Source organism: Oncorhynchus masou, chromosome 26, assembly GCF_036934945.1.
Source record: "Oncorhynchus masou masou isolate Uvic2021 chromosome 26, UVic_Omas_1.1, whole genome shotgun sequence".
NCBI lineage: Eukaryota > Metazoa > Chordata > Actinopteri > Salmoniformes > Salmonidae > Oncorhynchus > Oncorhynchus masou.
Window position 1 is genome coordinate 21,474,321 of NC_088237.1, and position 72,089 is coordinate 21,546,409.

At 43.7% G+C, this 72,089-nt stretch overlaps 1 protein-coding gene and 1 pseudogene across 1 annotated transcript; one reads left to right on the forward strand and one right to left on the reverse strand.

Annotated features, from left to right (window-relative positions):
• The first annotated feature begins 4,574 nt into the window (after positions 1-4,574).
• On the forward strand, positions 4,575-13,594 carry LOC135515017 (platelet glycoprotein 4-like; annotated as a pseudogene).
• Positions 13,595-14,256: 662 nt separating this feature from the next.
• LOC135515016 (semaphorin-3C-like) lies at positions 14,257-58,851 on the reverse strand. Its single transcript, XM_064938809.1, has 18 exons — positions 58,601-58,851; positions 53,876-54,048; positions 37,416-37,576; positions 34,875-34,937; positions 30,999-31,118; positions 29,792-29,882; positions 28,438-28,557; positions 28,066-28,208; positions 27,838-27,952; positions 27,238-27,307; positions 23,551-23,695; positions 23,016-23,238; positions 21,826-21,914; positions 21,137-21,178; positions 20,749-20,906; positions 19,031-19,098; positions 17,941-18,071; positions 14,257-16,787 (listed from the first exon to the last, which is right to left on the reverse strand). Exons 2-18 carry the CDS (start codon positions 54,009-54,011, stop codon positions 16,353-16,355), a joined length of 2,310 nt encoding a protein of 769 aa, XP_064794881.1. The 5' UTR covers positions 54,012-54,048; positions 58,601-58,851; the 3' UTR covers positions 14,257-16,352.
• Between the last annotated feature and the right edge of the window lie 13,238 nt (positions 58,852-72,089).

Genomic DNA, 72,089 nt, shown 5'->3' on the forward strand with positions numbered 1-72,089 from the left:
ATCACAGGAGACTGCTGAGGGGAGGATGACTCATAACAACGGCAGGAATGGAGTGAATGTAATACACGTTTGATACCATTCCATTTCTTTCCAGCCAGGCATGCTGGGAACATTTCCAGCATGCCTTTTACATAACATTTTACTTTCAAATGGGGATGTTTAGGAGGACATGCAAAATAATCGTTTCCTATAAACAGATTTCCCTTTGTGACCACAGATACAGGCCAGGTGCTGAGGAGAGTAGAAGAGGTAGATAGAGAATTGTAATGTGGTATGAGACAGCTCCAAACAGCATTACAGCTTGGCTAATGGAAAGCCACAGGACACATTTTTCAACTAATCTGTTCTGGGTGATACTTTCTTCGTTCTCGAATATCCATGCACAGTTAGAGGTGGTTCTCCACCTGTGGTCTGTCTGTCTGTCTTACAGAAAAGCTAGGAAGATGTGAAGGAGATGGTGAGCCTGGCCAGAGAGACCATCGAACAAGTGGCTGCTTTCAGGAAGGTGCTGATTGTCAGACGACTCCCCAAGACCAGCTCTGGGAAGATCCCCGTGCCAACCTGGTCAACGGGAAGCCATACTGTAACTCCCTTCACCAGCCATTCACCAAAACCACATGTAGGATGAATTCAACAAGCCCATTGAATCATATAAAAAAATGTGAGACATTCAGGCACACGTTGAGGGATGGTTGCATAGAAATTAATAATGGTTGTTTCAGGACAACAAAGGTGGAATTATTCAGTAAGATTCATGTACAGCTGCCAATTCAGTTTTCTGGTGAGCCAGTTGTTGGATAAATTGAATTCATACAAACAAATTGGATAAAAGTTTGAGGATCATATCAAATATAATTCAATTGAAACTGATTTAATATATAAAAAAAGGCTGCTGTGGAAGCCTCTGTCTCCACAGATCACTTCTACCATTGAGGACCCAGATGTGGGCATGGACATTGAGAGGATGGTGAAACAGGAGCTGTGACCTGCTGGACAGTGACTCTATAGGCTGCTCCTGTAACCTCTAACCTGGGCAACAGTCTATTTAGCTGTAGTGTCCTTCGCCTGAGTTGTGATGCTGTGAATGAACATTCTAACCTACTTCCTACAGTAGGAGGCCATCTTCACAAACCAACACTCGACCCCAAGCAGTAAGCTAACCAACAGAATATGCTTAAGTCCTCAGCAAGATCCAAAGTAAAAAATATTGTGATTGACATCATGTTACACAATACATTTATGTTTTGTTCGATAATGTGCATATTTATATCCAAAAATCTCAGTTTACATTTGCACGTTACGTGCAGTAATGTTTTGATTCCAAAACATCTGGTGATTTTTCTGAAATACTCATAATAAACATTGATAAAAGATACAAGTGTTATTTGCAGAATTAAAGATAGACTTCTCCTTAATGCAACCTCTGTGTCAGATTTTTTTAAACTACAGAAAAAGCATAATCTGAGATGGCGCACAGAGCCCAATCCAGCCAGAGAAATATCCGCCATTTTGGAGTCAACAGAAGTTAGAAATAACACTTTAAATATTCACTTACCTTTGATGATCTTCATCAAAAGGCACTCCCAGGAATCCCAGTTCGACAATAAATGACTGATTTGTTCCATTAAGTTCCATAAATTCCATAATTTATGTCCAAATAGCCACTTGTTGTTAGCGTGTTCAGCCCAGTAATCCATCTTCATGAGGCGCGAGCACTTCGTCCAGACAAAAACTTGAAAAGTTCTGTTACAGGTCGTAGAAACAAGTCAAAACGATGTATGGAATCAATCTTTAGGATGTTTCTAACATAAAACATCAATAATGTTCAAACCGGAGAATTCCTATGTCTGAAGAAAAGCACTGGAACGAGAGTTACCTCTGTCGGGAGCGCATGTCACAAGCCTGAGACAGTCTGCCAGACCACTACCTCAAACAGGTCTCATGAGCTCCTCCTTTATAGCAGAAGCCTGAAACAAGTTTCTAAAGACGGTTGACATCTAGTGGAAGCCGTAGGAGGTGCAACTTGACTCCATAGGCACTGTGTATTGCCTAAGCTTTGAAAAACTACAAACCTCAGATTTCCCACTTCCTGGTTGGATTCTTCTCAGGTTTTCGCCTGCCATATGAGTTCTGTTATACTCACAGACATCATTAAAACAGTTTTAGAAATGTCAGAGTGTTTTCTATCCAATAATAATATGCATATATTAGCATCTGGGACTGAGTAGTTTACTCAAGGCACGCTATTGATCCAAAAGTGAAAATGCTGCCCCCTATCCCAAAAAGGTTAAATATCACGGAGGAGCACTTGTCAGATTTCAAGAGTGGCTCATGAGGTGTATGCTGGGTTTTCCACACCCAGCACTTCAAGGTCACATTCCTTGCAATGTGCGTTTGAGCCCCACTCAGTCTGTCTCTCCATCAAGGTGAAGTGGGAGGAGGTTTTGCTGGATCCAGGATCTGGATAAGTGGGCTGGGGTTGCCCAGGATGGTGCACTGGTAGGGATACCCCATATGGGAGGGGTAGATGGGCGCACTGGCTCCTTCGGGGATAGTGGGGAGGAAAGGAGGGGCTATTAGCAAAGGTGAAGACAAACAGGGGTATTAGAGAAACAAAAAGAACAGGACAAGGGCTAACACAGGCATCTACTACATGTGAGGCATGGGTTCAAATCCTGCAATTATTATCTTCAATCCTCTGATAATTTGCATGGTTAGATATGATGTCATGTCTCAATGGGTTAATGCACACTCATTCAATTCCTAAACAATCAGCTCATTGACAGACACTATGCGCCACAGAGGTACAGCTCACAGCACATTTTTTATTAACCTTTGACAGCTCTTCCAACTTATGTGAAATGAAAAGCAAACGAGACTGATCTGAGAACCTTGCGCCTGTAAATAATCATGGTAGTAATGGTAACGTTAGTCATGACCCCAGTCTTGCAATGCCATTAAATATAACTATATTCACTAGATTTCTTCTAATGTAATTTCTAATATATTGTAACTATTCCAATAGGTTTCACATGAAGAGAGGCATGCTTATGTGCCTGTTTGCGAAGCAAGGACCAAACATTGAAATAGGTTAAGAACTTTTATTGTGGAAATGCAATAGAGAGAGGAGGAAGCCAAGCTCTGTAGATGAAGGATCCAACAGGTGGACTGTAGTGTAATAACACACAATTACACATGGCTGTGGTAGGCTGTTGTGGTGATGGTGTCATTCTGAAGTATCTTAATATGTGAAAGACATTCATTTCAAACAAAATTTTACTGATAGTAGTTTTGTTGTTGTTGACAATTTACATTTGCTTGACCAGCCTCTTTCAGATAGCAGTTTATTATGTAGAATGCACATGCTGCTTTGGTGTTTGAACAAGGAATCACACATACGCTTTATTTATGTTTGGCCCTGGTTTGTGCACCTGTTTTAGGGATTCTTCAGGTGGAGTTTTATGCCCCCCCCCCTGTGAATTAAATGCATTTAAATAAAAATCTACAATTTAGCAGACGCTCTTATACAGAGTGACTTACAGGAGCTTAGTGCCTTGCTCAAGGGTACATCAACAGATTTTGAATTTAGTCAGCTCAGGGATTCAAACCAGAAACCTTTTGGTTACTGGCCCAACTCACTTAACCACTAGGCTACCTGGTGCCCGTAAAGGGGAAGAGCAGGGTGTGGCAGGTCAGGAGGGCAGAGGAGGCTGGTGGGAGGCATCATAGGAGGATGGACTAATTGTAATGGAATATATGGAACAGTATCAAACATATGGAAACCACACTTTTGAATCCGTTCTATTAATTCCAATCCAGCCATTACAATGAGCCCATCCTCCTATATGTCCTCCCACCAGCCTCCTCTGGGTCAGGATGGTTAGTAAAGTAGAGATATGGATGTGGGACTGAGGGTCACCTGGAGGGAAGAGGAAGAACCTATTAACTCTAAGATAACAACACCTGAAAAATGCATAATAAATACACCTGTTCAACAAAAGTTGTAGGTCTGTATTTGTAACACCAGGGGGCGTATTTGTGACACAGAATCTCCCACATACTGAATGACCTGACATTTGACCAGAACCGAGGGAGAAGATAACTCCAATATCACTCAAATTTATGGCTGTCATAAACATGGTTTGCCGTAATCATATAATCAAGATTAAGCTTCTCCTTCTTCGTTATCAGCATGGGATTAATAAAGCTCTGCAAATTCCAATGAAAACATACAGTTGTGGATATATTCTCTCAAAAGTACCCAATTCATCTCCTCCGACCCACCTTTAACAGTGACCGACTCATCTCTTCTTCTAAGCAGGGGGAGACTATAAAGCAACCCACATCCCATCAGGAAATAACATTAGAATAGAATATCCAGTTAACATGATATACAGAGACCTGTCTGTATTTAAAGGTACAGAAATCACAGTTCTTCTCAGAGCATCTCCTTCCTTCTTGACTCCTCCTCAGTTAAGCAGAGCTCTAATCAGCTGTCATATAGCGTAGTGATATCTGTAGGTCAGGAGTCATCATCACCCAACCTTCAACCCCCAACATTATTATATAACTCTTATCAGTAGGTGGCCTGGTTTAGGACCAGCTACATCTGTCTGTACTTGTCCTTCAGTCTCAGTCTCTCGGTCTCTCCACTGGCACGGCTGCTGCTGGGACCTCCATACACCACAGACAGAAACACACACCACCATGGGTTGCTGGAACAAGCTGTGTGGGCTAAAGGCTGGAATTGGGGCTGGATTTGCGGTGGCCATATTAGGTATAATCCTTATCCCCGTGGGGAACAATATCATCCGTGAGACTGTTACAAAGGTGAGTGTCAGCTTGCTAGAGCTGTAACCATTGTGGATTTCTAAGAGGTCCATTTGGGAAAAAGTGGTTTGCTGCTAGCGAGAAAGGGACATGAGAGTAGATTCTAAACAGTAAGTGAAAGAAACATCTTCATTTGTTCAATCTCTTACATTGCTATGTCCCAGGTCATATTTTCCAAATGCATCTAAAATGTTGACAGCCACTTTGGTCATAACTTAAAGAAATGAGTGCTGCTTTACTTAAAACCAGGGCACTGTGTAGAAAGAGTTCATGTCTGTCTGGTGAATGCAGGAATCGGTCATCGAGCCTGGAACCACAGCCTGGGACAACTGGGTGTCTGCAGACGCACCTGTGTACAGACAGTTCTGGCTCTTTGACGTGCAGAACCCACAGGACGTGGTGGAGAATGGGTCAAAGCCCAAATTGGTGGAGAAAGGGCCCTACACATACAAGTAGGTCCATACTCACTCAGATGCCTCTAAAATATCAACAAAATGATGTATATAAGATGATAGGGGATTTCAATGCTGTATAGAGGGAAAAAACCTATGGTGTTCATCACTTTGTATTCTAAATAGAATTGGATGACTTTGAATGATAAATTGCTCTTTAATATCTACAATTAATATAGATGAAGAGAAAACACCTAAAGTTTAATAAATCTAATCTAGAATCCAATTTAATATGATATAATGTACGAGAGATTAAAAGTCACTGGGTGAGAAACCAGGAGACGAAAGGGTGGGTGACACTCTTTCGTGTGTCTCGCTCTAACCATCAGGACGCGGTACCTGCCCAAAGAGAACATCACAGCCAACCCAGAGGACTACACCATCTCCTTCCTGCTCCCTGCGGGGGCCATATTTGAGCCCTCCATGTCTGTGGGGTCTGAGGAGGACAGTGTCACCTCCCTCAACCTAGCTGTGGCTGTAAGTGGGTGACAGCTCATACCTTGTGATGGCTCTCTACCTGTCTGAGTGCATGTTGTGTATTCCACCTCTGTCAGAGGTTACTTTGTCTGGAGTAGAGAAAAAGGACAATAAGGAGAGCTGGGGTTGAAGGGAACCAGGTGTCTGGATTGTACGAGCACAACATAAGTTATGGGGCCCTAGCTTTCACTGTTTTTTACAAACCACAATTTATTTAGTTGTGAGTCTGGCTGTGGTGGTCTCACAACACTCCAGTGTTATTGTGAATGTTTGGTTTGAAGTGCACATGTACAGTGCCTTCGCAAATTATTCAGACCCCTTGACCTTTTCCACATTTTGTTACTTTTGTTACTTTACTTTGTTACATATTATTCTAATATGGATTCAATTGTTTTCCCCTCATCAATCTACACACAATACCCCATAATGACATAGCAAAAACAGGCTTTTAGAAATTGAAATATCACATTTACATGCACTACCGTTCAAAAGTTTGGGGTCACTTTGAAATGTCTTTGTTTTTGGAAGAAAAGCACTTTTTTTGTCCTTTAAAATAACATCAAATTGATCAGAAATTTGATGGTTAATGTTGCAAATGACTATTGTAGCTGGAAACAGCAGATTTTTTAAATGAAATTTCTACACAGGCGTACAGAGGCCCATTATCAGCAACCATCACTTCTGTTCCAATGGCACGTTGTGTTAGCTAATCCAAGTTTATAATTTTTTTAAACATGTTTTTACATTTTTTTCTCCCCAATTGGTAGTTACAGTCTTGTCTCATTGCTGCAACTCCCGTACGGACTCGGGTGAGGCGAAGGTCAAGAGCCATGCATCCTCCGAAACACAACCCAACCAAGCCGCACTGCTTCTTGACACAATGCACATCCAACCCGGAAGCCAGCCGCACCAATGTGTAGGAGGAAACACCTGGTCAGCATGCACTACGCCCGGCCCGCCACAGGAGTCGCTAGTGCGCGATGAGACAAGGATATCCCTGTCGGCTAAACCCTCCCTAACCCGGACGACGCTGGGCCAATTGTGTGCCGCCCCATGGGCCTCCCGGTCACGGCCGGCTGCTACAGAGCCTGGGCTCGAACCCAGAATCTCTGGTGGCACAGCTAGATCTCGTACAACGCTGTGTACTGCTCCCTTCACAGAACAGCGCAAACTGGCTCTAACCAGAATAGAAAGAGGAGTGGGTGGCCCCAGTGCACAACTGAGCAAGAGGGACAAGTACATCAGAGTGTCTAGTTTGAGGAACAGATGCCTCACAAGTCCTCAACTGGCAGCTTATTTAAATAGTACCCACAAAACACCAGTCTCAACGTCAACAGTGAAGAGGCCACTCCGGGATGCTGGACTTGATTGGGGGAGTGTGGCAGAGATGGTTGTTTTTCTACAAAGTTCTCTCATCCCCACAGAGGAACTCTAGAGCTCTGTCAGAGTGACCATCAAAAATCTCTGTCAGTGACCATCGGAGAAAAAAAGGATGATCAATGGAATCATGATGCACCTGAGCTCAGTTTCGAGTCTCAGCAAAGGGTCTGAATACTTATGTAAATCATGTATTTCTGTTTTTTATATGCAATACATTTGCAAATTAAAACCTGTTTTTGCTTTGTCATTATCAGGTATCGTGTGTAGATTGCTGAGGATTTTCTTTATTTAATCCATTTTAGAATAAGGCTGTAACCTAACAAAATGTGGAAAAAGTCAAGTGGTCTGACTCCTTTCCTGGAGGCACTGTAGATAACAAATTGGGACTTTTGTATCCTATATGTTCAAGGATCTATAAGGTTAGAGGCAATAATACAACCGTTTGTAGGACACAGCCCTCTCTCACACGTCACCTTATCAGTCATAAAACCTTCTGTTGTAATCTTCTAGCCAGGGAAGCAGTAATATGCAGGTGTGCTGACATTATGTAATGTACTCGTTTTGAATAATGGAAATGCAACTTCCTTTTTCTTTTCCTTCCTTTCAGGGTGGGTACAAGTTGACACTTCCCCATGCATATCAGGCACTGGAAGCTGCAATAAAGAATAATACAAATCCTTTATTTTAAACAATGTCTCCCTCTTCCAGCGACGGACAGTGAGGGATAATACAAACTTTATTTTCTGGGAATAATACAAATCCTTTATTTTCATACACCTTCCCTATATAGTTACAAAGACCCCATTCTCCTTTATTTTCATACACCTTCCCTAAAGAATAATACAAATCCTTTATTTTCGACACTGAATAATACAAATCCTTTATTTTCATACACCTTCCCTATATAGAATAATACAAATCCTTTATTTTCATACACCTTCCCTATATAGAATAATACAAATCCTTTATTTTCATACACCTTCCCCTCTTTATTTTTTTCCCTGTAAGCTCACCAGCATATCAGAATTTCTTTATTTTATACCTTCCCTATATAGAATAATACAAATCCTTTATTTTCATACACCTTCCCTATATAGAATAATACAAATCCTTTATTTCCATACACCTTCCCTATATAGAACAATACTAATCCTTTATTTCATTTTATATGTACATTATTTAAAAAAATACCAATTTAGATAATTTATGTAGACATTCACTGAAAATGTAAGAATAACTTAATGAAATGTAATGTTGTGTAGCTACCTAACTGTACTATGGTGTGATGTGCTCTTTCCTCAGTACAATGGCACCTATGATGGGCCATACAGTGTCTTCACAGGCAAGGATGACATCTCTAAAGTGTCTATCATTGACAGCTGGCAGGGGGAAAAGTGAGTCTATCTTGAGCCTCCACACACTGAAGTTGATGGAGAGTTGTTGTGAGGGTTGAATCCAAATAGTGCAATGAGTAAACACTAACCTTCCCCCACATATCATAACAGGGACCCATGATGCAATTCTCTTACCGTATTTCCATTACCGGATGTAAATCCACTTCACCTACTGTAATATCAATAAACAAAATAAAAAATAAATATACTGTAATTCTGTTAGAAAAATTTGCATCTGCACAGTTCTAGTAAATTGTTCAAAGTAGTCCTTGTGCATTGAGTTTGTTATTAAACTTTGAAATCAATTATTTTTGTTTGGCGTACATTTTAAAGTGAAACATCTGAGTCTGTTACCGTTACCGTAGGGTCCATATTGTCAGTTCAGTCTAATGACATCATGGATTTATAGCATCATCTGTAGAATTCTCCTTGCAAACCACGTAAAACCACAGGTCTTTGATGATTGTAGGCAGGCGCGGACTGGCTATCTGGTATTTTGGGTAAATGCCAGATGGGCTGGTCCATTTGTAGCCCAGTGGGCTTGTCTAACTAGTTTTTTTGTTGCCCCAAATACTTATCTGGCTAATAATGGGGGCCTCAAAGAAACAAAATAGGCTGGTGTGTTTGAAATGCCAGGGCCAATTTATTGTCGCAGTCAGCCCCTGATTGTAGGTAGTTTTTGTCTGGGTCCTATTACCCAATAACTGATGGTTTTACTGATGAGTCCATTTCTCTCAAATAGGAAGGTGTCTTTCTGGAACAACACATACTGCGACATGATCAACGGCACAGGTACAGTCACCCAAACACCCAGGCAGCAGACAACTTGCATTGCATCCCTGTCTTGTTGAATGACATTTTACTCTATCATCACACAACCAAAACATTTCAAATGTGTAAGAAATGAATTAAGAACACTGTAGAATCGTTACTAAGTCATCTTATACTCCCATGGTTAATATATTAAATTCTATGTTCTTTACCATTGTTCTGACTATTTTCATCAGATGGCTCGTCTTTCTCTCCCTTCCTGGACAAGAAGAAGCCTCTGTACTTCTTCTCTCCTGACATCAGCAGGTGGAGTGATCTGTTCTTCATTTACCTATTGGGGTGGATAGTAATGTTCAGATCTCATGTAGACTGTGGTGTTATGGTAAACAAAGACAAGTGGAGATGATAACTGATTTAGGTTTTGCAGTGGCCCCAATTTCTATCAGCTTTAATCCTGTTCACTGCCGTAATACAGCCAATAGAAATGTACTACTTATTTATCATACCCCTTAAAGTCTGAAAGGAACTCTTCACTATGTCCATTTGCCTAATATTCACAGACACTGTAGTCAGATCTGGGGCCATATGCAATGAGCATCTCAGAGTAGTGCTGATCTAGGATCCCCCCTCCATGCAATCTTATTCATTCATCTCAAAGGCTGAACTGATCCTCAATCAGCACTCCTACTCTGAGGAGCTTTATACATACATTAGGGCCCCTGATCTTTTATTCCCATCCTCACTTTTGAGGATGCCTTTCTAATCATGACCACAAGAGGTCAGGCCCCAGCAAAAACAAAGAGCCTTGTCTCCTAAAAACACTGTTCTTCAATGTCTTCAGATCTGTGTCAGCTGAGTATGAGAGGAGCCTGGACCTGAAGGGGATCGAGGTGTACCGGTTCAAACTGCCCCCGCTCACCTTAGCCTCCCCTGCAGTCAACCCAGACAACCTGTGCTTCTGCACGGACTACGAGGTCACTAAGAACTGCACATTGGCCGGAGTCCTGGACATCAGCTCCTCTCGTGGTGAGGGACACGGGCAACAGTCACTAACTGGTTCCTGCTCTGCTGGACATCAGCAGATAAAATCATAATAATCATAATAGATCATAATCATAATATGATCTATTAGCACTGTATGAATGGCACAGAAGTCTAATAAATTCATATTTTTGTCATGTTAGCAGACGCTCTTATCCAGAGAGACTTACAGGAGCAATAAAGGGTTAATAGCAACTAGCATTTACTGCAGTTCCATTGGACTACAAGCAGGTCCCAGAGTGTTTCCTGGTCAGGGAAAACTGTGGGTTCTACACAGACTTGTTGCATCCTCGACAACTACTGTGATTATTATTATTTGACCATGCTGGTCATTTATGAACATTTGAACATCTTGGCCATGTTCTGTTATAATCTCCACCCAGCACAGCTGGCCACCCCTCAGAGCCTGGTTCCTCTCTTGGTTTCTTCCTAGGTTTTGGTCTTTCTAGGGAGTTTTTCCTAGCCACCGTGCTTCTACACCTGCATTGCTTGCTGTTTGGGGTTTTAGGCTGGGTTTCTGTACAGCACTTTGAGATATCAGCTGATGTAAGAAGGGCTATATAAATACATTTGATTTGATACTGTATGCATGTACTGTGTACAGTAACAGGTGATCAATGTGTCCATCTTTGATATTCTCAACCAGGACAACCAGTCTACATCTCCCTGCCTCACTTCCTGCATGGTAGTCCATACCTGGTTGAAGATGTGGAGGGCCTTGGTCCTAGTGAGGAGCATCACGTCACATTCCTGGATGTGGAACCGGTGAGAGCCCTGCGTCCATTCACCTTTCACCTCTGACCTCTAGGATATGTCAAAGGACCTTCCCAACTATGCAGTCATCTGTGAATACGCTCCCCAAAAAGTCTTAGCACACATCTTGTGCTGTTCTCTCAATAAGCGACATCCTTTTGCTCTCGCATCTATTTAGATTTTGAGAGCTCATGATTGTCTGTTGCTGGCGTGTATTGTACAGTAGGCCTATCTGCTGTGGGGATAAATGTGTTTGGTGTTTGTTTCCGTCAGACCACAGGGTTCAGTCTGAGGTTCGCTAAGAGACTGCAGGTGAACATGATGTACTGCTGTGGGGATAAATGTGTTTGGTGTTTGTTTCCGTCAGACCACGGGATTCAGTCTGAGGTTCGCTAAGAGACTGCAGGTGAACATGATGTACGGCCCCTCCAAGATCATCACGTAGGTTTAATGTCTCGGTCTATTATTTTCCCGTACTTTACTATTGTATGTACAGACACTCATCCAAGGACATCTCTCTCTCATTACATATTCTCCAGGGTGTTAAAGAAAGTGAAGGATTACACCGTGCTCCCTATAGTTTGGCTAAACGAGGTAAGTCATTTGAGCTGTACTTTAAAAATATATATATATTTCACCTTTATTTAACCAGGTAGGCTAGTTGAGAACAAGTTCTCATTTGCAACTGCGACCTGGCCAAGATAAAGCATAGAAATTCGACACATGCAACAACACAGAGTTACACATGGAATAAATAAAACATAGTCAATAATACAGTAGAACAAAAGAAAACAAAAAGTCTATAAACAGTGAGTGCAAATGAGGTGAGTTAAGATAAGGGAGTTAAGGTAATGAATAGGCCATGGTGGCGAAGTAATTACAGTATAGCAATTAAACACTGGAATGGTAGATGTGCAGAAGATGAATGTGCAAGTAGAGATACTGGGGTGCAAAGGAACAAGATAAAAAAATAAATACAGTATGGGGATGAGGTAGGTAGATAGATGGGCTGTTTACAGATGGGCTATGTACAGGTGCAGTGATCAGTGAGCTGCTCTGACAGCTGGTGCTGAACGCTGGTGAGGGAGATGTGAGTTTTACTGCTGCCAGGTCTTGCTTCTAAAGCTTTAACTTGCCTTTGTTATGGCATATTTCCAAAGTATTTCCTGAGTATATAACCTCTCGTTTCTGTACATGCTATACCTCAACGACTGTCTGTTTCTACAGACGGCATCCTTGGATGACGAGACAGCGGACAGGTTTAAGAAGGAGCTGTTATCTCGTGTTGACATGCTGGAGACGGTGCAGTTCACGCTGATAGGCTTAGGGTCAGCAGCCTTTGTACTCTGCACAGTGGCACATTGTTTGGTAAGCAGAAACAACAACAAGCTTGTGTGAGAGGGACAATGCTGCTGTGCAACAGAGGAACAGTGGGGGTACAAGGATATCAGTGTGCTGAAACTTGTCACTTTTAATATCACGCACGTTCTTAATTTCAGTGTTATTTACGATGTGAACATTCTTGCTCTTTTACATAGCGAGGATATATTGTAGACATTGTGTGAGTTAGAAAGTACTTTTTTTGTACAAATTCTTATAAATTGTTCTTTCATGTTGTTGTAATTTGATTTGCACACACCTCCCTGCTAGATTTTGGTCCGGGAAGCTAGAATATAAAGCAGGTTGAAATTGCTGTGACATTAATGTAGCGAACATTCATGACTCCAATAAAAATAAATCAAGCTGATTCAAATGTATTCAACTTAATCTCGGCTCCCACTGAAGTTGATCCATGCATATCAATGGAGGCAGGAACAGGGAGGAAGTGAAGTTATTTTATGATACCATGCTTCTCAAGGGGTCTTAAGTAGGGTTATGACACGGCATGAGTCTAGCAAAACTGGCCCACATCCCCATGGGAAGTAACCAGCTTAGGTTCTCTCATTGCTGGAACAAACCGCTCTATTGCACATTTGAAGCCAAATTATTTAGTTTCCCTTTCACCTCATGTGGCCCGTAAATCAAAGTGAGAGTGAAAACACCCCCATACGGATGATTATTCTGTGGTTTCTGCATGGCACTCAGGTTTGTTTGGTGAGAAAGCAATGTTTTTGCCCTGCAGGAAACCTCTCTTACTTTTAGGGGGTTTTAAATGACCATTTGCCAATTCCCGGGGCTCTTTGATACTTCTGTCTACTCTAGAGAGTACAGTAACAGTGGAAAGTGAGATTGAAGGAGACATCTCTCGCCTTCTCTGCACCAGTTCACTCTGTAAGGAAGCCATTTTCTTTCTAAGCCATATTTTCTAAGATGTGTGACTGTTTGTAAAGGAATATTAAATACCAAGTATGAATCTACAAATGGACACTAACCAATATTCAATGCTAGTTCTAACAACAGCTACTGATATCTTCATTGAAATATTCTGAAGGAAAGTAGGCCAATTTGTAAAATGTTTAAACTTGTGGGTACTTAATAAATCACATTGTAAGTCTAGTCAGCTATCACTTGGAGTCATTACATTGTTTCCCAGAATACTTACCTGTTTTCCATATCCACCCCATTTGCATGGGCAGCTTCTTCCCACCCATAATTCCTCAGAAGTGACCCCTGACCTTTTTCTCAGTATTAATGCCGTATTCACGTGCTAGTCGGAACTAGAAACTTACATTTTCGACTTGCTAAATGGTTGTAGTTATTATACACGTGCCACGTTCAACCAGTTAGCAAGATGGACATTTCAGAGTTCCGACTAGCACATGAACATGGCAAATATCTTGCCAATAGAACAGTAATGTGATTGTTTTCAGTCATCATACAATTTCATATGTGGAGGCTGCTGTGGGGAGGACGGCTTATAATAATGGCTGGAATGGAGTCAATGAAATGGCATCAGACACATGGAAACCATGTGTTTGATGTATTTGATACCCTTCCGACTATTCTGCTCCAGTCATTACCACGAGACCGTTCTCCCCAATTAAGGTGCCACCAACCTCATATGAATTTCATACATTCAATAAATCAATGTAATTCCTAAGCGTGACTGTAAACAGTGAAAGTGTATCACATCTGAAGAGATAAGGAATGATCCTGCTGTTCCTCTCCTGTCAGATTCATCTCTGACTGCTTACAACCTAAATGTAGGAAATTCAAAGTAGATTCTAAATGCATTTATTCAGGCTGTCATTACATTAATAAATAGAAATACACCAGTTTTATGATAACATGGAAATGACATTGAACATTCACCATGGCGACACTTCTTTGTTAAAAGTTCGAATCGATCTCAAAACTTAAACGAGTCGTCAGTCTAGAGATTTATGTTATTTTGACAAAATGAAAATAGTATCTCTACGATTTGCAGATACGGTCGAGAATATCTGATGAAATATGTTAAATTATATACACTAGGGTCACATTCAAAAGCGCAGATCCACAAAAACTGGACACAATGACATAAGTTATAATGATGAAAATATAGAATGAAAAACACTCTGTACACATAACAACCATGAATACATCTACACAGACTATACTTCTGAGACAAACAGGAAAGAGCTATTCACACTATATAAACAGAGTGTACCAATCTGACCATCTCACAAACTGTGAATTAAATGCATTGTTCAAAAATGATGAGAATGATATTCAAGTTAAATGGTCATCATGGTTATTTTTGATCGTTCATGTCTTTCTTGCTGTACGTGACATTAAAACTCGGTAAGGAGATGAAATATATCTCATCAAATCATGGATCAAGAAAATGCAAACCCAAAAATCAGGAGTGTACATGTACCTGAATACAAAAGCTAGGATGTGCATCACTGCTATACTCCATCAGTATAAAACCAATCCAGCGAAGTATTGCAAATAGCCACAAGGTTTAGATGGATTTTATATACATGAACATGCTTATGTGCTGACAACACAGCATCATACACTATCAAAGAGATCATGGAGAGATACTTGTGCAGTATGGCACAATGTCCCGTACCATTTAAGAACATAAATGTTCCAAGTAACGTGAATAAATACAGGAAAGAAGACAGAATGTAAGGATGCTGTGACCTAACATTTTACATGACCTTTGTCCTATTCAACGTGATGTTTAGAAATTGACTGAGTAAGGATTGTGAACATTTCCGGTTCACTGTAATAACTTGTGCAGAATTCCTCCCAACAAAGGTTCTTTGCTCACACAGTGCTACGTGTTCTAGTGTAACGGTACTGTCCATATGTGTGGCAGCTGAGCTGGAGGTGTACTTTGGCCTAGCCACTATGTTTTCATTTCCAAGGCTGGGATATTTTTATTGGGACCACTTAGTATGGACAATATGCCCTTTGTATAGATAGTGCTGCCATTTTATCTGGTGTTAGGAGGGATAGAGTTCCTCCATAGAGACAGAGCTACAATGTGAACATAGAAACGGGTCATACAATGATGGATTTGTTTTGATCTCGATGATAACCCTGTCGTTTTGTCAAATGTGAAACTGTAATAGGTGGTAGTTGTAAACAGTGTTCATATGGATGAATATGATATGAATATGAGTCAAGGTTCAGTTGCAGAGCAGAGTGTAAACAGCTAGGGTGCTCCCTATAAAACATCCCCTTGGATATGCAATGATAATACGCCAATGATTTCCCTACTCAAATCACAATCTTCACCATCTGTAACCCCAGGTTTGTTCTCCTTGGACCAGACATCCATTCATATTAAACCATTACATGCTGCCTGATAAAGTTCCCCATTCTGTAAATGTCTATACTGCAATATACTACATTACTGCTATCAGACCATTGACTACTGTATAGCGTGACTACAGTATACATGTGTGGCAAGAATTATCATACAACTACGTGAGCAACAGTGAATGCAGTAAGTCATCCTTTGTATAAGCCTATGACACCTGAACCCGATGCCTAAATCCACACATCTCTATGTGTCCTGATCCAGGGTCAGGATTTACACCTCTGTCTAAATGGCGCATGTGACAGGGTGTGAGGTGTGTATGTATATCACAGTAATCTTGTCAGCGTACCTCATGCATATAAGACTACAGACAGCCCCAGGCAGGGTGAGTCCCACTTCCTCCTTGTAAACCTATAGTAGCTAGAGCTGGGGAAGCGTTCAGTTCAGGTCCATTGCCTCTGGGCAGGGCGGGAGCTCGGGGGTTGTGTGTGTGACCAGGTGTGTGTGTTCATGTATACCCCCCTCTCCACAGCCCTGTTAACCCCTTGTCTCCCCCAGTCAGACATCATCAGGCAGTTCCAGGTGGTTTCTGCGGTTGCGGCTCTTCCTGAGGTCTAGCAGGGGCTTGAGCTTGGCCATGTCTCCCCGGAGAGGAGGCCCTCCCCTCGGCCCCTTCTGCTGCCTGGCCCCTTGCAAGCTCTGGAGCTGCTTCCTCTCCTTACAGTACTGCTGTACGGCCAGGCTCTCTGCAGGGCTGAAGGCTGAGAGCAGGGCCTTGGGGTGCAGGGTGCTGGCCCAGGCCCAGGGAGACTGCTGCTTGTCCGTCAGCACTGACACCATGGCCTCACTCAGGACACGCAGGCGGAGCTTGGCCACGGTGCGCTTGAAGGTGTTCTCCGTGGCCAGGCAATAGTACAGGCCCTGGTCTGACAGCTGGACGGAGCGGATGAGCAGGCCGTGGTCAGTGGCGACCACACGGTCACCCAGCTTCACCTGGAAGGGATGAAAGAGAGGTGTCAGTAGAATGGTCTTAATTGTCCTATAGCATAACACATTATCCCACAGCATGATCTGTAGTCAAGTAAATCAAGCAAAGACAAGTCAACTTCAAGTGGCACTCCAGTCTCCTTTTCACTTCATTTAACACAGGATTTACTTAACATAAGGCACATCTCAATAGGTGGTCCTGGTATGTCATGACATAGCACAAGGAAGGGGGAGGGCTTTCCTCTTTTATTCTCTATAGTTCCTCAAGCAAGGGGGGGGGCCCATGACATCGCGACTTCCCATCAGCCATTAATGTCCTGCTCCTTGAAATTTGCAGTTGTGTCTAAAAAACACAATTTTGCTGAAAACAAACATTTTTTTTACCCTCTAGTGTGTCCTTTGCTTTTCAACTGTAAAAGGTCAAAAATCACTGGAGGACGTCTTTAAACAGTTCACCTGGAATACTCATTCTCATAGAATCTCTGATATAAGTATTATTCATGAGCTACAAACAATGAAATCTGTAAAAGATGTGAATCCTTATAAGAGCAGGTTCTCTTTGCACAGCCCCGTATCATTTCTCACGGTCTGATGGGCAGCAAGAAGTCTCAGAGGGTGTCAGTAATGCGAAATGTTTCCCTCGTTGAGAATAGACTCATTAGTTAGGCCCCATATCACATCTGATCTACAGTATATCACTACTCATTATCTTGTTACACAGCCATTAAATACTTTACAATGTCATCCCCGAGGCATGACATGATAGTGGTCTGATATTACTTCAAACACGTCGTCACAATCAAAGGATTGTGTTCAAATGCTTTGTTCTAGTTTCAACTAGATCAAGGCATTCAACACAATTATTCGACACAATCATTTGATTGTAACGACGTGTTTGATAATGTAATCGACCACCAACAGCCTTTGTACTCAGTCTGTCCCGTGTGTTACTGACTGAGGAAAAACGATACCCCCTCAAGCCTCCTTCACGTCATGGGATTCCATATTTGCTTAAAAAGTCATTGATTTCCAAGAAACTGGAGTCGGAATTGAGCCAATTGAGCCAGCTCTGACGTTGAACCCATAGAATGAATCATTCCATTTCTGTGGTTCAACCCAGCTTCTCAATTAACTTTGACTCGGGAAGTTGTTGTCTGACCTCTTTCCTCCTGTCATTGTCTCTGTGGATGAGCCAGCGAATGGAGGCCTGAGGGGACTTAGGAAGACACTCTAGGAAGGTGGTGTTGTTCTTCACTCCATACTGGGTCATCTCCACCGCGTTCCTGTACGCTGAAAGAAGGGTGTTTCACACACATCAACTCACTGAGACATAAACCATACAGTTGTATGAAGTAGGTCCCAAGAGTCAGGGTCAAAAGTTGACCTGAGGGTTAGTGACACCTGCAGTACAACCAAACCCTCCCAGTCACTAGGGGGTGAATCCTAACTTCCACTGAAGTCTAATTTTCACGTAGTCTCCCATTGGCTTCAATGTACTAAAGAAATTTGAAGTTAAGATTATCCCCCAAGTATGCTTGTTTGTCAGATTGCATCCAACACTGAGATGCACTTCATATCTGTATAGTAGAACACGCTTGGTTGACCTGGTCTTTAAGTGACAGCATTGTCATCTGATGTTTGTGTCCCAGCCTACTAGCTCATCCCCATGCTGGATGGATGACAGGGTATAGACTAATTAGCACTGATGACCTTATGGTTTAGTCCCATGACATATGTTCATTTACACAGACTTATACTGGAATGTAGCACTATGGGGACCGTGGCGCCTCCCCTTGTTAGACTGCTTGCCGACAGCTGATTGAGTGAATCATCTCTGTACAGTCTGTTTGCTTACTCACACACACACACACACACACACACACACACACACACACACACACACACACACACACACACACACACACACACACACACACACACACACACACACACACACACACACACACACACACACACACACACAGTCTCAAGGGGACAATACAGTAAAACACTATGCACCTGCTGCTGAACCACAAAAGGGCCTGAACTCAAATGACCCATAAACCAACAGAATCTATGTTAGACCCTTTTAGAGTAAAATGAGTACAGCTGGGATAGACCAGGCACAGAGCAAATGAGTCGAAGAAATCAGATAAATGTATTAGCATACCAATGCCCTCTGTTGGCCAATTCAACAGAGCTGTGGGTTTCTCAGGCATTGGGCACACGTTGGCTGGATGTTGTCATACCTTTCAGGTTGAATCCTCTGCACTGAGTCAGTGGGTTGCCATGGATGATGTCCTGTCTTCTGCTCCTTCTGTGTAGAAACCATAACCATCCATAAATATTTCCAATGCCACAATACAGTCCCGTATATATGTTATGTACTGTGAAATGGCATAGACGTTGAATCCTGTCAAATGTATTGTATATCTAGTTTAATAGCCTACACAAACTAGCTGGAGAATACATACATTTCACAAAGCCCAGTAGCTTAGAAACACGGTTATACCAACCCTCCAGCCCATTATGAAAATCTATAAAATCCCATAATATCAACAGTGAGGAAGGACCACTGAGCCAGACACAGCGGTGTGAGGAACATTTGACAATGTTATTCCACTGTATAGTTCAGTCGCTTCCCATCCAACAGCTACAGGGAGAGAGAGCTTTTTAAACAGCAGGCACATTTCCAGCAGGTTTTCTGAGGAGTAAAGGGGCAGAGTCTCTGTTCCCTAACCAAGCTAAACTTGAACTGCGGTTGACTGCAATGGCAGCTGAGCAGCCGGTGAGGAGGGAAACCAGAGGGGGGACTGTTCAAAGTAGAACAGTATCACTCACTGCTACAGCTGTGTTATGGCTATGGTTGGATCAATTCAATAATACATGGTGTATACCACACATTATGAACACCTTCCTAATATTGAGCTGGATGAGCTGGATGCCCTTTGTGTGGTGGACCATTCTTGTAAGAACCGACGCTGATGATGAGAAGCAGGTACGGAGAGTGAACGTTTAATCAAGCACAGACGAGGAGCAGGACAGGAACAGCGTCAGAAAAGAGGGAACAAAACAACATGACCACAATAATGCTGAAGCAGGGAACAACCTGGGAACAGACAGATATAGGGGATGAAATGAAAGCAGATGATTGAGTCCAGGTGAGTCCAATGAATCACTGATGCACGCGATGAGGGAAAGGAGTGTGTAGTGCTGGGCAGCCTGGCGCCTTCGAGCGCCAGAGAGGGAGAGCGGGAGCAGGCTTGACAATTAATTATACACACAGGAAACTGTTGAGCGTGAAAACCCAATTTGTGTTGACGCTTTTGACACAAACCGGTACTCCTGACACCTACTACCATACCCCGTTCAAAGGCACTTAATTATGTTGTCTTGCACATTCACCCTCTGAATCGCACACATACACAATTGCCTCAAGGCTTAAATATCCTTCTTGAACCTGTCTCCTCCCCTTCATCTACACTGATTGAAGTGACATCAATAATGGATCATAGCTTTCACCTGGATTCACCAGGTCAGTCGGTTATGGATGTTTTCTATAGTGTATGTTATCATTATGACCTGCAGATACATTGTATAACCAGCCTAATACATTGCCTTATACCAGTGGAATAACCTAGCTATGTAATTACAGTAACATCAGTGTATCGTTAGCTCAAACCTTTTGGTATTTTGGGGAAAACCAAACAAACAACTAAGAGCTGTATAATGATTTGTACTCATTCCCCATGAATAACACCTAAGCTATGTGAAGTGTTGCCCTATACTGTAACCCTTAACAACCTGGGTCCTCAGCACCAATGTTTTACGGGTAAAAGCAGACTGCACCATAGAGTGGAATAACACTGTAAAATGTTAATTGTGCCGCTCGGTTTGCTTCAGAGCGCTCCTTTCTCACAGCTGGTATTGTACTGTTGATGCTGACCCAGAGTCTGTAGTACCGTACCTCTTGCCAGTGGGGTAGAAGCGGGAGCAGCTCAGGCCGTCCCAGGCACAGTAGGGGTCTCTGGCCAGGCAGCAGTCGGCGCAGGCTGAGCCGTAGGCATGGCAACGGTGCAGAGACACTTGGGACACGCCGTGCTCTGAACTTACGTACAGCTGTTGCTGCAAGGCAAAACAGTTCAAATGTCAACCACACTGTTTGTTTTAATAAGTGGAAGCGTGACTTAACTAAGTTAAGATCACGGACAATTATGGCTTATTATCTGGCTTTCCGGCTGAGTCACAATTTTAATGCAGAAAATAAACTATTGCACTAGGCGATATCAATGAGCTAATCAGAAGCATTTTGAAACAATATTGAGATACATTAAGCACTGCTTGCAAATGCTTACTTTTTTGGAAGATATTCTCAAGTTTGTCACTGGAGCTTGGTTCTGGGAAGAGAGAAACATGCCACAATGTCAATAATATTATGTAACAAATGTTGTGACCCTATGTCATAAAAGTAATGGACCATAATAACTTTCTTATCTTATCATATTACATAAGACTGTAGGTGTGTTTGAGCTAGTCCTTGTTGCACACCGTGAATCTTAGGAAATTCATTTGGTCCTTTACATTCTGTGGAGGGATCTTTTAATCAACGCTCTCACTCGTTCATCACACACTCAGGTTATCTTGCATCCTATTGAATACCATGTAACCTTCCACCGCGCGGCACTGGTAGGAACACAATGTGAGATCTCCATGACACAACAAACCACACTAGTGGGAGACTTGGAGACCGGTGTCGTCCAGGTGCAGAGAGAGATTAGCTTGGTTGGGCCTTGATCACATGGATGACTTGCTTTGTTTATCAGGCTGAGATCAAACAGAGCGTGTGAGGGTTGGTATGGGTGACTGGCATCGCCCTCTAATGTCAGTATGCTTCCCATCAGTCTGGTGCCCGGGTCATCACGCTCCTGAATGCCCCTCCCTTAGGAGTACAGTCTGCAACCCCTTGTGAAGAAGCCAAGAGCTGCTATTCTGTCTGCCTTTGATGTCTGTCTGTCTGTCTGTGTTTGAGAGAGAGAATTCAAACCTTAAACACTTCCAGCTCTTCCAGTATCAAATCCTGGTCCAGGGAGCGGTTTGTGGGGAGAGCGATGACCTTTTGCACTGTCCCTTTGTCTGAGGACACACACACACACACACACACACACACACACACACACACACACACACACACACACACACACACACACACATTTTTATTAGATTTTTTAGACAAAAGACTTTACAATTGAAATACATTTAAAAACATGAACATGTAGTGTGTGTGTGCATCTATCGGTTCCATACACATGTCAGAGAATGGAGACAGTTCGCGAGCAGAGGGAGGAGAGAGGATAGTTACAGCAAGATCTCCTGGAAATCCCTGAAAAAAACTCTCCACATCCCTGAAACAAAGCCTCCACCTCTCCGCCCTGCAGTCTGACATTACTGGCATGTGTTCAGGAATCTTGGAGGATTGGAAGACTGATAAACATAAACAGCTGTGAGTGAGAGAAAGGAGAGAGGCTCCCTGGGATGTAAGACGTACAGCCAACTCCACACTCCCCTCTGTGTTGCTCAGACCTTTCCTCTTCCTCTTCCTCCTCTTCCTCCACCCAGTGGGCTGCATTGCCCTCCTAAACGTCTGTTTTGTCTCTGTTGCAGCTCATTATAGTGCAGTTATTGTTCTATTCACTTGAGTTCATATTCCCTCTGTAATCATTTGCCTATGAAATGCCTGTGTTATGGCATTAGAGAGCAGAGATAGATTATTACAATATAGAATATAATGGAATTAAGTGGGTTATGTATAATGAGAGCATTGTGGTGGCGCCACCCCATGGTGACAGAGAGAACAGGTCATTTAGGCTGTCATGCTGGGGCCTGGAGATCTATTAGCATCCGCAGCCAACATGGATGCTCCATCATGGACGATGTCACACTCTTTACGAAGCATCCCACTCATGTAACCCACCGCGTTAGTCAGAGCTCTTTAAAGTGCAACTCTGATGGTTATTGAACACAAGTGGCGAGACGAGGAATATGAGAATGTTAGTCTGAAGGAGAGATCCTGAACAGGCATCCTGAACAGGCATCCTGAACAGCTACTTAGGTGCTGATGTAGGCGATGTACAGGCCCTGTGCTGCTCCCAGCCTGTGGTGTGTGTATGTTGTGTGGTGGGACTGGGTGCTAGTTGTCTCTAACAGATCAATAAGGATGTATCGTTCAGTACAAACCTGTGCCCAGGAAGAGGACCTGGTAGTGGCCGTCTGCAGCGGTCACCTGGTCCACAGCGATGGAGGTGTACTTGTAGTCAGCTTGCGTTCTGACCACCAGGGGCCTCCTGCCAACGGGGTAGATAGAATTGAACATGACCGGGTGGTTCCTGACAAACGTCACCACGTCGTCAGGGAACTCCTTGGTGCTCTGAATGTGAGGGGTGAAGGCTCCGCCTGGACACTGGAAGGAGGGAGGCAAGGGGGAAGGAGAGAGCAAGAGAGAGAGAGAGAGATTTGTTATAGAGGTGAATACATCCCTACTTCTCAGCTCTGTGACAAAGGTACATAAAGGAAAAGCCTACCCCTGACCCTGAACTCTGCTGTCCTCATCCTCATTGCATAGTATTTCTCTGACATGGTTTCCTCAACCACATTGATAGACACAGTAGATACACAGTAGATACTGTGTAGGAGAACAACAAGGAACTGTACATTTGCATTGGAGCTCTTGTCTTATTTTGAGTTCAATACAGATATAAGATCCTAAACTCACTGTTCCAGGCCGGGGGTAGGGGATCCGTCCCTGGTACGCCACCCACTGAAAGTTCGGCCCATCCCTGTGAGCGAACGGCCCGTTGAAGACTGTCAAGATGTCTGCCATGTTGTAGACACACACGGCCGAGCCCTTAAACACTGAGCTGTGGGAAACGACACACACACATTCCGGCGATCAGTGTGATGTGAACTGACATCTCAGAAGCCTCCAGATCCACCCAGTTAAAACATCGTAGTCCTTTAAACCCTGCTGTTCATAGGATATCCAAGCCATCAAATCCGGATGAAGCTTACTGCCACCCCACTCCGCTCTACCCAACTTGCCCCTCTTCCCCCATTCTTGCTCCATTCCCAGAAGGTTATGAGGATATGATGTGGTTTGGACCGGAACCTAAAAACCACATGACCATCAGTAATACAGAGAGAGCCTTTGTTCAGCGAGCGAAACAGAGGAGAAAGCCTGAAGGAGCAAGAGGAAGAAACACATTGTGCTGATAGGAATGACAAAGTTGCCTGCAGACCTGGAGACTACAGACTGTGTTGGCTATAGAGAGAGAGAGAGATATGAATGACAACATTGCATAGAGACTACATACTATGTTGGCTAGAGAGAGAGACAAATGAATGACAACATTACATAGAGACTACAGACTGTGTTGGCTAGAGAGCAAGATATGAATGACAACATTGCATAGAGACTACAGACTGTGTTGGCTAGAGAGAGAGAGACATGAATGACAACATTGCATAGAGACTACAGACTGTGTTGGCTAGAGAGAGAGAGATATGAATGACAACATTGCATAGAGACTACAGACTGTGTTGACTAGGGAGAGCGATATGAATGACAACATTGCATAGAGACTGCAGACTGTGTTGGCTGTTGAGAGAGAGAGAGATGAATGACACCATTGCATAGAGACCACAGACTGTGTTGGCTAGAGAGAGAGAGAGATATGAATGACAACATTGCATAGAGACTACAGACTGTGTTGGCTAGAGAGAGAGAGAGATATGAATGACAACATTGCATAGAGACCACAGACTGTGTTGGCTAGAGAGAGAGAGAGATATGAATGACAGCATTGCATAGAGACTACAGACTGTTTGTGTTGGTGTTACGTTCCCCAGTTTATGTGTTGTGGTTTTGTTTGTATGTGTGTGTTTCAGGATGGCTTCTGGAAATTCCCCCAAGCAGCTGATTGGTCGGCCCCCATTGCTAATTGGAGCTGACCCCGCCCTCTCGCCAGAGGATAAAGCTGTATGCCATTACATTCCTTCATAAGCTATATAAGCCAGTGTTCTGTTGCTCAGAAGAGAGATGATTAGTGTGTCCTATGTTGGTTGTTGTTAAGAGCGACGATGGTGATGTCCTGTGTTGGTTGTTGCTCAGAGACAGGTTTTTGTTGGGTATTTTTGTAACCGCTGATCTGAGGTATGTGTGTGCCAATAAGGTCCAGTGTTTTTGACTCTTGAAATTGAATACTTACGTTTATATTATTCTGTTTAATTTGTTACCAGGGGGGAAGGCACCTAGGGAGTGCTTAGGCAAGAGGCCTGCGGGCATACATAACCCGTAGTATTTACTGTCTATACACACTAGGTAAGACCTGGGCGGACCACCCCCTGTATTTTGGTAAGCGCACCAGCGGGTGCTAAGTCAGATAAGTAGTGGGTAGGCAGGTAAGGTAGGAGAGGGGGGGCTTTGACATTTTACTTTCTTTGCTTTGGTTCTGTTCAGCCCCTTTTCCCCAAATTTACCGTGTGAAGGAATAAATTCCCAGTAAACGGTAAATTCTCTGCCTTTGTCATCCTTACTCGCACTTACAGTCCCATACCTCTTTCACTCCACGGGGAATTGAGTTGTAACAGGGTGTTGCGTTCCCTCTCTATGAGGCATACGCAACAGTTGGCTAGAGAGCAGGAGAGAGAGATAGGCATGACAATGCTGCCTGGAGACTACAGACTGTTTGCGTTGGCTAGAGAGATAGGAATGACAATGTTGCCTGGAGACTAGACTGTGTTGGCTAGAGAGATAGGAATGACAATGTTGCCTGGAGACTAGACTGTGTTGGCTAGAGAGCGAGATATAGGAATGACAATGTTGCCTGGAGACTACAGACTGTTTGTGTTGGCAAGAGAGATAGGAATGACAATGTTGCCTGGAGACTACAGACTGTTTGTGTTGGCAAGAGAGATAGGAATGACAATGTTGCCTGGAGACTACAGACTGTTTGTGTTGGCAAGAGAGATAGGAATGACAATGTTGCCTGGAGACTAGACTGTGTTGGCTAGAGAGAGAGATATAGGAATGACAATGTTGCCTGGAGACTACAGACTGTTTGCGTTGGCTAGAGAGATAGGAATGACGATGTTGCCTGGAGACTAGACTGTGTTGGCTAGAGAGAGAGATATAGGAATGACAACATTGCCTGGAGACTAGACTGTAGAGAGAGAGAGAGATAAAAATGACAATGTTGCATATAGACTACAGACTGTGTGGTCTATGGAGAGAAGAGATATGAATGGGAACTTTGCCTGGAGACAACAGACTGTTTGTGTTGGCTATAGAGAGAGGATGAGTCTCAAATGGCACACACCTGCCTATATAGTGCACTACAGAGCCCTATGGGCAGGGTCAAAAGATACAAGCGTTGCCTTAGGATTTATGGAAGGATCTCGGTACAAGGTTGAGTAACACTGATCTAGATACTGCCCAATTACCCTTGATGGTTAAAGAAACCAGGGTTGTATTCATTAGTGCACACCAAAGCAAAATGTTTTGCAATGTAAAAAAGAAAACGTGTTTCTTATTGATAGTTCCCTTCCCGTTTCTGCGCATTTGCTTCTGTTCAGTTCCTAGTGAATACAACCCAGTAAGTACACGTAACAGGCACGCGTAGCCATACTGCAAAAGACCTTGAGAATAAATAAAGTAATTGAACACATATAGTATCTGAGTTACCACATACAGTAACAGTAGATCTCAGGAAACACCAGGAGTACTACATGGTGATACTCATGCATAATGAACTTGCTGTCAACATTGCGAAAGGAAGCAGAGCTCACTAAATGCATTACTAGTACATAAGGAAAAGTGATCAATGTAATGAGAACGGTATGGCAAAGTTAAGTCAATGAGCCAAATACTGTAGTGCCAGGGGAGGCTGGTGGGAGGAGCTATAGGAGGATGGGCTCATTTAATGTCTGGAATGGAGTGAATGGAACTGTATCAAACATATGGAAACCACATGTATGACTCCGTTCCATTTATTCCATTACCATGAGCTCATCCTCCTATAGCTCCTCCTCTGGTACTACATGCAGGTCACTATAGTTTGCTCCCAAGTGGCTCAGCGGTCTAAGACACTGCATCTCAGTGCAAAGAGGTCTCACTGCAGTACCTGGTTCAAATCCAGGTGGCGCACAATGAGCCCATCCACCTGGTGTAGGCCATCATTGTAAATAAGAATTTGTTCTTAACTGACTTGCCTAGTTAAATAAAGGTTACATTAAAAACAATTTTTTTAAATGCTATGCTGACTGGCATGTCCAGTGAAAGGTGATACTGGGGGTCTCTATCCAGGAGCTCCTGTCATGTCTGCTTCCTTCCTGGTGATATCCGGTGCTGCCATGCCAGTCAGTACAGCCACTAAGGCTCGAGCAATATTACCGTTGGCCTCACCTTGTGGATGTGAAGACGCCGAACACCAGGAGGCTCTTGGGGTGATCGGTTTCCAGAGAAAACACACTCTCTGGAAGGGAAAACACAACGTTGTGTTATGGAGTCAGCGTTCATCATGCACCTTATCGTTTAATACTCCTGGAACGGAAGAGTCTGAAGTGGAGATGAATTGAAGTGCATCTGTTTAGGCTCACAGAGGACTAAAAGAATAATAAGGGATGAATTGGGTCACTGTCCGGATTGTCATAATATCAACACACCATCTGTTTAGGTTTAGAATAAAGGTTAGGGTAAGGGTTAGGTTGGGGTTAGTAGATAGTCTACATGTTACTAATAGTCTGTAGTTAGTCTGTAGAGCAGCGACAGGTGGACTAGCCAACTAAAGTGCAACCCTGAATTCTTTCAATACTGAGAAGGTCAAGAAACAGATGTAAAGACCCTTATAATCCAAAACACCTGAGAATCTGAGATCCATTGGTATTTGTTAAGACTGGCCAGGGAGATGTTGAGTTGTAGGTAAACAGGAGACGTGGTTTGGGTTGGAACAGAATGTTCCAGGCCTTGGTAAACACAGTAGGTAAGTGTTGGCGTATTCCTCACCGAGCTCATCAAAGTGTGTCTCGGTGCCGTCCTCCTCCAGAACTGAACACACCATCCGGGCCTTCAGGAACGTGGTCCACTTGTTCACCAGGCTACGCTGGCCACCTATGTCATTCTGTAGACGTTGAAAGAGATGCATGTTAATGTCTCAAGCATGTAAACATATGCAATGCACACACACACACACACACGCACACGCACACGCACACTTCCTGAACACACACTTACAGGACACACTCTAGCGACCATGGTGTGGATGTTCTTGGTATTCCCACTGTTGTCCGTCAGTCTCTCCCGGAGGAAGAAATACAGTTTAGCATCGTTGGGATCCGATCCGTCTGGGATTAACTGGGCATCTATGAAGATGGGTTCTATGGAAAAAAAATAAACAGGGTCAAAGGTTATAGTATAACGTTCTGTCCACTGTCTCCAGTGTCAAAGTAGTTGAAGTACTTTTGATGTACTAAATGTGGATCTCCAACTCCAGATGTGTTAGTGCAGGGATGGAATAAAAGCCTGCCCAACCTCTAGCTTTTCAGGGTCACAGTTGGAGACTTCTGGTGCACATGTGCTTCATATGTTTCTGCTGTACATGCTCACCACTCAGCCACTTGGAGTTGTGCTGGTCTGTCCTCACTGCGTTCCTCCTGGTGAGGCTCCTGAAGATGGCAGCGTCCGTCCCCATGAAGTCTATGTACATGCCTGAGAACAGCTCCTGGTCTGGAACACAGAGACACATACAGGGCTGTGTTTATTAAGGCACAACATGGAAGAAAACAGAGTGTAACAGGGAGGCACTACTGGAACTTGTACTACCTGAACTTGTCCACTAAGAAAAGCTTGTTTTAATTTTCCTTTGCAAAACGTGTTGCCATATAGTGTGCCCTAATGAACACAACCCTGCCTCATAGCTGAACCATCTTACTCCCATCTGACCAAACAGAACACCACCCCCCTCCCAAGCCCCTGACCCTGGAGACTTGGCAACACAAGATCAATCACTGCCTATTAACGGCCAACGGAACAAAGATGTGCCTGTGTCGACGGACATTCTGGGTTCATATTCAAAGGTGAATTCAATGGTGATGGAGTAAACACAACTATCTAATAATATTTCATCTTTATTTAACTAGGCAAGTCAGTTAAGAACAAATTCTTATTTACAATGACAGCCTTTATTTACAGAGACAGTACATCACTGTGGACAGGGAATGGTGACAGTAAGCAGTAATGGAGCCAACAGCCATAGTGTTTGATCCCCCTGTACTCTGCTAATGACCCTGGCTGTGAGCCGCCACCCTCTCTCTTTCTTTCCTCTCCCCACACCCGCTGTGCATTTCATCATTCCATTACTCCGCCACTTCATCATTCCATCAGCCCCAGCCCAGCATGCAGCAGCCTGTACTCTGGCGGTATGGCTCAGGTCCAAGTGTGAGTGTTTGTATGTGGTTGGCTGCTATGAGGGGAGCAGTGGTGTCAACATCCCCCAGACAGCAAAGGCTCATGTGAGGGGTTCAGTATGGAGATAGAGCCTTTTTATCTAGCCCAGACACAGGCCAGATTGTCCACTAGTCTGACTCAGAGGCCTTCTGTCTGCCACCACTACCCCTCTGCTCTGCCAACCCTCGCCTTGTGACCGGACGGCCCGGGCTTGAGGGGCTGATGATGGGTAGGGCTGCTGACCCCACGGGGCTCGGGTGTCAGAAAGGCGAGCTGTGCGTGCGGCAGGGTGACTCTGGCTATTTTGTCAGCAACTTGACACCCGGCAACCAATCAGAGCCCATAGGACGACACAGAGTGACGAGGGTGTGCGGCCCGACCTACGGCAGGGTCACCGATAAGGGGGATGGGGAGTGGGGTTAACCATAGGGTGTTGAAGTATAGCGGTTTGTGTTTTTGGATGACACGTGCTACATAGACATAAATAGAGCCAATGGAGGGACAGAGAACTTACTAAGCATGACGGAGACAGTGTTGACTCTAGGACTGAAGGAGCACCTTCCCTTCCCAGATTCCGCCCTGGAGTCAATGTGGAACACTTGCTCCTACAGGAAAAGAAAATGTAAATAACAGATTTTAGAATGGGAATTGGGCAGAATTCTACGTTGTACGGGACATTAAAAGAACATATCCTCTGATGGGCTGAGATGTTGTGGTTCCATCTCAGACCTGGCCCTCTGCCACCCCTCACAGTGAAATGGATCATCTGAATTTACAATCTTGGCGGTCAGCGTAAAATCCCCCCGTCCCATCCCCCCGATTTGGTCCTACCCAAACTTCAACAGTTCTGACTGGGGGAATGAAGGGGAAGGTGGTGTCGTCAGCTCAGGGACGTTATCCAGAAAAGAGCGACTGCTCTCCACTGCGTGAAGATTCCCCATGGCTCTGGCGGTGAACCGTGGCCATTCATCACAGGGTCTGTACGGCGACACCCTCAAACAAAAGGTGACCTGTCTGTGACACTGAAATCCTCCTCACTAGGCTCCCATACAACAATGTGACACAAGTTTAGGGGTCAAAGAGCCCAGGGAGTTATGTGTCAAAGTCCCACACTAGCAGCTTGTTACTGTTAGCAAACCCAGCCTGAGACACAATACTGACACATCCAAGCAATGGCTGATGGGAAAAACAGAGCAAAGCAGCTTTTCAAACAAAATCCTAAATGACAGAAGACGCCATACTGCAGAAAGAGCCTGGTTTCGAACTCTGTGCCGATTAGCATTTGGCTGGCGCTGCAGACTGCTGTAACTATGAGTGAGTTCAGTGAGCGCTTTTCTACTGGAGTGGTTTCTCAGTCTCATTTCAAGGGCCGGGTGGCCAGAGACCGGGTCGCAGAGACCGGGTCAGACAGCTCTTCCATCCTTCTATTCTTGGCCTCAGAGAGACTGACACACATGACTAAACTCAAATGGCTGCTTTCCTGAGGATGTCTTGGATTAAGACAGACTTCCTCTTGCCACAGATGATACATAAAAAATCCCATTGTTTGGTTTCAGAAGCAGACGCCCAGCCGTAAACCTACGAAGCTTTCGTTTCAGCAAAATCCACATCACATAGCCACAGGAATATCCATTTGTATGATAATATGGTAGTGGAGACTAATGTAGGTCAAGTATAGCGTAGCTGTCATGGTCTGACTACAGGTCAAGGAGCATACTAACTTCTGGTCTCCTGCCCCTGTTGATGAAGGCACAGACAGGACTGTAGGCACCACTCCCACAGATGAACAGATGGGTTCTGTTGAATGGCTGGACCACCCGGATGAAGTTCCCACATCCATGCTGCAGAGAGGTGGGGAGGAAATGTGTTAGTACATGTATGAAATAACCAAAGTATTCATACATCAGTCAATCAATCTATCAACAGCAAAATCCTTCCAGACGGCAATTGTTGACAAGGTCATAAAGCTAACAGTGGCCAAGTTGGGATTGGTCAGGGACTATGCTTCATAAAAAACAATTACACAGTTCCAAATGGTTAGCTACCAATGTTACTCCAACCTTCCTCACTTGCTACTTACAGCGGAAGTAGGATGTTTACATACCCATTAGCCAAATACATTTAAACTCAGTTTTCACAATTCCTGACATTTAATCAGAGTAAAAATTCCCTGTCTTAAGTCAGTTAGGATCCCCACTTTATTTTAAGAATGTGTAATGTCAGAAAAATAGAAGGGAGAATGATTTATTTTAGCTTTTATTTCTTTCATCACATTCCCAGTGGGTCAGAAGTTTACATACACACAGTTAATATTTGGCAGCATTGCCTTTAAATTGTTTAACATGGGTCAAACGTTTCAGGTTGTCTTCCACAAGCTTCCCACAATAGGTTGGGTGAATTGTGGCCCATTCCTCCTGAACTGAACTGAAAAAGCGTGTACGAGCAAGGAGGCCTCCAAACCTGAATCAGTTACACCAGGTCTGTACCTGGTGTAACTGATTCAGGTTTGGAGGCCTCCTTGCTCGTACACGCTTTTTCAGTTCTGCACACACATTTTCAATAGGATTGAGGTCAGGGCTTTGTGATGGCCACTCCAATACCTTGACATTGTTGTCCTTAAGCCATTTTGCCACAACTTTGGAAGTATGCTTGGGGGGTCATTGTCCATTTGGAAGACCCATTTGCGACCAAGCTTTAACTTCCTGACTGATGTATTAAGATGTTGCTTCAATATATCCACATCATTTTCCTACCTCATGATGCCATCTATTTTGTGCACCAGTTCCTCCTGCAGCAAAGCACCCCCACAACATGATGTTGCCACCCCCGTGTTTCACGGTTGGGATGGTGTTCATCGGCTTGCAAGCCTCTCCCTTTTTCCTGCAAACATAACAATGGTCATTGTGGCCAAACAGTTCTATTTTTGTTTCATCCGACCAGAGGACATTTCTCAAAAAGTACGATCTTTGTCCCCATGTGCAGTTGCAAACCGTAGTCTGGCTTTTTTTATGGCGGTTTTGGAGCAGTGGCTTCTTCCTTGCTGAGCGGCCTTTCAGGTTATGTCGATATAGGACTCGTTTTACTGTGGATATAGATACTTTTAAACCTGCTTCCTCCAGCAACTTCACAAGATTCATTGCTGTTGTTTTGGGATTGATTTGCACTTTTCGCACCAAAGTAGCTTCATCTCTAGGAGACAGAATGCTTCTCCTTCCTGAGTGGTATGACAGCTGCGTGGTCCCATGGTGTTCATACTTGCGTACTATTGTTTGTACAGATGAATGTGGTTCCTTCAGGCATTTTGAAATTGCTCCCAAGGATGAACCAGACCAGAGGTCTACAATTAGATTATTTTTTTTTAGGTCTTGTCTGATTTATTTAGTTTTTCCCATGATGTCAAGCAAAGAGGCACTGAGTTTGAAGGTAGGCCTTGAAATACATCCACAGTTACACCTCCAATTGACTCTAATTATGTCAATGAACCTATCAGAAGCTTCTAAAGCCATGACATAATTTTCTGGAATTTTCCAAGCTATTTAAAGGCAGTCAACTTACTGTATGCAAACTTCTGACCCACTGGAATTGTGATACAGTGAATTATAAGTGAAATAATCTGTCTATAAACAATTGTTGGAAAAATTACTTGTGTCATGCACCAAGTAGATGTCCTTACCGACTTGCCAAAACTATAGTTTGTTAACAAGAAATTTGTGTAGTGGTTGAAAAACAAGTTTTAATGACTCCAACCTTAGTGTATGTAAACATCCGACTTCAACTGTATATACTGTCATGAAGTACAATCATCATAGCTATTTCCAGTTCTCTCCCTGGCACTGGTAGAGTGGAAAAAAGCGTGTCAACAGTGAAATTGATATTTTGTCAAAGCTCCGTCTCCAGTGCTGAGTAAATACAGCCCTGTGATCTGATTACAGATCCAATTGAGATCTTCCCCTCTTCAGCACAAGGTGGGAGGGGCCGGAGCACTGGGCTTTGTGCATAATAAAAACTCAGACCGCGGAGTGAGCCAGCGGAGGAGAGGAGCACCCAGGGAGCCATTAGGAACTTGGCCATCGCCACGGAAACGGGGCAGCTGCGTCCGCTCACACTCCGCACACCAACTCTACCGAGAAAAACAATGATATGTCCAACATCACACACCCTTCATTCCCTCTCGCTTTTTCACTTTCTCTTTCATTCCCTCTCCTCCTAGCAGATAAACACCCTTCAGACAACGCCCTCCATCAACTCTACGCCCCCCCACTGTCTGCTCAAATCCAATAGCAAATTTACATATTAACTAATATCATGTCCCAGAGCTTGCTTGTGTTAACTATCCAGTCACAGGCCCCCTTTAGAGACAAGCCAGAGCAACTGTAGTAGGGGATTTAAAACCAGGCTGATGGCCTTTAAGGGAGGATCACACAGTGAGGGAACTTTTAAACATGGATTTAATCAATCTCATCCTTTTAAACATACAATGAAGGAATATTTCTCCCCAAATGCAATCCTCCAGCGCTTAACAATGTGTGGTCGTAGTCTGGAGGCCCGGTGACCCCAGATTCTATCGTAAAGGAGGAATTGAATATATACACATCAGGAGGGTAATCATAACAAACTGACAAGGGCTGCGATTCAGGAAGACAAATAAAATGTCCGGGAGAAACTGCATTATAAAAACAGAGTTTAAACAGAGCGAGAGAAAGAAAGAGTGAGTGAGGGGTAGAGCGAGACAGTAAGAGTAAAGCGAGAGAGCGGAGAGGCCGAGAATGGAAGAGAGAGAGACCAGGCAGGGCTGCGAAAGAGAGGGATGGCAGAGTAGAGGCGGAGGAGGGAGGTAAGCCGACCACGAGTCTTCTCCACACAAATATTTGTGCGAGGCTGTCCACAGAGCTGGAGCCGTGACTGTAGGCAGCACTAATCACCCTCCACTGACTGGAAACAGCTTCTTCTTTACTCCTACAGTATAAGTCTATGGTCCTACACTGTAGTACTGTACAAGACCACAGCTCTCTGCCATGGTGGCTGTTGTTACTAACTACGACTACTAGCTTCGAAACAGTACACCACATGCATGCCTTTGAAGTCACAGTCCAAATAAAAACAGGCCAACACAGTCCAATAAAAACAATGAACAAAAACAGAACTTTTGTCCTAACATGCAAAACAGCCTAATTAGTTTCAGAAAACTGAATCACCAGCTGCTGTTTTGAGATTGTCAATGTTGTATATGCTAATACAGAGAAGCAGTGCAGTAAGGGTTCAGGCCAGGTTATGGGATCTGTTGTCAGTCACAGTGGTTAACGTACTGCTTTTATGCTCGTTTGTTTTCTCTGGGTGGATTTGAACACTCCTACGCCTCATTCTTCTATCGACTAACATAAGGAATGCCAGGAGGAGTCAATGAGTCTCCTCAACATCTGCAGCCCCACGTGTTTGGAACCCAGGATGCTAACATGCTAATACATGCTAATGGAAAATGACCAGAGACATCCTCGGTATAGTGTGTTCATTCATCTAGTTTGCGGTTAGCATCACACATGACTTTCAGTGGATTTAGTTAGCGGCTAGTGCTACATATTGAGTGTTGGTGTTCTTACCGTGGGGTCCTTGCCAGCCATTTGGCATTCCTCATTCTTGCTAACAGATGCAGGCCAAAACACCTGGTGAGAAACACAGAAAACAGCTTCATTAGGGACCATTGCACATCCTGGTCTTCTTGGAAAGCTGGGAATTTTTTTAAACCCAGAAACAATGGACAGTTTGTGGGAGCAGAAGGAAGGAAGAGAAGAGAATATATTGAACAGAAATAAACAGATTCTGAAGCAAACGGACAAACTTCACTTACTGTAGTGACTTCCTAATATGGATGCTCTACACCGTAGTGACTTCCTAATAGGGAAGCTCTACACCATAGTGACTTCCTAATAGGGAAGCTCTACACCATAGTGACTTCCTAATAGGGATGCTCTACACCATAGTGACTTCCTAATAGGGATGCTCTACACCATAGTGACTTCCTAATAGGGATGCTCTACACCATAGTGACTTCCTAATAGGGATGCTCTACACCATAGTGACTTCCTAATAGGGATGCTCTACACTCTAGTGACTTCCGAATAGTGATGCTCTACACTCTAGTGACTTCCTAATAGGGATGCTCTACACTGTAGTGACTTCCTAATAGGGATGCTCTACACTCCAGTGACTTCCTAATAGGGATGCTCTACACCGTAGTGACTTCCTAATAGGGATGCTCTATACTCCAGTGCTCTACACTCTAGTGATTCCTAGTGACTTAATAGGGATGCTCTACACCGTAGTGACTTCCTAATAGGGATGTAGTGACTTCCTAATAGGGATGCTCTACACCGTAGTGACTTCCTAATAGGGATGCTCTACACCGTAGTAGTGACTTCCTAATAGGGATGCTCTACACCGTAGTGACTTCCTAATAGGGATGCTCTACACCGTAGTGACTTCCTAATAGTGACTTCCTAATAGGGATGCTCTACACTGTAGTGACTTCCTAATAGGGATGCTCTACACTCTAGTGACTTCCTAATAGGGATGCTCTACAGGGAGGGATGCTCTACACTAGTGACTTCCTAATAGGGATGCTCTACACTGTAGTGACTAATAGGGATTACACCTAGGGACTTCCTAGGGATGCTCTACACTGTAGTGACTTCCTAATAGGGATGCTCTACACCGTAGGGACTTCCTAATAGAGATGCTCTACACTCTAGTGACTTCCTAATAGGGATGCTCTACACTCCAGTGACTTCCTAATAGGGATGCTCTACACTGTAGTGACTTCCTAATAGGGATGCTCTACACTGTAGTGACTTCCTAATAGGGATGCTCTACACTCTAGTGACTTCCTAATAGGGATGCTCTACACTCTAGTGACTTCCTAATAGGGATGCTCTACACCGTAGTGACTTCCTAATAGGGATGCTCTACACCGTAGTGACTACCCAATAGGGATGCTCTACACCGTAGTGACTACCTAATAGGGATGCTCTACACCGTAGGGACTTCCTAATAGGGATGCTCTACACTCTAGTGACTTCCTAATAGGGATGCTCTACACTGTAGTGACTTCCTAATAGGGATGCTCTACACCGTAGGGACTTCCTAATAGAGATGCTCTACACTCTAGTGACTTCCTAATAGGGATGCTCTACACCGTAGTGACTTCCTAATAGGGATGCTCTACACTCTAGTGACTTCTAATAGGGATGCTTATAGTGACTTCTAATAGGGATGCTCTACACTCGTAGTGACTACCTAATAGGGATGCTCTACTAGTGACCTAATAGGGATGCTCTACACTCTAGTGACTTCCTAATAGGGATGCTCTACACTCTAGTGACTTCCTAATAGGGATGCTCTACACTCTAGTGACTTCCTAATAGGGATGCTCTACACTCTAGTGACTTCCTAATAGGGATGCTCTACACTTGAGTAAACTTCCCAATCATGATGATAACTTGTCTAAATGCTATATTTCCAATCCCGTGAGGAGATCGAAGGATCTAATGCTGGGAACGTATCAGGCAATTACTTTGCAAATGGATGTGCTACAGTTCTCTGGGGTAAACTAAATGCATTCCCATCTGTTCTGCTCTTCACGCCTGTCAATTACAGACAGGATGGCTCCCTCACTGCACACAGAGATACAATTAGCAGGGAACTTCTGTTACAGAATCACAGAACTGCATCAAGCACCACTAATAATACATGTCATATATTTTGCTCCATGAAATGGGTGTGATCTAGCATATAAAATGTACTATATTATAATTTAATTACCACCATTACTGTTCTTGTATAACTAACATCATGTATTCAGCCAGGATCTGCCACATGCAAGGAAAGCTAAATGAGATCAACATCATTTTGTCTCCTTGATAAATAGGATGGAAAGTAATGGAAGTAATGTAGGCAACGGACAGGGAGTTATGAGTCAACACACCATCATACTATAATTCTGTAAGGCAGATGAAGTCAGTATCCTGCTATATCCATTCTCTACTTACAATACTATCACAACAAACAATGATCAACTAAACATTTCCCTGATGCTGCAAGGAAAATCCTCTTAGCACTTTAACGGACTGCTCAGAGGACCTCACCTTGAGTGTCCCATGGGTGATGTTGTTGATGTCCATAGACAGGACATGGTCCTTACAGCCTACATACATCCTGTCCTGGTCCTCATCCATCAACAGGATCCTGTAGTCCATGGCCTTGTCTGACAGACTGTAGTACTCCACCGTCTGGGAGGCCTGCAGGTCTGTGGGATACAACCAGACAATGTTATGGTGGGAAATAATGAGGAATCTGTTATCGTTGACAGCAGGACGATACCAAGTCAGCTAACACTGACTAAACAACAAGTGCATAAGAAGTGATTGCATCTGTTTTGCAATGCATGCAGTAGATTCCACACAACAACTTTCCAGCCACTTTATGAACACTGGACTATCATGGTGGCAAAAGAGATCTGTGGAAAAACCATTTACATGGTTGTCTCTCTGACCGACCAGCTACTGTAAAAGCCCTTATTGCCCTAAAGCTAGAAGGAAGAAGTAAACATCCTCTGTCTCTAAGCGTCCAGAGACGGAGAGCTCTCCATCCAAACCATCAAAGACCTTCACTGTCTATGCCAAACTCATGCATATTCATCACTATTGACAGGGGCAGGGGGGGGCAGGAGTGGAGGAGTTGAGAGCAAGTTGATCCTTCTTCCTTTGTCTTCTCTCTCTAATCAACAAACAGGCTGGCTGTGCTCTCCTTCAGGCCTCCAGGCTAAAGTCACTTTTCATTATTCTATTCAATAGTATTGCACATTGCTTTTGAGGTCGAGGCCCTTTTATCCTGAATGAAAGCCGTTTTCCAGTGCCTCCTCTCCCCCTCTCTTTTTGATCATGGATGTGTGTTTAGTGCTGTTGCCATATGGAATAAAGCTAGAGTTGTTTACATGAATAAGTACTGTTTCCCACGCCTCTTCACTCTATTGATCTTGACATACCTCTATAAGCATCCTCATATCCTACGCACCAATCACATGTAGAGAAATCAACTTAAGCCATATTGTTTAAAAAGCATACATTTGTCGGTTGGTGTATCATGTATAATTTTAGGCATGAGCATTCTCACAGTGCAGAATGAAGAACACACACCACACACACACAAAATATGCTTTGTTTCCACCAGACTCAAATCTAATACGAAGGCCCTTGTCAAACTCCAACAAGCCAATGTGTATTTAATAAAGGGAACCTCTGGAAAAAGGAGAAGATCCACATCTCAAAAGCTTTACAGCTTAGGAGATAGTGTCGCATTGGGCTCAGGGAGATATTGGGTTAGCTCAAGCCTTCGGCTCATCAGGCTAAAGATGTTCAACAGCAGCTCTGCCAGAGATCAGGGAAGCCAGGCGTGCCACCAGGGGTGAAGAGTTAACTATAAGAACTAATTAAAACCATGCTTCACTCCAAACCACTCTTACCTACATCCCTCCAGAATAACAGGCAGGGGAGAGATTTAAAGACCTTCTTGGAAAGGGTTTTATTTTATATTTTTCTTATCCTTGAGGGAAAGGAGTGTTCACTTTACCAGCCTGCGGGCTCCTGCTTCTGTTTTTCCTGGAGCAAAAGGTGTTGACTCTCACTTAATGATTCCTGTTTACAGAATGTTTTATTGTAGCCCTGCTCAATGTGGATCTGGAATCCCCCCTAAAGTCAATGCTCTTGGTACAGTCTGATTCTATCCATATTCTCCCTCTGGAACATTCCACAAGGGGAACAAAGTGTTCAGAGGGGTGTGGGGTGAGGTGGCCCGGGTGAAATAACTGTTATTATTATCATTAACTCTGTATTGTTTTCTCAGTGGAGGAATTGGAGACTTTCATGTTTCCTCCCGTGGGTGGAAGCCCTAACTAAGTCCAGTGTTTTGGGGGGAAACGCGGCAGGCGTGCGTCACATGACCCCGCCACCCAACTGATCCACAGTGAGGCGAGCATTGCCTCTGGTGCATACCATGGGATCCAGTGTCTGTCTGCTCATCATGACCCCAGCAGGAAATGCATGATTCATGCCTGGGCAAGCATTACAGCCTTCTATCAAAATGTCACAATAGCCGTTAGTGTAGTGCACCTGCACTCTCTAAAGAAAACGACAAGACTCACTTCAAGTGCTTTCTCCATCATTTTCTGCCTGAGATACATGGGATTGCACAATTTAACATGGGTCTAATTTATAATGAGATAGGCTTACAAAGAGAGATGGTGGCAGGCAGGTTTGTGGATGTTTATTCTACTACCTATTAACCTTTGACCTGATGGGATCAGAGGTCATCCTTGTGGGACGAGTTAAGCTTTTGACCCCATAACATTAATACGTGGCTGTGAAAATGTAATCTAAACTTAAACTATATAACGGCTGTAATAGATCAGTAATAATGAGTTCCAGAAGTATCGCTTAAAGCATTTGAGGACAGTGGCTGATATATGTACAGTACTGTCTGTTGCCATATAAATCATTGGGTTGACAATCAAACCCATGCTCTTACGATGAGCTCAGGCCTGTTAATTGAAAACCAAATGATCAAATGGGAGCTCCCATATGCTCTCATCACAATGAAATATAAATCCATCAGGTTGTAGTAATATTTATTAGTCATGGGCTTAGCCTGCATTCCACTATGATGACATCACCAGCAGAGACCCTGAGTATGTCATAAGTGTTTGTGGATATAATTGGCAAAATTGTCCTTGTCTGTCCAGTCTGCTATGGCTGGTGCTGTTTATGTAGACTGGATTCACTCAGATGTGGTTTGAGGATAAACTGTCTCTAAATGTTAAGCATAATGAATAAGAATGTTGGTCATTGTTATTGGCTCAGTTTAAGTATTCAGGGGGTCGTAAAATGGGAAGACATCACCCTTGACAGAAAGACGTTGGGGAGGTCTGGTATGTACTGTAGGTTGAGCTGCTGTGGTGTTGACTGTGAGGATGAAATGGCGTGTCCCTTGTTGTTTCGGCGTAATGGACAGGATACAGAAACATTTCTGGCTTCGTTATAGAACATGCCCGCAGTAGGAGAACGCAGAGCAGTGTTGAGGACTGAGTAGAGGATTGTGGGTAGTCTATTATTTATGTGGGCAGGTGGGCCGCACCTTCCCCCGTGTGCCTCCTGGTAGAACTCCAGAGGTCACTTTGACTGTGAGCGTTCACCCATTGGGGCTCCCGCTGTGCAGGAATAGCGTTCTGACCAGGCGCGGTCATCCGTGTAGTGGACTGCGGGTTGCAGAGCAGCCGACCGCTGCAGGTGACCGCACAGTAATACCTCTAGTCCCTTTGAAGAGTGGTTCATTTGTGAGAGCTTGGTCAAGCGGAAGTGGCACAAAAACCTTCAGTAGGGGCCAAGAGACCACAACGGTCATTCAATATTTAAGAGTGGTGGTGGGTTGCGGGCTTCGCATCGTCGTACACTGCCGCAGAGCAACTACAGATGTTATCTAGTCTGAGTGAAGTAGTCTACATATTTCGCATGCAAGACTAAAACCCAGATATAAATCCATACTAGCGGTCACCCAAGACACCGGGTCAGAGATCCTCGTTGGTGAGAATGTAACTAATGGGCCTAATGGATACACATTCACCTTGACATTACAGCAGGATCTCAGATGATCTATATTTCATCAGCTTATTAACACACTTTTGATTCACATTTGCATTGATCCCCTGTCCAGTGAACCATGTGCACGGAGGGCAAATCTGTTTTAGACAGCAGGCTTTTAATCCAGTCTAAAATGTACCCACCAGGAACGTCTAGTGACATGACAAGACTACAAGCTTTGATCATCATTCCCTATAAACGAGTCCTCTGTCAACGAAGGGAGGATAGCAGAGAAAGGCAACAACCGTCCTGCATGCCACATAGTACTGTCCAAAAGGAACAAAAGAGTTGTGATGTCAGTCTGTAGAATCTAAGTGAAAGGATTTGGGCAACAGCAGGGACTTGTCCCTCCTCCCATGATGGTTTTACTGTAATTACAATCGGAAGAGATTGCAGTGCTCAAGAGATGGCAGTGCTCATAGATGGGACAGGCCTTGTCTTGTCTCACAGTGCTGTGATTACATTGAGGGGGGGGGGGAGATGGTGCCACCACAGAGAATAAGGAGTCTCCCTCCGGCGAAGTGAAAACCCATAACACGGAATGACAGACTAACTCTCCCATTTGTTAGGCTGATCAAAGTAGCGGGCCTCCACCATGATCCCCACCAGTAAACAAGCCAGTGGTGTTTTAGGTTTGGCTTGCCATACAAGGAACAGTTTATCACATTGCAGAATCGTAAAAATAGAGATTCAGCGCCGCTGGAAAGTACGCCGTCTGGCTTTTACAAGAGCGATGACTTTGTGGGTCCCCCCAAGACCGGGTTTAAGGACATGGAGCCAGCAGTCTGGGCTGGTCGGCCCACTGAGCCACCCTGACAGACTCATTCTACTCTCCCTTTCTCTATGGGGTGGGGCACCAGCTAGGGACTGACACTCTCAGGCTGTACTGAACCATGACACCTGTAGTCCAGCGGTGTCCAGGCAGGGTCAGGTGCACAAGGAGGCAGGAGAGGTATCAAAAGTTCAGGATTACGGTGAATTATCGATTATCGTGTGAACTGACAACTTCCTAATATGGATGCCGTACACGGTACAGCATGGTTCGAGCCAAGGCTTTATCTAGGGATGAAGTTTAGCAGAACCAAGTCTACACAACCAAGATTTAATCCACTCTACTCATAGGAGTACTGGAAAGCTAGACTAGGTTAAATGGTTAACTAGGCCTGTGGAGTGTGAGTTCTTGCTGGATGTTGGCTACCTCGGTGTCTGAGAGCCAAAGGCCCAGAGGTCTTCAGACCCCATTAACACCACAGAGCTGGGCAGGCGGCCAATCACAAACCTTCCTTTGTGTCTCAGATTCAATGCAGTCCTTTTCAAATGGACCGCACCCTTGAAGGCCATCATGAATTCATTAACCACATGCAAATGAGGCATCATCTATTTTCAACGAATAGGACCTGTGTTCCACTGTTTTCAGGGGCAGGAGTAGGCGGATCCCAATCACTCGCCTTGATAAATATTGAAGCATGGGCTTAGTACACCCCCGCCCCCTGATTCATGTACGCACTGAAGATGGAGTGGGTTTCTTTATAAACATCTGACTTTAGACCTCTTGCCAAGTGTCGGTGCTCTTTGTGAGGACAATGCCACATCTCCTTGGGTTCAGTTCTGCATGGCTACACTCCTCTAATACAATGTTGGTACATTCACACATACTGCGCCACTCACAACCTTTATCCTGGCAACTCAAAGCTTCGGTCTGGCTCTGGAGACACTGATCCGCACAATGACATTTCTTCCATCACCATGGGGATATAGGCCTAGCCTACAGTAACTCTACAGTATACAGTGTTTTGGCAGGTGGTATATAGGCAGGTAAAGCAGAGGGGGTGGTTTGGGTATCGTGCCAGAGTATGGTCTCCTCCTTGTCCCTCGTAAAGAGGGACCACCCAGAGTGGCCAGTGCAGGGCGACAGAGTCGTCTGGCTGGCTGTCTATCTGACATTCTCCACATTCTCGGCCAGGCAAGAGGAGCAGGAGCACACAAACTCACCGCTCAAGCATCAACACACTCATCTCCATAGACATACAGGGAGAGGGACAACCGCTTGGCTGACAAACTCTCATCCCATCCAATATCATCATCCTCGTCCCACCATTTTCTGCAAGTTACTGCATTATCTAGCAGTCTCCAGACATAATGTCAGGGGAATCTCATGGTCATATGTAGGATGACTATTCTCCTTTTAGCCTTTGGTATAACCTCCCTATCACTGATTTCTCACTCTATCTTCACCACGTAGGACACAACGAGAGTCTCAGAGTGTGGCTGGGTGAGGGTGAGGTTACTCAGCACCAGTATCAGAGCAGTCTTCGTTACACGGATGACCTGAGATGCGGCGGCGTTGGGTAATATTCCCTTCAGGAGTCTGAAACCGGAGACGCAAATCAACCTGTCCATCACGCTAGCTAGCGTTAGCCTTAATTAGCACCTGGCCTCTTCACCTGCCACAGAATCCCACCAACCCCATATAGGGCCCCTCACAACCTTTCACCTAACCAGTCCTCCGGTTACACCTTCACCCCGCCCGCAGATACCAAATCAAATGTATTTTTACTGTCAGTTAAGCTACAGACTACGGGCCCCATGAGACCAGAGGGAGAGTCAATATTGGACTATAAAATGTTCCTTCCTGTATTATACTTATGCTAAAATGTTTTATTCTATTCTACTACCATTTACTTTACGTACGTATTCTTAACTTCTATATCTTCTTCTTGTTGCATTGTTGAGAAGGAACCTGCAAGTAAGCATTTGGTTGGACGGTGTATACCATTTGAATCCCGTACACATGACTAATAAAACTTGAAACTGTCAGGTTCAGGGGAGGTTTAATAGACAGTATTGGGCCATGAGATTCTCTGATTTAGTAGTGATGGAGGTGGAAGTGAAGCAAAGGCTGAGTAAAGTTTAGGCGAATGGGGTGGAGATGACATGTTGAGATCATCGTTTTGTTGGATTACAACGTTAATATTTCTTGGCTGACATCATGCAGGTCAAATGGTCATCTCAGTGCTGTTGAATGATGGTGAGGGTCAGTGGTGTAAAGTACTTGACTATTTTTGACTAATTTTACTTCGCTACAATGATTTCCACTGGGATAATAGAAAGTTAATCCAAAGAGTCACTCTGAGCCTTGTTCCATTGTTGTTGAATGTAGTGCATTCGGAATATATTCAGACCCCTTGACTTTTTCCACATGTTGTTACATTACAGCCCTTTTCTAAAATGGATTAAATTGTCCCCCCCCCTATTCAATCTACAAACAATACCCCATAATGTCAAAGCAAAAACAGGTTTTTAGAAATGTTTGATAATGTAATTTATTTTACACATTTACATATGTTTTCAGACCCTTTACTCAGTACTTTGTTGAAGCACGTTTGGTAGAGATTACAGAGTCTTCTTGGGTATGACGCTACAAGCTTGGTACACCTGTATTTGGGGAGTTTCTTCAATTCTTCTCTGCAGATCCTCTCAAGCTCTGTCAGGTTGGATGGGGAGCGTTGCTGCACAGCTATTGTCAAGTCTCTCCAGAGATGTTAGATCGGTTTCAAGTCAGGGCTCTGGCTGGGCCCCTCAAGGACATTCAGAGACTTGTCCCGAAGCCACTTCTGCATTGTCTTGGCTGTGTGCTTAGGGTTGTTGCCCTGTTGGAAGGTGAACCGTCGCCACTGTCTGACGTCAGTGCTCTGGAGAAGGTTTTCATCAAGGATCTCTCTGTACTTTGCTCTGTTCATCTTTCACGATCCTGACTAGCCTCCCAGTCCCTGCCGCTGAAAAACATCCCCACAGCATGATGCTGCAAGGATGGTGCAAGGTTTCCTCCAGACGAGACGCTTGGCATTCAGGCTAAAGAGTTCAATCTTGGTTTCATCAGACCAGAGAATCTTGTTTCTCATGGTCTGAAAATCCTTTAGGTGTCTTTTGGCAAACTCCAAGCGGGCTGTCATGTGCCATTTACTGAGGAGTAGCTTCCGTTTGACCACTCTACCATAAAGGCCTGATTTGTGGATTGCTGCAGAGATGGTTGTCCTTCTGGAAGGTTCACCCATCTCCACAGAGGAACTCTAGAGCTCTAGAGCTCTGTCAAGGCCCTCCTTGACCAAGGCCCTTCACCCCCGATGGCTCAGTTTGGCCGGGCAGCCAGCTCTAGGAAGAGTCTTGGTGTTTCCAAACTTCTTACATTTAAGAATAATGGAGGCCACTGTGATCTTGAAGACCTTCAATGCTGCAGACATTTTTTTGTACCCTTCCCAGATCTGTGCCTCGACACAAACCTGTGTCAGAGCAAGCACACACCTGTCTATATAAGCTCTACGGACAATTCCTTCGACCTCATGTCTTGTTTTATGCTCTGACATGCACTGTCAACCTTATATAGACAGGTTTGTGCTTTTCCAAATCATGTCCAATCAATTGAATATACCAAAGGTGGACTGCAATAAAGTTGTAGAAACATCTCAAGGATGATCAATGGAAACAGGACTCACTTGAGATCAATTTCGAGTATCATAGTAATGGGTCTAAGTAGTAAATAAGGTATCTGTTTTTTTAATGCATTTGCAATGTCTAAAAAACAGTTTTCACTTTGTCATTATAGCATATTTTGTGTAGATCTATAAGATAAAAAAATAGTAATCCTTGTTACAATAAGGCTGTAACATAACAAAATGTGGTTAAAGGGAAGGGGTCTGAATACTTTCCCAATGCACTGTATGTAATAGTCGAGCTGTGTTAGTTGAACATTTTCCCTTTTATTATGTAGATAACCCTGGCCTTTTTCTATGGAAACTCACTTAAGCTCAAAGCCAGTATGAGAATAGTTCTGTGTGCAAAATAAAATATTTAATGATGCATCTGTAAAAAAGACAGAAAAACAACATTGAGAATATATTTCACTGAATCAATAGCCTAAATTCTCAAAGACCAACCGTCACCATTTTCATTTAACCTTGTGTATCTTCCAGAAAGATACTGTCTCTTCCATATTGATGGCCATTGATTACCTTTCAACATGGTGCATGGGATGAACACTAAAACATTCATCTGGGGCGGCAAGGTCAAAGACAGGAATGTCAAAACACCGAGACAGGAAGAGAAAGGAGGAGAAAGGAGAGAAAAAGTATGACTGACAGAAGGCTTGTCAAACCCTGTCCGCAAACACAACAGCCGTAGGCTTTGCTGCAGCCTGTACCCGCTAACCTTCACTGGAGAATGTCCTGTTTCTAACTCAATCAATAAGCTCGGCCAGCAACAGGACACATGCCTGGAGACACAAACAACAACCACACAAAAAAATGACCCTTGTCAGCCTGGTTATTTGTATGTCTAAACATCTCTCTGTCGACAGTATTGACAGGTCACCGGTTTGTATAGCCTTGAACTCCCTGGAGCATACCATCACGGATTTGTGACTTCACTTCAAAGGCAAATTATGTTGCAAATTAAGTTTAGATTCAATCTGGGAAAAATAGTGTAAAGCAGATATGGGATGCTGGGTGAAATTATAAGCATTTTACTTTACTTCCATGCCCCTGAGCACTAATGCAGACACACTGGTCCACTTTTGCCCCTCGTCAGCCCTGCCTATAACCTTTGACGACCTTCGACTTCCTATTGGCCCTGCTGACGACCATGCAGGCAGCAGTCTGTTTGACCTATCCAGGCCCCATAATTGCGGAGGGGTCAGGGATAGAAGACAAAAGGGCAAACCCACAGACATTATCATGAGATCTGGGGCAAGTTAGGCGATTTATGGTCAGGTTTAAAGGTTTAGGTTCGGCAAGGATAAAACCTTGAACATCAAACCACTGGCTCAGACCTTCCCATTAGATTTAAAGTTTGAGACATTATCTTACAGGAGGTGAATGTTACATTGGCAAGGTTCTGCTGTTTATCTTCCAAATGATTCCTTCACGTAGGAATTCAGAAAATGTTTTACTTTGGCTGTGTTTCAGTTTCACTGAATGCAACTCTTGATTTCCCTCAGTAAAATGCAAATGTTTTTCAGGATACCTGAGGTATTCCAAATATTCACTTATCAGCTCACGGCCTCAATTTGTTTTATAAAGAAGGACGAAAAAAACCCTGGTCAGTTTCCATGGTGATTCAGCGGAAAGGTATACCATCAGGAAGTAATCAAATGTGAAGAATTTGCATGCGCACACACCATCCCACAATTAAATAAATATACTTCACAGTTGGACGAGCACCCGATTGTCATCCTTTATAAGTAATGAGTGCTAGGAGGAGATTCTAATGACGCATGATAAAAGATAGAACTGATATGAGGAAGCTGGGGGACCAGAGCATCCGTTCTATGGTGAGAGGCTGTGAGACAGACGGCTGTGTGTGTGAGACGTCTGGTTCCGCTCAGGGTTTGGCTGAGAACAGGAGTAGCTCCCAAAGAGAGGGAACATTCATTACAAGAACATCATCTTAACCAATCTCCCACACATCTCTAACTGCAGCTAAGCGACCAAGGCTCTCTACCAAGGACTAGACGGGAGGATTCAAATAGACACCTGCTAAACACACACACACATACACTTTTCTTTTTTCCCCAACGTAATTTCCATAGTGACACCCTGACCACCAGCAGTGTTTTCCCAGGATAGAAGGACATTAATGACATCTTAAACAAAGACCACCACCCACCCTGAGCCACACACATCCTGTCAGACCCACTGTGTTAGTGTACAATCCTCTTCACAATCACCCAGAGAGAAACAAAACCAGAATCATCCTACCAGACCATATACAGAAAGCCTTAGATGTGTAATAAATCGTCTTAGGGTTAGGTCCCTTTTTTTCTAAATTTCCACCTGAATGACGTGCCCAAAGTAAACTGCCTGTTGCTCAGGCCCTGAAGCCAGGATATGCATATAATTGGTACCACTGGAAAGAAAACACTTTGACGTTTGTAGAAATGTTAAAATAATGTAGGAGAATATAACACAATAGGTATGGTAGGAGAAAATCCAAAGAAAAACCAACCGGAATATTTTTATTTGAGGGAGACCATGCTCTTACAGTGGAAAGTATAAGGGCATACTGGAAATTAGCTTCCTGGATGCAATTCCTATGGCTTCCACTGGGTGTCAGCAGTCTATGGTCAAGGCTTGTAACTTCAAAAACAAAGAAGAAATATCAGTTTTAGGACAGGGACCCAGTCTTGGAAATTCGTGTTTGACTTGTTGAAACAAAGTTTAGGGGTAGATTTTCAGATTCCTTTTTCTGTATGTTGAACGAGTGGATTACTCAAATCGATGGTGCCAACTAAATTGACTTTTTGGGATATAAAGAAGGATTTTATCTAACAAAACGACACTATATGTTATAGCTGGGACCCTTTTATTGACAAATCAGAGGAAGATTTTCAAAAGGCAAGTGAATATTTAATCGCCATTTGTGAATTTATGAAACCTGTGCTGGTGGAAAAATATTTTGAAATGGGGCACCATCCTCAAACAATTACATGGCATTCTTTCACTATAATAGTTACTGTAAATTGGACAGTGCAGTTACATTAACAAGGATTTAAGCTTTCAACCAATATAAGACACTTTTATATGTACCTAAATGTTTAATATTCATACCTTTTATGATTATTTATTTGAATAGCGCACCCTCCAGTTTTCCCGGAAGTTGTCCCACTAGTGGAATGCCTAGGCTTAAGTAGAAGTTGCCACAGCCCTGGGCTCACAACTCGTTAATATGGCCTCCTAACAATTAGATGAGGGCTAAAACATTGTCTTCCTGGCTTGTAAACTCACTGGCAGGTGCAGATCGCAGCCTAACAAAGGTTGTGAAATGTTTCACCTGGGTCAAACAACAGAAAGTATCAACATGGCATGAGCCAGGGCCTTTCTGACCATGAAACTAATCAAACGTTTTCTTCTATGCTCAGCAATTTGGCTATATATACTGAGATGACATCCAGAAACTGCATGTTTGAAAGTCTTTTTTTTGCGGGTAAAAAGCCAAGAGAGAGAGGTTCATTCGGTTTCTGATTAAAAACGTATCACCTATGTCACTGAATCCATTTGAGAAAGGACAATGCTATATGACCACTGGACTAGATCCAGATACATTTTCCACCTTAGTTGAAATGGAAACAAATCTCCATATAATCTATAGCAGGGATTTAAATAAACACAGATTATCAACATCGCAGTGCACTTGATTTGTGGACCATGACAGAGGTGGTAGTAGTAGCCATCAAATCACCACGCCAAGGGCTCCAAATCACAAAGCTTTCTCTGAGCAGGTGAAGTGTGAATCTGATTGGACTAGGTAATCCTAGCCCAGGATTCAGACAAATATTGTATTACATTTTCTCTGCTTTTGTTTGGATCCTGGCCGAGGATTAGACTTAGTCCAGTCTAATCTACACCTCACCTGCTCAGAGAAAGCTATAGGAAGCCTCACTGTTAGTGGTTTATTATTCTGTCCTTAGTCCTGGGCTTTGTACCATTCTCACATTTTAATGATTCATGGGAAAATATGGCCCTTATCTTCTTTTATCCATGGTTGACAAAACACAGACTTCGAAACACTCTGCTATTCATTATTTTAACTTTCACTGAGACAACAGATGGAGTCTGTGTTTTGGAATATATGAAATGAAAGGGGACGCGAGACTAAATATTGGAGAAAATAAAAGTGATTGAAAACAAAAGTTTAAAAACAAATCCCTTATCATGCTAGTAAATCCATAATGATTTTGGCAAAGAATTGAAGCCCCTCATTTATTTTCCAGCTTTATTGAAACGTATAGCTGTATTTGACTGTTTATTATATAGGACTGCGTTCTGGGGCCTGCGTTTCTCACTGTTTATTATTGTGTTTTGGCTGTTGTCCCGTTGCGTTGCGTTTGCCTCTCAGAGACAAGATTAAGCAATGTGAGGGAGCAGGAATGTCAGTGACGACAACCTCTCCTGGAGACGCAAGCTGACTCACTCAGCCACGTGAACCTGCCTTACCCTCGGCTAGAGTTTCAGGAGAGAGGGAAGAAAGGATGGGTAGCTAGAGGGAGAGAGAGAGAGAGAGAGAGAGAGAGAGAGAGAGAGAGAGAGAGAGAGAGAGAGAGAGAGAGAGAGAGAGAGAGAGAGATACTGTGTACTGACACAAGTCTCCTCCCAGAGTTTGTTTTCTCTTATTTTGGTTTAGTCAGTTTAGGCTGTAGTAATAAAGAGTGTTTACTCCAGGGAAGTACAGTATATCTCACCTCCAGTGCAGAACCTTTAACACACACCCTTACACTTGCTGCTGACTGGACCCCCCACCTGTTACCCTCTCTGGGCCCTGCACCTCTCTTCTCCCCACCCTGGTACTGGAGAGAGCCCAAGCACCCCAAATACTTCCCTCAGTGGGGAAATCCACACTGGAGTTTATTGGAGAGAAGAGCCCTCTCCCTGGGTCAGAGGAGTATAAAGTCCCTACATCTAGATCTCTCCCAGGCAGAAGCTCCACTGAAGGCAGGATGAAATATGGAGCCTGTCCGCCCCAACGGCAAATGATCCCCTGTGCTTAACATCTCAGATTGAATAGCTCTAAAATCACAGCATGGAAGCTAACCAACACCTGAAATCTTGGCTCCCAATCACATCTCCATTCCTATCTTTACTTTGAAACGTCCTTCTCGTCACTGCCAAATCCCCCCCCCTTCTGTTTTCACACTAATTCAATCCAATGAGTCCCATGAGAACGAAGCACAGCGAAGCACCTACATAGATCATCCTAAGTGACAGACACACATCTGACTTTAAAAAAAGAAAAGCTTCTACCGGTCCACCACAAAACCAGAGCTACCCAACCAAGAACCACTTTAGAACATATTTGACTGATAAAAGCTCCCTTTGACGTTTCACTAAGATACAGAAGAACTGCACTAAAGCAAGGAATGGAGACAAATCAAATCCACACATGGAAAAGGGATTGACCAATCCCATGATCAGCAGCAGGGATAGATTCATTCCCAGTATGCTGATGGTGAATCGTGGAGGATAGACATTTTAACAGGGCAGGAGTGAATAGGCCTACCGTGGTTGTATGTAAAAGCCACAGAGGGGTTTGGTCTGTTTTCAGTGAGTTAGCAGGCTTTTTCCAAGCCACCAGTAATGCTCCACACATCCCCGAGACAAGAGTATACAGCCTGGGTCCTGTCTGTGAGCAGCTCTGTTGAGTTGGGCGTTTCACTGCCTGTCTCTGGGCTACAACACTGGACTACAGCATTCAAGACAATCACAGAGAAACACAGAGAGAAGAGAGGGAGAGGAGAGAGAAAGTCAGTCAATGAAAGGAGAAAGGAGAGACAGTAGGAGAAAAGGGGCAGAGAGAGGATGAGAGCCAGTGAGAGGAAGAGAAAGGTGCCTGGAGTCAAGAAAAAAGATGACCACAGTACATCACAGCCTTTCCAAAAACAATGAGTCACAGTCACAACATCTCTTAACACTGTCTGAGCACTCAGACTCCGCACAGACACATGTGCAACACAGACAAACTCAGCAAAAAAGGAAACACCCCTTTTTCAGGTCCCTGTCTTTCAAAGTTAATTCGTAAAAATCCAAATAACTTCACAGATCTTCATTGTAAAGGGTTTAAACACTGTTTCTCATGCTTGTTCAATGAACCATAAACAATTAATGAGCATGCACCTGTGGAACAGTCGTTAAGATATTAACATCTTACAGACGGTAAGCAATTAAGGTCACAGTTATGAAAACTTAGGACACTAAAGAGGCCTTTCTACTGACTCTGAAGAACACCATAAGAAAGATGCCTAGGGTCCCTGCTCATCTGCGTGAACATGCTTTTGGCATGCTGCAAGGAGGCATGAGGACTGCAGATGTGGCCAGGGCAAGAAATTGCAATGTCCGTACTGTGAGATGTCTAAGACAGCGCTACAGGGAGACAGGGTGTACAGCTGATCGTCCTCGTAGTGGCAGACCACGTGTAACAACACCTGCACAGGATCGGTACATCTGAACATCACACCTGCGGGACAGGTACAGGATGGCAACAACAACTGCCCGAGTTACACCAGGAACGCACAATCCCTCTGTCAGTGCTCAGGTGGTCCGCAATAGGCTGAGAGATGCTGGACTGAGGGCTGTAGGCCTGTTGTAAGGCAGGTCCTCACCAGACATCACCGGCAACAACGTCGCCTATAGGCACAAACCCACCGTCGCTGGACCAGACAGGACTGGCAAAAAGTGCTCTTCACTGATAAGTCGCGGTTTTATTTCACCAGGGGTGGTGGTCAGATTCGCGTTTAACGTCAAAGAAATGAGCGTTACACCGATGTCTGTACTCTGAAGCGGGATCAATTTGGAGGTGGAGGGTCCGTCATGGTCTGGGGCGGTGTGTCACAGCATCATCGGACTGAGCTTGTTGTCATTGCAGGCAATCTCAATGCTGTGCGTTACAGGGAAGACATCCTCCTCCCTAATGTGGTACCCTTCCTGCAGGCTCATCCTGACATGACCCTCCAGCATGACAATGCCACCAGCCATACTGCTCGTTCTGTATGTGATTTCCTGCAAGACAGGAATGTCAGTGTTCTGCCATGGCCAGCGAAGAGCCTGGATCTCAATCCCATTGAGCACGTCTGGGACCTGTTGGCTCGGAGGGTGAGTGCTAGGGCCATTTCCACCAGAAATGTCTGGGAACTTGCAGGTGCTTTGGTGGAAGAGTGGGGTAACATCTCACAGCAAGAACTGGCAAATCTGGTGCAGTCCATGAGGAGGAGATACACTGCAGTACTTAATGCAGCTGGTGGCCACACAAGATATTGATTATTACTTTTGATTTTGACCCCCCCTTTGTTCAGAGACACATTATTCCATTTCTGTTAGTCACATGTCTGTGGAACTTGTTCAGTTTATGTCTCAGTTGTTGAATCTTGTTGTGTAAATATTTGTATGAACATATGTTAAGTTTGCTGAAAATAAAAGCTGTTGACAGTGAGAGGACGTTTCTTTTTTTGCTGAGTTTAGCACAGCCACACAGTCTCTCCTGCATTGGGCTTGGGGGTACTGGAAGATGATCAAACATACCCATCAGTTTCTGTACAACATCAACACCAGTGTACAGTTACACCACTTATGAGGAGGAGTAGCTGGTTCCTGAAAGCATGAGAAACAAGAAACAACACGTCCTCCCCCTGCAAACTCCTTCCTAGTTCAGAGGGTTAATAATTCATCCAATTATCTGTGTCATGGAAATTAAATAAAAGAGGAATCAGACCAAGAGTCTATAACAACACTCACAGGGAAAGGAAACTGTGCCTCCACCCACTATGTGTGTTTAACGTTAACCAGGACCAGGCTGAGCCAGGGCAGTCAGTCATTCATGACACAGTACAGTACAATCTCACAGAGGTACGGCTCTGGCTCGCCTCAATGACATGGAACAGAACAAAGAAATGGAACCACGATTTCAGGGTCTCACAGGCCGAAACCAAGAACATGTCGATGTTAAGGCCAACAGGGACTAAGCAGCATGGGTATTTTAAAGGTTAGAGCCGGCCTCCCACTATCTGGTGGAGAACACTGATTAAATGTCAATCAAACGCAAACATCTAAGGGAACATTCAACGATCTCATCTCAGACATTTGCAGAGAAGGTAATTAGAGTATTTTCTCATTAGTTAAAAAATGACAAAGATGATTGTACATCCTCTGGTTGGGCATCAATCTGTTATTGACCATATGTGACCCATTAACACTATAAACTAATAGCTTCATTGTGTTTTGTAAGCTCATCACAGCTGTGGTAAAACACAGCAGACCAGGATGAGACTAAGCATGAGGTAATGCTTTACGGATGTTCTGTAGAAGGTTAGATGGAGGGCATGTCTGTCCGATGCTTAGGAATTCACTGTTGGAGTAAACAGGATATGTCTTTACCTTCGAAGGAGAGGAAGACTCTTGGCAGTGGCTGGAGGAAGCTGGAGACACAAGTGAGGAGGAGAGAGAGAGCCATGAGGGTGGATCGGACTCCTATCCAGGGCGGGGTCTTAACGACCCCCTCCGGCCACCTCATGACAGCAGGGCCTCACACCACACCTAGTCCAAATAACCTGAGGGAAGAAGAGAGAGGGACATCACTGGTCAGACTACAGTACCACAGATACGGCAGGGATGTTCAAATCCAGTCCACGAGGGCTACAGCACTGCTGATTTTATTCTCTTCCCGGTAGTTAATAGATCCCAGTAATTGATTGATTCACTCATCTGGTTTCCCAGGTCTGAAACAATTCCTGATTAGAAAGGTAGGATGAAAACTAGCAGTGCTGCAGCCCTCCAGTATCTATTCCTGTCCTATGGTGTCTACTTCCTGTCCTATGGTAACTACTTCCTGTTCTAATAATAACACTAAATAAGGAGGATCCGTTTTAAAGGAGAGAGATCAGAGCGTCACATGGCAGTTAAATCCATCAGTTACCACATCCTTTAACATGGCTCACTGTTAAATATGGATGAGATTCCTCTACACAAAAGAACTGGGGGAGAATCTCCCGTCCTGCCTTCACACTGCTTCCATTATTGGACAAGAGGAGCTCCATTATTGATGAAGACAGGTATTACCAGGGGATCTTCTCCTGTAGAGAGATTCTCTTACTGCTAACCAAAAAATTTGCAGGCTCTTCTGCCCCATGGCCATGCCACTCAATGTGTTGTACGCAAAGTATCCATATTGGTTTAATAAAAAATTTAAAAAATGTGGGAGACAATAAAATGCACCCAAACAAAGGCAGATCTATATTCTCATGGTTTATAGATGAGGGTGGGATATCTATGAAACTTTCAATTTGGGATGCAGCTGACGGAAAGGTTGAGGCACTGGGATCAGATGAACCATATATCACCCAGTTGAAATGTAACCTGCATGACGGGCTTGGGTCGTCGTTTGAGGGGCCGCGTGTGAAGAATTAGAACGCATATGGAAAAGTGCAGAAGGGTTAAGATCTCTTTGGCAGCATGGCTTCCTAAACCGGCCCTAGCCCTCCCTATCCCAGCCCACCCGAGCTGGAGTGAGTTCACGGAGAGAGAAGCCCTTGCGCTGGACTGGAGATGTCAGCCTCACAGCTGCTTAAACCATCACTGGAGACCGGAGCCTCTACTGCTGCTGAGTGCCAGGAGTCATTACAGTGAGAGAAGACACAGGCCTGCCATGACACACCACCTCAGCAGGATTAGACACATACAACTGGAACTTCTCTCCTGCTTTAAATCTACCACGGTCATACTGTATAACCTGTCAGGTGATATCATGGAGATCCCTACAAATATGACTAGCACCTAGCTGGTACAACTGACCTGACTAACCTCCTAAGGCATGTCTGGCAGCCCGGTAGTGCTCTATGTACACAACCAAACTCCACATTGATGTACATAACAGCCTTATAAGGAGCAATGCTCCACATTCTGGTGTACAAAGCCATGTGGATAGCCATAAACATTCATTTGTCTGGCGAGACTGTAGTCAGTCCAGAAATACTGCTGCTTGCTGAAGCCTTGCCAGGAATCCTGGCGATGACAATTAAATCGGTCTCCACAAAGGAGGTGAACTTGAATAAATACAGCAATACATTACCGAAGGGGTATAAGAATAATTGGGTTTATTGTGTGTTGTTTGGCCCTTTGCCTAAGGAATGTTCCATCTGACCACTTCAGAGGGAGTCTCTCTTTTCAAAAACGACCAGTTGATGAATGTATGATGACATTTTAAGACCGATTTGTTTTTCCTAGATGCTGAACAGGAGATCTGATCATCTGGCTCTGCCATAATGTCCTTATTGAATGAGAGACATTCCTCTGTCTGTCTTTTGTTATGGACTATTCATATTTCACACAATTGAGCACGTTTACAGTGCATTCGGAAAGAATTCAGACCTCTTGACTTTTTTCACATTTCATTTTGTTACAGACTTATTCTAAAATGTATTAAATTAATGTTTTTTTTCTCAATCTACACACAGTAACAAAGCGAAGCGAAAACAGGTTTTTACATTATTTACATAAATATTCAGACCCTTTGCTATGAGACTCAAAATTGAGCTCAGGTGCATCATGTTTCCATTGATCATCCTTGAGATGTTTCTACAAATTGGTTGGAGTCCACCTGTGGTAAATTGAATTGATTGGACATGATTTGGAAAGGCACACAGCTGTCAGAGCAAAAACCAAGCCATGAGGTTGAAGGAATTGTCCGTAGAGCTCATGTCTTGGTTTTTGCTCTGACATAGGATTGTGTTGAGGCACAGGGTACCAAAAAATGTCTGCAGCACTGAAGGTCCCCAAGAACACTCCATCATTCTTAAATGGAACAAATTTGGAACCACTAAGACTCTTCCTAGAGCTGGCCGCTCGGCCAAACTGAACAATCGGGGGAGAAGGACCTTAGTCAGGGAGGTGACCAAAGAACCAGATGGTCACTTCTACAGATCTCCAGAGTTACTCTGGGGAGATGGTAGAACCATCCAGAAGGACAACCATCTCTGCAACACTCCACCAATCAGGCCTTTGTGGTAGAGTGGCCAGACGGAAGCCACTCTTCAGTAAAACACACATGACAGCCCAATTGGCACCTAAAGACTCTCAGACCATGGGAAACAAGATTCTCTTGTCTGATGAAACCAAGATTGATCTCTTTGGCCTGAAGGCCAAGCGTCACATCTGGAGGAAACTTGGCACAATCCCTACGGTGAAGCATGGTGGTGGCAGCATCATGCTGTGGGGATGTTTTTCAGTGGCAGGGACTGGGAGACTAGTCAGGATCGAGGGAAAGATGAACAGAGCAAAGTATAGAGAGATCCTTGATGAAAACCTGCTCCGAAGCACTCAGAACCTCAGACTGGGGCGAAGGTTCACCTTCCAACAGGACAACGACCCTAAGCACACAGCCAAGACAACGCAGGAGTGGCTTTGGGACAAGTCTCTGAATGTCCTCAAGTGGCCCAACCAGAGCCCGGACTTGAACCCGAACAAACATCTCTGGAGAGACCTGAAAATAGCTGTGCAGCAACGCTCCCCATCCAACCTAACAGAGCTTGAGAGGATCTTCAGAGAAGAATGGGAGAAACTCCCCAAATGCAGGTGAGTCAAGCTTGTAGCGTCATACATTAGAAGTCTCAAGACTGTAATCGCTGCCAAAGGTGCTTCAACAAAGTACTGAGTAAAGGGTCTGAATATAAAAAAATATATTTCCGTTTTTTTTAATACATTTGCAAGCTGCAGTATTTCTGGACAGAGTACAGTCTTGCCAGACAAATTAATGTGAATATTTATGGCTCTCCATATGGCTTTGTACACTATAACGTCGTCGTTATACGATATTGTGTGTAGACCGATGAGGGGAAAAAACAAACAATTTTATACATTTTAGAATAAGGCTGTACCGTAACAAAATGTGTAAAAAGTCAAGGGGTCTGAATACTTTCCGAATGCACTGTACATGGAACGTAATGAGGAAAAAGCAGTCTCATCTGGGTTACGACTTGATAAATGGCTTGTTTTGGTCGAGACTCGCTCTTCTTCCTGGTCCTATTTGTACAAAGATTCCTACTTTAAATAGAGATAACCACACTGTAATTACAACACATAAATTAGACAAGAGACTGTGTCTCTCTCTCCCTCTAGTCATGACAGAGATGCTATTTAGACCTAGAGCATGTAAATAATAGCAGATGGTAAATAATAATAATAATAATAATAATATATTGAGAGTATAGAGTTCATCTGTGTGAATTGTCTGTTTCAGAGTGATCCCTCTGCCTACAGGATCTACCAGAGGGCCTCCGAGTGTTCACGCCACACCTTGTCACTCACAAGTTAATGGCTCGGGTACATGGACATGTTGCCAAGCACACATTTGACTAGGGAGAGCTAAGGAAAACGGAGTGATTGTGTTCTGAAAACAGAGGATTCAGGGCTCTACAGTAACCAGAAATCAATAATACTTTTTTTAACAATATCTTTGGTTTATCGTCAATCATCTCAGACTCACAATCTTCTATTTTTACTCATATAGTTAATGCCAGACATCGTGACAATCTCAGTCCCAGAGCAAAGGCACACTTGTGATCACGCTGATATATTTGGAATAGTACGTCCTATAGCAATTATACTTCTTTCTACTCAATGTACATGTTAATATAACATGTATCCCACCATAAATACAGTATGGTGTGCGAACATCAGTGATGAAGAACAATCAAAAACACATTCAATGATCAGCATTACTTTTCAGACGCCTCACAGCACGTCATTTCAGACATATTGTGACAAAACTCAACACAGAAAACCCCTTATCCATCATTATAGAAAGGAGAAAATAAACCACCAAACCGTAAACGGGTATCTAAATTAACAAGTCACAAATTTAGCTACATTTGGATGAAGTATTTTGGAGATTTTCTTAATACTTGTCTAAATATGTTCCCTTTCAGCCATTCTTATTCCCTTTCCGTCGGTCTACCAGTGGGACCCTGCACCTGTTAGCCCGAGTCCACGCAGCCCTCTCCCACTACCGCCACTCTTTCACGGCCCCGGTGAGTCATCTCTCTGTCACAAAGATTGACTGTCCACACACCCCTGTCCCAGCCTAGGACAGCTCAGCCTACGACCCACCTTATAAGGCTTCCTCTCCTGCGCTGTCTCTGTCCCGATCCCAAAGCCCTGGTTCCCTGTTTGTTCCTGTGTTGACCCAGTCCTTATCCTCTTCAATCACTTTAGCAACACTGAGACGGTTCCCTGGTGACTAACCCAGAAAGAAGGCAGAGAAGAGAGTGCTGCTGCTATTCCATCCAACCGCCTGCAGGACTGGCTTGATGAGTGAAAGAGAAAGAGATGATAGAGGGAAGGGGAGAGAGAGGAGGAGAGAGAGAAAGGGCTGGCTTCCTATTACATACTCTACTGAAGTCCCCCCCCCCTCGTTTCTCTTTCTCTCTCCCCCTCCTTCAGCTAACGAGACAGCGAACTGATCACCCAAGGATTCCCATCTCACACAGACAGAGAGGATTCCCATCTCACACAGACAGACAGAGCACTCCTACCTCACACAAACACAGACAGACAGAGGTCTCCTACCTCACACAGACACAGACAGACAAAGGACTCCTACCTCACACAGACACAGACAGACAAAGGACTCCTACCTCACAAAGACACAGACAGACAGAGGACTCCTACCTCACACAAACACAGGAAAACAGAGGACTCCTACATCACACAAACACAGGCAAACAGAGGACTCCTACATCACACAAACAGGAAAACAGAGGACTCCTACCTCACGCAGACAGACAGAGGCAACCAGGGAGAAAGCAGGAGAAGCAGGAGAATATGAGAGAGACTGAGCCAGTACCAATCAGTTATGTCCAGCAGAGCCCTGGACAGTTGATCTATGTACACTACCCAAACACATTCAGTCATATTGCCCTTCAGCAGTAGATGAAATTAAAACACAGACTCTTCCTTCTTCACTTATCTACACACCAACACAATATGAAATATTATTCCTGTTGAACGTATTCAAAAAATACCAATCACAACTAACATGGGCTGGAGACAGTTTCAAAAACAACACATTCATTATTTCATAGTAGTGTTGTAAAATGTTACAGCCCAGATTTTGATTTAGTCGGGGGACATATTTTCTTCATGCTGAAATATTTAAAATCGGTTGTGAGACGTTATATGAATTCTGATGATAATTTGATATCCTAAGGAAGTTACTATGGCATTCGCACAAATATTCCTAAACTATTCATTTCCTCCACTTTTGTTCTTATGTAGCCTGGCTCTCCATTCTAATATACAGTATATATATATACACAGCTGAAGTTGGAAGTTTACATACACCTTAGCCAAGTACAATTAAACTCAGTTTTCACAATTCCTGACATTTAATCTTAGTAGAAATTCCCTATCATATGTCAGTTAGGATCACCACTTTATTTTAAGAATGTGACATTTTTTAATAATAGTAGAGTGATATAGTTCAGCTTTAATTTCTTTCATCACATTCCCAGTGGATCAGAAGTTAACATACACTCAATTAGTACTTGGTAGCATTGCCTTTAAATTGTTTAACTTGGGTCAAATGTTTTGGCAGCCTTCCACAAGCTTGCCACAATAAGTTGGGTGAATTGTGGCCCATTCCTCCTGACAGAGCTGGTGTAACTGAGTCAGGTTTGTAGGCCTTCTTGCTCGCACACACTTTTTGAGTTCTGCCCACAAATTGTGTATAGGATTGAGGTCAGGGCTTTGTGGTGGCCACTCCAATACCTTGACTTTGTTGTCCTTAAGCCATTTTGCCACAACTTTGGAAGTATGCTTTGGGTCATTATCCATTTGGAAGACACAAATGCGACCAAGCTTTAACTTCCTGACTGATGTCTTGAGATGTTGCTTCAATACATTCACATAATTTTCCTACCTCATGATGCCATCTATTTTGTGAAGTGCACCAGTCCCTCTTGCAGCAAAGCACCCCCACAACATGATGCTGCCACCTCCATGCCTCATGTTTGGGATGGTGTTCTTCGGCTTGCAAGACTCCCCCTTTTTCCTCCAAACATAAATATATTTATATTTTTGTTTCATCAGACCGGAGGACATTTCTCCAAAAAGTACGATCTTTGTGCAGTTGCAAACCATAATCTGACTTTTTTTATGGCGGTTTTGGAGCAGTGGCTTCTTCCTTGCTGAGCAACCTTTCAGTTTATGTCGATATAGGACGTTTTTACTGTGGATATAGATACTTTTGTACCTGTTTCCTCCAGCATCTTCACAATGTCCTTGCTGTTATTATGGGATTGATTTGCACTTGACGCACCAAAGTACGTTCATCTCTAGGAGACAGAACGCGTCTCCTTCCTGAGCGGTATGACGGCTGCGTGGTCCCATGGTGTTTATACTTGCACACTATTGCTTGTACAGCGTGGTCCCATGGTGTTTATACTTGCGTACTATTGCTTGTACAGCGTGGTCCCATGGTGTTTATACTTGTGTACTATTGTTTGTACAGATGAATGTGGTACCTTCAGGTGTTTGGAAATTGCTCCAAGGATAAACCAGACTTGTGGAGGTCTACACATTTTTTTATGAGGTCTTGGCTGATTTCTTTTGATTTTCCCATGATGTCAAGCAAAGAGGCACTGAGTTTGAAGGTAGGCCTTGAAATACATCCACAGGTACACCTCCAATTGACTCAATTGATGTCAATTAACCTATCAGAAACTTCTAAAGCCATATCATAATTTTCTGGAATTTTCCAAGTTGTTTAAAGGCACAGTCAACTTAGTGTATGTGAACTTCTGACCCATTGGCATTGTGATACAGGTAATTATAACTGAAATAATCTCTCTGTGAACAATTGTTGGAAAAATGACTTGTGTCATGTACAAAGCAGATGTCCTAACAGACTTGCCAAAACTATAGTTTGTTCATAAGAAATGTGTGGAGTGGTTGAAAAACGAGTTTTAATGACTCCAACCTAAGTGTATGTAAAACTTCCGATTTCAACTGTATGTACACACTTTATTATTCCATTGCCTTTACTAAGGTATAGCCTAAAGCCTACATTCTAAGTCACAGGGTAGGTTAGTGCATCCCTGAGAGATCCACTATAGTTGGGTTGCCTCTGGGAGCATATGGCTTATCATCTGAGTGGTATGCCCTCTCTCAAACCAGAAGCATGCAACGATACAATGCAGAGACCATATCACTTTCAGAGTCACCTCAAAACACACCCACCAAACACACTTTAAAGGGGTCATTGGAGTCCTGGGTCATGTTCCTGGGTCATGTTCAAACGTTTTGCAACATAATGTAAACATTTACATTTCTCATTAAACAATTTTAGGTAATCGCTCCTTGTTTCAGTACATTTTATTAAATTTGGTGCCTAATGAACACAACCCTGTTGTGCTGAGTCAGCTTTGGGGGGGGGGGGGGGGTTACAATTAGGGGGTCCAACAAAGAGGGAGCATTTACTTGTATTTTCCACCAGTGAGTTGAGTAGGAACCTCAGGATGAGATATGTAATGGTATCTCCTCGTTTGTACCTCTACTGCCCAGCAAATTGTGCCAAAACAAAACCACATTGTTCAAAGGCCTGACACATACCTAAATACATGAATGAGATGTGTTACCACACATAGTAGCCACATGCCAATGTGTGCTATATTTCCAGAGTGTACTCCAGAGAGCTGTACATTCTACACAGGTTGTGTTTCCATGAATGGGTACAATTGTGTTGCTCTTGGAATGACTTGAACGACTCCTGTCAGTTTATGGGTAAAGGCAAGCAGGATTTACACTTTTACATTTTAAAAGCTTTGAGGTTGAGTTTTCACAGAGTTTGAGAGCTGGGTGCAAACCAATGTGTTATGGATTCAATACATTTTCAATATGCAATCAACTCGAAAAATGCATTCCAAATGTGTTTTATGAAACTAAGTCAGAGAACATTTGTTAAAAATACATTGCAACACAATATTAAGACAAATTAATTAATTTAGTGTGTGTGAGCGAGTGTGTGTATATTTACTACTACTATGTGTGGGTGTGCTCCTACATGTCTATTTAAGGGAGGAAGAGAGGGCAGTAAAGCTAGAAGCGGAGACAGGGAAATAATTACCTCTTTCTCTGACAGATGGGCTGATTTATGCCTCTCCAATTAAACTGTCAGGATATGGAGCAGCAGAGCGGGAGAGACCATTTCATAGGGCCGTAAAGCCTCTTCTCTTCACCCAGAGAGAATTGAGGCAGAAGGGGTCTCCTCTTTATCCAGCCCCTCTACAGATGAGTAGGGAGGAGCAGTAAATTACTCTAATGGTTGTGATGAAGCTGAGAGCACGTCAGCCTCAGACAGATGGGATGGGCTGCAACTATCTTCATGACATTACATACAGAAATGATAGACATTATTATAGAGGACGAGAGGAGGGAAACCTTTCCGAATAACAGCCCTCTCTGACACTGTAAACGATATAGGTAGCTGCAACTCTCTCACTCTGAGAACAGGATGCATTCTCTGTGGTGTCATGTAAAACATGTCCGCTCTGTGTAGACAGGTCAGAGATGATAAAACATTGGTATGCTTCATTTGGAGTTTTCCAAAAATGTCTTGTTGGGAGGATAAATACATTTTCAGTTTAGAGAATTTATCAGGCAATCTGAACTGTCCACCTGTACTTATGACTGTGTCTTTGTTTCACAAGCAGACCGCGCACACACACGCGCATGTGTTTTTTGTTTGCCACACCTAAGTTAAATACATTGAGCGATGGCTAGGGTTACGGGTGATTCCACTAAGCCAAAATGTTCCGTCACACACATCTGCTTTCATGGTATGTGATTCTATACCAGAGAGTTCATAGTGTAATACAACAAAAACTCTGAGACTACATGGACAATCTATCAGGCTGAGCATGGAATATTCCTCCCTTCAAGTTAGGTCTTATTCTTAACACAAATCAAGATTTCTCTGCACTCATTTTTCTTTGGACATTTGCCTTCAGCTTCGCATCATTTAACAGATGTTTCTGGCAAAAGTGACTAAGAGAGCTGTACTCAGTGGCCTGTGCGGGAATTGAACCCACAACCCTGGTGTTGCCAGCATCATGCTCTAACCCACTGAGCCAATGAAACCTCCAATTGGTTCCTACTGTGTGAGTACTGCCTGGTGAAACAGTACAGTTGGGAAGTCATTATCATAGCTACAGGCTCTAACTAATTAGCTCCAATAAACAACTAATTGGAGATGATAAAAGATGTGAGGCAGAGAGCTGACCTTGTCTTGCTCCCTCAGTGTGTATCCAACACATGGGTATTGAACCCCCACCAGCTTGAGTACAAGCACTCCATAAGCACTCCATAGCGCTCTGGTCAAAAGTAGTGCACTATACACTGAGGATACAAAAGCCGTTCAGAGACTGAATGGGCAAGACAAAAGACATCCAAGCCAACTTGATACAACTGTGGAAAGCATTGGAGTCAACATGGGACGGGGGGGGACTCAATATTAGGAAGATGTTCTTAATATTTTGTCCACTCAGTGTATAGAGAATAGCATGCCATTTCGGACAGCATATAAACCTCTGACAAATACTACCCAAATTGCACACGACATTCCAATCAACGGATTGAAGATTATTGCAAACCCTCTCCTCAATTACCATGGGAATGACGGGCATGATAACGAGGCAGGAGTGTATGAGTAGTGGGCGCCTGAACGAGCTAATGATGGATTGATTTGCGTGTTGTGCGTGTTATGAGAGGTATAATCAGGACATATTGTTTTCTCTGTTGGTGCAGCTGCTCTGGTTTTGCATACCTCCCCCTCCATCTGTGCACACAGCACATAGTTGAGGCCGCCGCTGCCACTTAGCCATGAAAGACTGCAATAACAACAGCAGAAAACGTGAATAGTGGGGTCAGTAATAACCTACCAGGCAGCGAGAGGGGGGAATCTGATCTGAAAATCACCGTGTGTTAGATTAATAGACTGGCCGTTGCCACCCTGGACGGGGAGGAGAGAGAGAGGAGAGAGAGGAGAGAGAGAAGAGAGAGAGAAGAGAGAGAAGAGAGAGAAGTGAGAGAGAGAGGAATTCAACCAGAGTCACAGTCGGTGTTGAAACAGATTGAGGTAGATCTCCTCAGACACTCGTCTTTGAAAGCGTTCCCCTCAGACCGTGTTGAAGAATTCCATTACTGTAGTACAGTTGTAGTTCTAGCGGAATCAGCGCAGCCGAGACTACTTATTCAGTCTAATGTAGAATGACTTGGCATTTGAGGGAAACAGAGGGAGATTTTTCTACAAACGAGTGCATTTCCATATTTAAAGGACATCATCTCACAGTGGAGGCTGGATGGAAGGTCCAGAAATAACAGCTTATAGAGAAAGGAAAGGAGCGGAGAGGAGGAACTCAATTAACTAATTGACTCGTAATACCCAGACAGACTCATAAGAGCGAGTCTGTGTCAAAAGGAACGATTACTTCTAAACTAGCTTCTGGCTGACGTCTGTTTGACCCCAGACTACATGAATCCTACAAAGTAAATTCAACCCAGAACACTGTTCATAATGTCTCCACACCTGATCCTATTATGAATCACATACCTTCGAGGTCGCCCAATGAAGACTAAGGCAGCCAGGGCGCGAGGAAAGACAGACATCATCAGGTGTCTAATAATAGCGCTGCTTCTCACCATTAGTTCTGCCAACACAGTCTCATACATACCAGCTCCCAGAAAGTCCCACAGGAAGGGCCAGAGTTAGATTATGGGATCAATCAACTGTTATACTACCTCCACCTTCCTACTACTCTCCTCTTCCTTCCCTGAGGTGCACTGTACAAGTCGACTTTAATCTCAACTGGTCTAGACTGGCTCTGTATGAGGCCTTCCTGTTGTTTATGACATGTATACACCACACCTGGGTTCAAAGACTACTTGAAATACTTTGTAGATACTTCCGCTAGGCTTGAATGAGCTTTCCTGGCCAATAGAGTAGTCACAATAGTGCAAACCCTGACCATCTGGCACTCCAGGCAGGCTAGAACAAACACTAAAAGAATTTGAAAGATTTCAAATAGTATCTGAACCCAGGTCTGGTATACAGCAGCGTGAACTGTTTGGAGAACCCCACCCCTCACCCCCTGCCACTGAATAATATTGTCTGTCACAGTGCCAGACACCTCAGCAAGGGGTACAGCATAATAATATCATATGTTCCCTCGCAGGTTTAATCTTCTCAATTACATCTCTCGAGCTCAGGCCTTAACTTCAATAGGAAAAGCATATTGGAGTTGAGTTATACGATTTATACCACTTCCTGTAGCTTTGTCTAGCCATGGTCTGTGATAAAGGGTACAGTTACAGTTAGCAGAGATAATTCTGACCTTCCTATCCAGGGATCTATGGCATATCATTTCAATTTCATGGATTTTGGAGTGTGACAATGGTACTTTAAGTCATGATGAGAACAGTTATCAGGAAAAGGTCAAATTTAATGGACCAATGTCCCATGTACTCTGTAATAATAGCCTCCTCCAATGATTCATAATAGCGAATGGAAGAGTCTATTTCTTTATGTCCATGTTTCAGCTGCTCAAAGTGCTCCATTCACATTGAGAAGCCACAGACATCTGTGTAGCATTACTCAGTGGATGTTACCAGCTACTAAATAAGTTATTCAAATGATGAGAGAGCGAGCGAGAGAGAGAGACACAAAGAGAGACACAGAGAGGGAATGAGAGAAAGAGACATGGGGCTGAGGGACAAAAAGACTGACCGATAGGCAGATACCACAGTAGGTTTCACCTCATGACCAGAGCTATAGTACAGTGCTTCTCATTCTCTTCCATTATCATAGCTTCCTCTATGCTTGTCAAGTACATGGTTATGGGTCATTACCCTCCCATAAAGCACCATTCAATTTCATTACAATGACTTCTGCCTTCTACTGGATTTGATTACATTTCATCCCTCATTTTACATCACTGATAGTGTTAATTTCATTCTCCTCATCTCCCATCAGCCAACAAGCACTACTGATGAAGAGTTCTAGTACTGATGGAGAGTTCTAGTACTGATGGAGAGTTCTAGTACAGATGGAGAGTTCTAGTACTGATGGAGAGTTCTAGTACTGATGGAGAGTTCTACTGCCTTTGTGGTGGAAAATTGAAACAATATCAAAGCAAGTGACCAAAGGAGGTAAAATACCACAGTATGAACAGATCAGAACAGCCAGCTGAGCTCATACTCATGGAATAGGAATAACACCTGAAAACACTCTCCTTCAATCCAGAGTGTATCAGTTCCCAGGATCTAACATGGAGCACAAAACGCGACTCCTGTCTGGAAGTCATGTGACCCTGCCGACAGTTTCTACTGGGACAGAAAACAAGTGAACACACAGGACGTAGTTTGACCTTCCTTTAGACAGGCGGAGGACTTGTTAACTCTTCCTACTCAGAGAGGTTACAGATGGATACTCGTTTAAAAACACACAACCGAAGCCTCGGAAAGAATGCAGCCGTATTCGTGCCGACCCGCCCGGTAAGTTGGAAGCTGAAAATCTGGTATGAAAAGCAGCTTTCCGTCTTTCCGGGGATTGTTGCTTTAACCTCAATGTAGACTAAATTCTCCTATCAGCAATGTGCTAATGATTTGGGCAGTGGGTCAAAAGCATTTGATAATACCTCTGATTACTTTGACACTGAACACCCCTAAAGACGGACGCTGATGAGTTACTAGAGAACCAATCAGAGCCTAGAGAACCTTTAGAAAACAACATTCCACGCAGACCGATCCATCATAATCTACTTGGCTGTAGCTGACAGTTTAACATGGGGGTGAAGGCAGAAGGTTCCTTTAGGGCGTTTTTAGTTCTGCTTTATCTTCTGCATCTAGACTCCTGTAATTTGACTGTCATCTTGGATCATGTGGATCATCACCGGGATCATCAGCTGTTCATTGGGATCCTCTGCCGGAATTTTAATCAGCTCGTGTCAATGTAGAAAAATTCTCAACGGGACATTCCTTCTTCAATCGGGTCAAGGCGGGGGCGAATCACTCAATAGTCGTTCTGCTCAAAGCAGCATATGCCAATCAGTATTCTATGGCCATTCTTCCCTGAGCAGACCATGTCAATGTCAACTGGGAATGGTCATGCTTCTCCGATTGAGTCTCCGTCACAATCCAAGTGTCAATCAGAGGAATGACCTTTCTGACCGCTGAGGAAATAGAGAGAATGCCTGATTCACTACATATGCCTCCACGTTCATCTCTACCCATTCAACACAGAATAGCAGTCAATGGTCTGTCTGGCAGCCCAAAGTCTAAGCCCAGTTTGTGTATGTGGAAGTCCAAGCCTCTCGCTACGTCAATGGTAACAATAAGGTATAATGTACACAAAGTCTCAGAGCAAGGGAAAGTAAGTGCCATCAATCTTGGAACATGTAAACGCCTCACGTTCCCCAAAGACTCAAATTCACAATAGCTTTCAACACGGATGGAGACTTGAATGGCCCACAGATGAACAACCTCAACGTTATTTGAAATGTCTATCTAGATAGCAAATTAATCTAAATATATAAATAAATGTTGAGTTTAGCCTGACTTTCAACTCAACCAAAGCGGTTTGAGTTTCATAGAAAGTTCAAAGTTCAAGAAAAAAACGCTGCATTAGATAAGGTAAACCTGTTAGGATAGGCAACATAAATCAACGAGGGTCAGGCTATCCCAGAGCTTACAACTCCAACTGCCATCCATTTCCACACACCAACAGACTGCTATGGATGCACAGAAGCCTCGGCCCAGTGGCCCCACATGCTGCCTGCCTCTGAACAGATGTGCTGGGAGCTGCCACCCCCTGATCCAACGATGCGTGACGAATGGCTGGATTTCTCTAGAGGTCAGGGTTCAAGCCATATCCCTTACCGGTCTGGGCATTAAACACAGATGCATAACGTTAGTTTCCATGCCGATGCTGCCTTGGGAGACCCACGGTGGAGCCTGTGACCGCGGCCCTCCCCACGGACCGGCAACCCCAACAACCACTCACAATGAACTCAAACTAACTAGCCCCATGTACCCAACGCTATTTCATCCATCCCTATGGAGCTATGTAGACCTACAACCCTACATCCACTCAAGGTTACCCCAGACCGCCCCCCAGATACCCACTAAAGCCACTCACCTGTGGATGTAGAAAGCCTGAACACAGAGTGTAGGGGAAGGTCAGCATGTTCCCTAGGCCTAGGTCAGGGATTCAATTTCCAATCTGCCGTGGCCTTAAGTCTTTCCCAACCCAGATGTCTCTCTTCCTGGAAGATAAACACGATTCAGCAAAGGCCCGACCAATGTTTCCACAGCTAAATCATCTGCACAATATTATCAGGCATTGTTACGGTCCGCTATCTGGAGCAGTATTGGATAATCATTGGTTTTATGGAGCTGGTGTAGAATTTGAAAGCAAACAAGACCCAATTCGGAACAAAAGTGTGTTGCCAAATGCTTCACTATTTCCAGAAATCTGATGTTTTAGATCTGATTTTCCACTTCAGAGTGACGTTTTGTTTACTAGCAGATACCATTCCTGGAACCCCAGTCACCAGGAATAATGTTTTCAACCTCTAACATCCAGCAAAACTTGACAAAATGTAACCCACTCCCTAATCAAAACAAATGGAATTGCATTGGTAAAGTGAAAGCATGGTCACAACGAGTGCCTTATCTAGAAATCACATGATCAATAAAGATATACATTTTCATTTAACCTAGTGACTTCATTCTCCATGAGTAACTGCAGGCAGGGGGCCCTGTGTATTGTGGTCCCTCCCTCCACATGCTGTATAAATTAGGTAGAAACAAAGACAAATTTATCTGATTAGAGTGGACTGGCAGGCTAGCACAGAGAAGGGAGGGGAGGGGATATTGGCCACTGTGTCTCGCAGCACTTATGAATTGGCCTTGTGCAAACATCCTGCTGTTTTATATGCTTCCTGGGGCCAGGGGTCAACAGGCGTGCATGACCAAACACAGCCACAAATCAGGATCTGAACGCGTTCTGTCATCAGCACAGTGGAATTCAATTAGGTTTAATTCATTTTAAAGACCAGCTATCAGCCTCATTGTTACTTTGTTGATGAATGGGTTTTTAACAGGCGAAGGCTATGGTTGGATTGCACGCCACCTCGTGTCAAAAGGAACTGCAGCGAGTGCATTAATCCAAAGAGGAGAAAAGGGACACTTGATTTCCTCTTACCAGTTTCATTCCAGAAGCTTTTTTGGTCTATGCCAGCAGACCATTACTTATGTTGGGTCCACAATTCAATCAGGAGGTCCCCTAAGACCAAACCAATCAGCAGCAAAGAGACTGATTTGAGCCTCAGACATGTTAATCAATGACTGCATTATTGGTGGGTGGATAGGTTTCTCTGCAGAAGTACTACTTCTGATTAGTGTCTGCATTTTGAACAGGAAGTGAGTTCTCTTGTCTATCCATTGTTTAGTCTTTTCAGATTATGTTTAACGTATTCCAGTCTTAACGTTTTGAATTAGAAAGGCATTGCCTTAGCCTAAACTCATATTTCAGATAACTGAAAGAAAAATGGCCCTATAGCTATTTTATTCTGGGCATTTAAAAATAGCTTAGTAACAAAAAAAAACTGCACCGAAAGCCACTGATCAAGCAGATACAGCTAAATGAAGAGATAAGTGACCAATTAAACCGACCCATTCCTTTCATTCCAGGCTTTTTGAAATGTCATCCGTAAAGTATGACAATAACAAGTCGTAGGAGTACATAGGTATTTACTGCATATAACAATGTCCTACAATTTCTGGTATTCAATAAGTGTTACCATCAATCAAATACACATGAATTTACTGATACAGTATGTGGATATACTGTAAATCGCTAGACAACTTGCAACTTTTTACAATTTCCACAAGCGTTTTTACCAGTACATCTTGACGATCTTAGACTTTCTGCATAGCCTGCTGATTGCAATATCTTCCTGACCATATCCTGGAATCACTTACAGATTGCTTGACTCATTCTCTGAGGGAGGGTTGCTGCAGTGTTAAGGCCAGCTCTGCATCATAAGAAACACGCTCATTACACCAAACCATCAGGCAGTCAGCAGGCTGGATTAGTAACACATGTGGACAACATGAGGCAAGGCTGGGAGCAAGGTGACGATAAGACATACATATTGGGTAAATAGAAAACAAACAAGAAACACCCTCACACTCACAGACCGTTCTCCCACCACAAGCTACGGGTGTGAAGGTGAAACGTTGGCACAAAATAAACAAGTGACACTATGAAAGTGCTGTGTGTTCATTCTTTCAATCAAGCCATCCTTACCCCCTAGTCTTCCCATTCACTTTCACTCAATTGAAGAGGCCTATTTTGAGTATGCTGCTCATTCTTTCACTACCACGTCCAACAATTGAATTGCACCCAGGTCTCTGAACTAACAGTACCAATCAGTTATATCACTCTAACAGTGTGACCGCCCTATTGAGTCCCTCATGTTTTAAAAGGGATTACTTCAGGCCAGATCAATATCGCCCAATCCACAGGGATGGATGGGATGCCCACCACTGTATTCTAATCCCAGAGGTGTGTGTGTGTGTGTGTGTGTGTGTGTGTGTATACGCATGGCTGTATTAATACCAGCTATTTAATTGGCCCAGCCTCAGAGCGCTGAGGGAGCTGTATCCAAGGCCCTCCCCCTCTGTAGATGAATAGTACTTTGCTAATTACGTGAATGGATGACCTGGGGACCCGGGCAGGACAGGCTTAGGCAACTCTACTTAAGCTCTGATTGATCCTGTCAACATTAACCTGTGGTTCATGTTCCTCCAGCACGCTATGGGCCCTCTTCCTCATTACAGCCCCAGAGAGGACCAAGGTTCATCTGCCATGTGTCCAGCGCTGCGCCAGAGGTCACTTCTTCCATTGCTGCATCTGCAAATGTATGAGAGGTTCCCTGCATGGCATGTGTTGAGTCATGGACACTAGAACCTGTTATTAGTGTTTTAAAGAGTTAGGGTTTAGTAAGAAGTAACAGTGAGTTTTGATTCTCTGTATTTCTAGATGAATTGCATCATGTCAGGCAGTACCGACTGCATTAATGCACTCATGGACTTATTTATGGAGCCGTCACTGGGTCAGGACTCCATGCTTCAAGCCATATACTGGACCAGATTAATGAACACATTTACTGTTCTGCATAATCAGCATATATGTCCTTGAGAGTCACCGCAAAGCTGTAAAGCAATGACTTGAATGTGATAAAGAGAAAGCCTCTTATCTAATCATGATGTGTTTAGGGTTCCATGCTGATTCCATGTCTGGACTATGAGACTGAACACGCTGCAGGAGAATCAAAGCCAACGCTCAGGACAAAGAGCAGATGTTCGCTAGATAACCTCTCTCTGGGCAATCTTGGCACCCTAACCAGACAAGGATTTCCTGGGTAAACTTCAAGTCGGCTGTGTTGGGAGGGAATCACAAAGGCCGGGCTGAAGTTGAGCTTTGTGCATATGGACATACACTATGTCTCCCACATATATATCGGTGGGATCAGGAACA

Coding starts and splice junctions, on each gene's coding strand:
- LOC135515016 (XM_064938809.1), bottom strand. CDS start 54,011: ATGAGGTGGCCGGAGGGGGTCGTTAAGACCCCGCCCTGGATAGGAGTC. Junction 31,119..34,874: donor TGGCTGGCAAGGACCCCACG/GTAAGAACACCA, acceptor ACCTCTCTGCAG/CATGGATGTGGGAACTTCAT. Junction 21,179..21,825: donor AAGAGCTGGAAGTGTTTAAG/GTTTGAATTCTC, acceptor CTCTCTTCCCAG/AACCAAGCTCCAGTGACAAA.